Source organism: Clupea harengus, chromosome 24 (genome assembly GCF_900700415.2).
Source record: "Clupea harengus chromosome 24, Ch_v2.0.2, whole genome shotgun sequence".
In the NCBI taxonomy this organism is placed as follows: Eukaryota; Metazoa; Chordata; class Actinopteri; order Clupeiformes; family Clupeidae; genus Clupea; species Clupea harengus.
In genome coordinates, this window is record NC_045175.1 from 9,316,016 (window position 1) to 9,383,614 (window position 67,599).

Here is a 67,599-nt window from a genome sequence, read left to right on the forward strand (position 1 = left end):
TATACCAAACAATCAAAATAAGAAATGTACTGTGTTAACGCGTTAAATGTGTGTGGGAGACCGTAAGCCCCTGTCAACAACCACTTAAATGTGACCAAATATAATATATTGCCATTCGTTATCACTGAGATAAGCCACTCCTCCGTGGAGGGGCGCCGGCCAAATGGAAGTCAATGGGAGCTCTCATACTTTTCTGAAACGTTTGAGCAAGGACAGCTTCTCATTGGCGGATGAAAGTTCGATCCTGGGGCGCAACATTTTGCGCCCTAGCCAATGACATCGTTTCTTATTTCAACGCGATTGGACTATTCGTCGAATCAGAGACCTTTATCATTCCCTCACATCCCGTATAAATCTCACGTATCTAGGAGAGCAACATAGCTAGCAGAGACTTTGATTCTTTGAGTATGGCAACTGATAACTCTGTGGTATCTCTTTGTGAAACACTTTTCAATCGACGATCAGATGTCGACAAGAAGAGACTGAAAGACATGGGACCCGAACGTCCGGATTTAAAAATGCAGCAGCAGAGCATCGACCGCGGGAGGACGTACACCCGTAGCGTCTCCTCAAGCCTGTATGCTAACCAGAGCTGGTTAGCTGGTTGTTCATTGAGTAATGCGTTTTTTTGTTTTCCCTGCCTGTTGTTCCAAAGTCCTGGGACTGAAACAATCTGGACTGCAACGGGGATGAAGGATCTAAAGCACTTCAACGATAAATGTAAGAAGCACGAATCTTGCCGCAGCCATCTAACTAACAGCCTGAAGCTAAGCCTCTTTGGAAGACTGAGTATAGCAAAGCAGCTCGACGCAGGGTACCGAATTGGCATTCGAAAACACATTTACATTTAGTCATTTAGCAGACGCTTTTGTCCAAAGCGACGTACAAGGGAGAGAATATTCAAGCTACGAGCAATAGAACCTGGTGTAACAATAAATAAATACTACTTTACATTAGAAATATAACAAAATGAAAGAAAAAGAAAGAAAGAGTGCAGAAATGACACAATGAAGAAGTAAGGAAAAAGACACATTCTCTCAAGAATAATAGACTGTGTGAAGTTCTGTGGTGCATTTGAGTTGGCCCTGTGTGGTCATGATGAGCGCAAGAACTCGGATAACCCAGGGATATTCCGTGGCTTGGTGGACGTCGTTGCCTCACTTGACAGTGCACTGAAAGAGCATCTGTGTTTAAGGGAACATCCAAAACAGTCCAGAATGAACTTGACTGTATGCTGGCTGTTGTGAGGGAAAAGTTATTGAGAGATTTGCCAACTTGAAAGAGAGGAGGGCTAAATTTCTTTATAAGTAGTGGGGCCTACTCTTGTCAAACACCCAATGTAAAATGTGATATCTTTCTGAATCTCTTGTGCTCTAAACCTCTTTCATGTGAGGGTTTAGCATCTGCTAAATGACTAAATGTAAATGAGGGTGTGGGCACCTGTTTTATTCTGTAAACCTCTGAAACCATTCTGCTCTGAACCTCTCATGCCCAAAGTTACAGTTTATTTGATGGTTGTTATTGGATAGTGTTGAGCACTGTGTGTTGTTGAAATAAAGCTTTTTTTTTTTTTTTTTTTTTTATATTCTACTCAAACTCTTTTCTTCTCATTGTGGAGTGCTATTTTAACCGCGCCGCCCAACTGCGCCCCCCCCCCCCAAAAAAAAATCACCAACCGCCACTGCTCATAACCCTTCAGTACACAGGAATAGTGGCCCTCATCCTCGATACTGACTCTCTGGAGCAGAAGCTCAGAGTTGTTTACTGGGTACATATTCTCCATTCTTTCTCCATGTCACTGTGGCGTTGCTCTCCCGTCTGCAGGTGTGTGGCGTTTCTCTCCCGTCTGCAGGTGAGTGGCGTTGCTCTCCCGTCTGCAGGTGTTTCTGCAGCTCAGCTTCACCTCACTGCCTTCAGTCACTGGACTGGGAATCCAAACAAAGAGGTCTGGGGGAAAAAAGAGGAGCAGGGATTGCAGGAACACGCTTTATTAGTATAGAAGAGGTCTGGGAAGAAAAAAGGGAATTGCAGGAACACACTTTATTACAGTTTTTCTCGATTGCTTTGACACATTTTTCCATTCACTGTTTACTTTTTCAAAACAGCTCACACACAGCCCTTAACAGAAGCTGAAATGACCAAAACACTATATGATGTTTGCAGAATGACACCACCTTCCCAAAACGTATCACACACCCATCAAAACCGAACATTTCCATCAAAACCTACAATTTTTTTTTCCATTTATTTAACAATGGATAACAAAATTCAAACTACAGCTATCAATATCAACCTCTGTAACCATCACTTCAACTTTTGTGCAACACCCTCACAGTATTGACTATTTTAGTCAATACCCCCCCCCCCCCCCATTTCCTTCTGTAAAGTGCATTGTGTTAGCTCCTGGTATGGCTTTGGTAGAAAAAATATATAATAATAATTCATTTTACTGGGGACTGGATTTTTCAGAATATCACAATGATACCCGTGTGTTAACCAAAGTGACAACCAAAATGTTTTCTTTTCTTGGTGATTCTGAAATTGTCATTTCACATTAGTCACAATAATTCAATTTTAGATTTTTTTTGTTTGCAGCCAGCAGGAATTTCACGGCATTTCCCGGCCTAATCTGCCAAAGTAGAGTAAAACCGTTTTTCAAACTCGAAGCAAATTATATGGAATCCACGAGAGGGCGTGTATTATTGACGTACTTTACTTTACATGTGTGCGTACTCTCCTTTCAAAGAAGGAGGGACAAGCAAAGGGGAGTGTTTAGTAGTCTTCACCAGCGTCCTCTCATTGAGAATGACTACGCTCACCGCGGCGAAAATGTTTATTACTTTTGACTTTAACAAAGTAGAAGACACTTTGAAATCATGTCTGGCAGAGGAAAAGGAGGCAAAGGACTAGGTAAGGGAGGCGCTAAGCGTCATCGCAAGGTCCTTCGTGATAACATCCAGGGCATTACCAAGCCTGCAATTCGTCGTCTGGCTCGCCGTGGTGGTGTGAAGCGTATATCCGGCCTCATCTACGAAGAGACTCGTGGTGTGCTGAAGGTTTTCCTTGAAAATGTGATCCGGGATGCCGTCACGTACACCGAACACGCTAAGAGAAAGACCGTGACCGCCATGGATGTGGTCTATGCTCTGAAGCGTCAGGGCCGCACTCTGTACGGCTTCGGCGGTTAAAGATTTGATCACGCATTCAAACTGAACCAAAAGGCTCTTTTAAGAGCCACCCAATTGCTTTGCAAAGGCTGTATCCCATCATTGATGTTGTCATAACACCAACCCGCACTATCTAAGTGTTACCCATGATTTAGGACTATAGTAACAAAAATAATCAGTCAGTAAATTTTATCGATTCTCATGAGCACACTGAAATCCTGAGTTCACGATCAGGCTATTTGGCACATCATATAAGACCTGCCTTTTAGCGTGATTAGATCAGGTCATTCATTTCTGTGCGTAAGCTATCCTGCATTTAATGGTGTAATATAAAAGCAAGAACTCCTTCAAAACAGACCCACACCTCGCCAGGATGCGTACGGTGCGACGCCGTGAAGGCGCTAAAGAATGACATTTTTGCTGCCGTAAAATTATGGTTCGCTTTCGACAGAAGCATTTTTGTGAATGTATGACACTTGGAAACTTGGTTCATAGTACATTGAGCTTTCGCTACAACTCACATTCATATTGGCGTAAAAAATAAACAATCTCTCCAGCAAAAACGAGAAATTAAGTGATCAGTCACACAAAATATTTGTAATCCAAAACCAGTGGTAATATTTACATATCTATCTCTTTCTTCCTTTCACCGAAAAGTGCGGGTAGATGACTAAACTGCTGATCTGTTAATATTACATTGGGCTTATACCACAACTGACATTTATATTGGCGTAAAAATGGAAGAATCTCTCCAACAAAAACGGAAGAAAAAACAAGTAATTGATTACGCAAACTAATGTGAGTTTATATATATACATATATACAGAGGTTAAATTGGGCCGGAGCGCTCCGGAGCTCAGCTCCGCCTCCTTATGTCTACAACAAACCCCGCCGGAGCTCAGCTCCGTCTCCGTCAGTGTAAAATAATAATATATTACTTTTAATATTTTTTCATCTCCTGACAAACGCATTGCAATATGAGACTATATAACTCACAAGACTACTCAAAGACACTGTAGCCAATCAATGATACATGGAATTATGAGGCGTGATAGGGCATTCTACTGATTCTCTCGTGAAGTGCACGTCAGTGAACGTCAAAAATCGACACCTACAATATTTGGTGATTGTTAAAATGGTTTTCTAAAGGATCATTGTTGTAGTTAATAAGCTGTCCACCAAAGCGCCATCGCTAGAATGTGTGAAGAAGGTTAGTGTTTATTTATGATCTGTTTTTTCGCTATTCAGTCTGACATTTCAGCCTGAAACAACAAATTAACTAAGCTAACTTAAAGGACACAGCCAAGCAGTTTAGCCTTCACTCAGAACCGAACCTAATAGCCAACTAGCCAAGCTATCCTAACCCAAAGAAAAAGCATGACACAACTTTGCGACAAGGTGCAGTTGAACTCTCATCAAGGGGCTAATATCCATAGGGGGACAAGGGCACAACAAACGCCTATGATGGCCAATGACGGCCGCACTAAAAAGCGAGTAACACCATACAAATCACTGGCTAGCTAGCCGCTAGCAAATGTCAAATCGTGTAGCCTATCGCTACCTGCTTTAATTGTTTTAGTATTCTTTTTTGGAAATTCATAATTTCTTAGTTCATTGACTGACAAAGGGGTATTTAGTGTTACCTAGATTCCTATGATCTTTGCAATATAGGCCTAACTGAAATAATCAAACTCAACTATTAGTTTTCCATATATTTTTGACAATACCAGTTTAACTAAAATACTAGGCTAATATGATATAAAGACATGTGTCCCTATGTTGTGGTTTCAGCTCTGAATTACACAAAATATTTAAGTTCACATAGGCTAACTTAAGCTTGTTGGTGCAAAGTAATTTTGAAAAACTGTAATAGATTCCAATGATCCTGAAACAAGTGATGATATAGGCTACTGTATAAATACCAATGTCTGTTTTAATGATAGCTGCATTAATGTACTCATGAACATAGGCTACATTTTATATTCTTCATGCAGCTTTGTTATGTGTGAATAATAAATACGTTTCTTAATGTTGTTTGATGATATTCAAAAGATAATACATTGAATTGTAGCCTTTTTGTTTGAAAAATAATAAGAAGTGGAAAAAGAGCCCCTTAAGTCTAATAATGCATACATTCATAATGTATCTGAGAGCGATATAAATAATGATGCTTTTGAAAGATGACCATTGACCGCACACAAGGGCTCCCCCTCCTCACAAAAGCCAATTTAACCACTGCATATATATATATATATATATATATATATGTATGTATATATATATATAAACTCACATTGAGAATGAGAATGAGAATTATATCTTCATTTTTTGCATATATCTATTTCGCAGGATTTTTTTTTCCATTTCTAAAAAAAGTGCCGAGAATGAGACAAAAGAAGGGGGGGGGGGGGGGGGGTAACCGCTGATCTGTGGGATGGGCTGGCTTTGCCTCACTGACCGTCCCCTTTGCTACAAAGTGACCAACTGTGCCTGAGTGTTTGGTGTTGGAGGGAAATGACTGCCTATTCGCATGGTGGGTGTTTGAAGTGACGCAGTCAGTCATTTGCATATAACTTTGGATATATAGCTGGCAACCTCACCAAGGCAGTTATATTTTGTTTGAGATAGACAGAGATACATCATGCCTGAACTAGCGAAGCCAGCGCCCAAGAAGGGATCCAAGAAGGCAGTGACAAAGGCTGCAGGGAAAGGAGGAAAGAAGCGCAGAAAGACCAGGAAGGAGAGCTATGCCATCTACGTGTACAAGGTTCTGAAGCAGGTCCACCCCGATACCGGTATCTCCTCCAAGGCGATGGGCATCATGAACTCTTTCGTGAATGACATCTTTGAGCGCATCGCTGGGGAGTCTTCCCGCCTGGCTCACTACAACAAGCGTTCCACCATCACCTCCAGGGAGATCCAGACCGCAGTGCGTCTGCTTCTGCCCGGCGAGCTGGCCAAGCACGCTGTGTCTGAGGGAACCAAGGCAGTCACCAAATACACCAGCTCCAAGTAGGGCGTTATCTTAACCCACTCCGACTCAAAGGCTCTTTTAAGAGCCACCCAGCTCTTCTTTGAAAAGTCATTCCAATGCTTATTTTTTTTTTTCATTTAAACTGCGTAATTCTCTATAATATTTACAAGGATACATTTCTAGAACGGCCATGATTCGTGCGCACACAAGGCATGTTCATGACATCTTGAGTGCAATCTGACTGGCGACCCATGTCGCGCTAAACGGTGTTGTGGTGATACAGTTGGAAATGTCATGGCAAAAGCCGCTCCAGGATAGTCCCAGACCATTTAACTACATAGCACGTAGACTGGGCTGGTGGTCAATTAATTTAGAGTGGCGTATAATCCCCAAAACGAAATAACACGCACAGGTCTAACTCGGTGGAAGTGTTGCTTCGACACACCATGAAATGAACATCAGTTATGCTTGAAATGATAATAGATGTTGCATTAGGATTAGTGGAGTGGTGAAACGATAAATATGCTTGCATTGTAAAATTAATTTAAGCACGTTCCCCATGGATGCAATGTTTTATATTCATGACCTGGCGAGTGTGATTGCATTTTCCCTTTCACAACTAGTTACAGCAAATGTTGCTTAATTCATAAAACAACCCGTTTTGAAAGGTTACGGAATATAACTAGAATCTAGTGTATTTCACTCTTTACAACAGTTAACGAAATAGAGCTTTGATCGACAGTTTGGCGGCTCTTAAAAGAGCCTTTTGATTTCTTTTGGAGTGAAGCATAAACTTAAGCACGCTCCCCACGGATGCGACGGGCCAGCTGGATGTCCTTGGGCATGATGGTGACTCTCTTGGCGTGGATGGCGCACAGGTTGGTGTCCTCAAACAGACCAACCAGGTAAGCCTCGCTGGCCTCCTGCAGAGCCATGACGGCAGAGCTCTGGAAGCGCAGATCGGTCTTGAAGTCCTGAGCTATCTCTCTGACCAGACGCTGGAAGGGCAGCTTGCGGATCAGCAGCTCAGTGGACTTCTGGTAACGACGGATTTCTCTCAGAGCTACAGTACCGGGCCTGTAACGATGGGGCTTCTTCACGCCACCGGTGGCTGGGGCGCTTTTGCGGGCAGCCTTGGTTGCGAGCTGCTTCCTTGGGGCTTTGCCGCCGGTGGATTTGCGAGCAGTTTGCTTTGTCCTTGCCATGGTTAAGTCTTCTTCGGTTTGAAGTGTAGCAGAAAGTGGGACGCGGGTTTTTTAAAGGCCTATAGTCGCAGCCTGCCCCCTCTCTCCGCTGATTGGCCATCGTAAGTGCTTTCGAGTCGTGCCTGAAATTCAAAGCCCCGCCCCCAATATAATTGCCTTTGTGATTATTCTCAAAAAACATTTCAGTGTAGGACCAAAATAAAACAAGAAATACACTCAAATATGCTTTATTATTGGAACAATGCGTTTGAAGGACCGCACATCACGTGTGGGTATTGCACACAATGAACCCATGGTTGGTCTGGTGCCCCATGGCGGTGACGAAATATCCCGCGGCCTTACTATGTACACAAATATAATGAAACTAACTGCATGCCATTAAAACAATGGGCCATAGCTACTCCTAGTGTTTTTTGATTCAATCATAATCATTTCATTGCAAGCAAGGAGGCTCGGTTATTACCGTCCACACCCAAATCATATGAACGCAGTACTTTGACTGCTGAATTACAAAATGTGAAGGGGGAAACCAAGTGGGCATTTCAACAACTTGGAATGTACTCTCAAAGTAATTGGGTGGCTCTTAAAAGAGCCTTTGTTTGATATTTTATAGGACAGATTTACTTGGACTTCTCGGTCTTCTTGGGCAGCAGCACAGCCTGGATGTTGGGCAGCACACCACCCTGAGCGATGGTCACTCCGCCGAGCAGCTTGTTCAACTCCTCGTCGTTGCGCACAGCCAGCTGCAGATGGCGGGGAATGATACGACTCTTCTTGTTGTCACGGGCAGCGTTACCGGCCAACTCTAGGATCTCAGCAGTCAGATATTCAAGCACAGCAGCCATGTAGACCGGTGCACCAGCTCCAACACGATGGGCATAGTTGCCCTTGCGGAGAAGCCTGTGCACACGACCCACGGGAAACTGGAGTCCAGCCCTGGAAGAGCGAGTCTTGGCCTTAGCTCTGGCCTTTCCTCCGGTTTTGCCTCTGCCGCTCATTTTAGGGTTTCAATAGTTTCTTGTGAATCCTGAAGTGCTGTAAGCGAAGGAGTGTGAATTTATTCTACTCCAGCTCAGCGTTGCTCATTGCCTGTGGTTGAGGGGGGAATGTTGAGAGCCAATCAACGAGTAGGTCTGTGCGGGATGCCAAAGTCAGTTCAATTTGCCGCCTGCTGGATTTCCTTCCTCCTTTAAGCTTGTGATCACCAAAGTCACTGAATATTTTAACGCATGAAATAGTTACAGTTTTTTATGATTGGATAAACACTCAAATCAAAAGTATTACACAATTATCAAAACCTTCACTCAAGGATCAAAACATCGGCCCAGATTTGCACCACTATAAGCACATGTCAAAATCACACTTTTTGCGAAACAATACACACAGTGATTTGGCCTCCTTAGGTTTAGCTGCCTTGACTCTCTTGGGGATCTTAGCTGACTGTTTTGGTGTGATGGGCTTTTTGGCCTTCTTACAGTTTTTTCGATTGTTTACATTTTTTTTACTATTGGATAAACACTAAAATCAAAAGTATTACACAATTATCTAACCTTACACTCAAGGAGCAAAAAATTGGCCCGGATTTGCACCACTATAAGCACAATGTCAGCTCACACTTTTTGCAAAACAATACACATAGTGATTTGCAAAACACTATACACACTTGTATACATTAGACACAGAAGTATATCAAGATGTCACTTCCTTGCAATCCCAAAGCACTGACTGTCAAATTACCACACCTATGAGCCATTGGTTAAATACAGCGCAAACACATGATTGCTTACAGTTTCTCTCAATTGCTAAAACACTAAAACCCATTGGCTGAACAAAATTCTCAGTTGCCAGGGGGGTATTCGTCGTAGCTCGCTAAGCGTTTTAGCGAGCTAATTTTCAGGCTAAGATTAAAAAAAACGCCCCTCGTTTTGGTTCGTGGAAGCAACTTTCGATAAATCACCATAGTAACATATCAATTAGCACTAACCTGCTCCAGCGCAGGCTAACTTAAGTGTAGCTGGATAAGCTTCCCACACCCCCGTAAAAGGAGGGATCCCATTTACCAAGGACTGATATTAGATAGTTAGATTAGCGTAGGGAGAGAGTTCTTTGCGATCGCCAAGATCCATTATTCCATCATGATGAGTTCTTGTATGAGCGCTACGGATTCAGCCGACAAGGAATCATTAATTTACAAGACCTTCTCGAGTAATTTATTGCAAACACCACAGTCGAACATTGACTGTCTTGCGCTTTTTTGCAAGTGGTACATTTTTGTAGTGTCGGTGATGCGGAGAACAAAGCACTCATAATTATATGACAGTATTATTAGTATACCATAGCATATCATTATTGTAGAAAATGATTTATGTGGACTCATGATAAGAATAGAGAGAAATACACACAATTTATTTTCACTGCTTCAATTTATTGCATTTGTTATTAATACATTTACATTTAGTCATTTAACAGACGCTTTTATTCAAAACGACTTACAAGGAAATGTAAAACTACACTGTGATAGGAGGTGAGGGGAATCGATGTAGCAACCTAGCAGGTACTTACCAAGAGCTGTATCCTCTGTACCAGTCTTGCCGTCACGTTTTCAGTCATAAATATAATGCTATTAATATCCCAACACACCGCCTCTTGTTTTGCTCTCACAACGGTGGCGGTGTTGAATTTTGCCATGATTATGGTCTTGTATTCTTCATAAGCGTTCGTGTTCATCTCCTGCTCGCCAGCGGAGAAAAAAAGAGCCCTTTTCTTTGAGTTTAGAACCATTATACCGTTAGAAAATCATTGTTTTGGTGATCGACCTTTCCTGCCTTTTGAAGTAGGACGTGCACGCGCAATTGCCCTGATAAGTTTAGCCTGGTTGAAATTACAGTTTTTCTCGATTGCTTAAACACAATTTTGACTGCTTTGTTTTGTTTTTCATTTCACTCACACAATTAGCACAACCACACACCCAATGAGCAAAACACCTCAGATCCATTGCAAAATGAAACACTCTTGTAAAAACTATACACTAATTTAACAAAACCATATTTTGTTACCATATGAAACACACACGTTGCATATGACTGAATTCTGTTTGTACCACTTACACACTGCTGTTATAAACCTAAAACACTTTCAGCAATTCTACTTCTCAGTGATTGGAGTAGTGTAATGAAGTACATATAGAAAGTGCAAATATACAATAAATTCAACAAACACTACACAAGACCAGTGCTGCAGACTGATGAAAATATAATTTAATCCTCTCCATATACCCAAATCAGTCAACATGTCAACATGGAGAATCACAACAAAACATGTCCCAGTTTTCATGCTACTTCAGTAGTGTGCATAACACTGTAAGCTCAGCAAATATCAGACAAACGTAAAATGATGTTTCCAGTACAGGTTACAATTCCATTAAAAAAAGATCAGAAAAAAAATGAAAATACAGTACAAAAAAAGTTGTTTCATTTTACCCTGATCTCTTATTACAGTAGGATGTGTGCCAGTGTTGATTGAGAGACCTGATGGACATTACTGTATTGAAAATGGCATGGTCACCAAAAATGTTGGCTTGAATTTCTCTGAGCCTGATAGCATTATTTTCCAAAACCATGTTTATGATCTCTCGATCTTGTTCTTGCGTGAATACGGGCCCCCATCCTCCTTTCAAGTTTATTTGATGAATTTGGTCTTCTTCTTCTTTGAGCACGTTTTCCTCCTGCTTCAGGTCTTCCTCTTCCTCTACATCCACCTCGACTTCAGCCTCTGGCATGGCCTCTGGCATGGCCTCCGCCTCTTCCTCCTTCTCCTCCTCTGTGGATTCCCCCTCTCAGCCTCACTCTTCTTCTTCTGACTCCTACCATTTTGGTTGAAGACAGATGAACTCATCTGCTGCATTTCTATAGTGCTTAAACCTGTTTGGTGTGTCTACAATTAAGCAATCATGTGTTTGCGCACTTGATGGCTGTGTTTATTTGACAGGGTCATAGGTGTGGTTATTTGACACAGTGTTTTGGAATTGCAAGGAAGTGACCTCTTGATATACTCCCGTGTCATTCAAGTGTGTTTAGTGTTTTGCAAATCACTTGTGTGTATTGTTTTGCAAAAAGTGTGATGTTGACATGTGTTTATAGTGGTGCAAATCTGAGCTGTTGTTTTGCTCCTTGAGTAAAGGTTTTGATAATTGTGTAATACTTTTGATTTCAGTGTTTATCCAATCGTAAAAAACTGTAACCACATGATTTGGAGGCGGATGAGCCGTTGACAAACCGATATTTGCTGTTCTCAATCAGCTCGCTAATGTTAACGTGCTAAAAGGACAATTGATTACAGTTTTTCTCGATTGACTACACACAAAAACTGGAACTTATAACACAATGACTACAACCTGTAACTCATGTGCCAACTCCCTAAACCAATTCTGCTAAACTATAAATCACAATTATCTGCTTTAGACACAGATTTCAATTGTTAGCCACACTTTCTTCAAAACACAACACACAATTATCTGCTTTAAACACAGATTTAAATTGTTAACCACACTTTCTTCAAAACACTAAACACCATCCTCTCTACTTTGCACACTTCATCAATGCCAAAACCTCCTTGTGTTCAGACAGAACACACTGCTTTTCAATAGGCAAAACTTCCATTTCCACGGCTGTTGTGCAATTTGGAATCAAGGCTTTAGCAATATAAGGGCCACAGGTGACCTCCTGATTTGAAGAAGAATGGATGAAAACATGGAAGGTAGAGGAGACCAGAGAGGCAGAGGAGTAAGGGTAAGGGTAAGGGTAAGGGTAAGGGTAAGGGTAAGGGTAAGGGTAAGGGTAAGGGGATGAGGAGGAGGAGGAGTACGAGGAGGAGTACGAGGAGGACGAGTGAGAAGGAGGGGTGTGATCTCAGATGAGATTCGGGCCACAGTAATTGACCATGTCCTCAACCATGGTTTAACCATGCATGAGGCTGGCCAGAGGGTGCAACCTCATATAAGCCGCTTTTCAGTAGCATCCATCATCCGGACGTTCAGAAGAGAGAATAGGTAAGAAACACTACTATGACAGAAAAACACTAGTTTGAATCCTTATCAGGAGCATAGTGTTCTTGTATTTACTGTATAACTATTTTACATTGTACTGTATTTGTATATTTTGCAGAACTGAAAGATTACCCCAGCGTGGTGGGAGGGAGCGTATGTTTACAGCGGAGCAGGAGACGGCGATAGTAAACATGGTTCTGGCGAATAATGCATAACCATAAAACAAATAAAAACTGCCATTATTGATGACCAGGCCATGTTCCACAACATTGCCACTGTAAGCATAGCTACAGTGGACCGTGTGTTAAGGCGGAAACAGCTGAGAATGAAGCAGGTCTACCGGGTGCCATTCGAACGGAACTCCGAAAGGGTTAAACAAATACGGCATGACTATGTGCAGGTAAGTCCTATATATTCTCACAACTGATTGCGTCCTATCAGCACTGACACATTACTGTACTGTTTGGTAATCCAATCCAATGTTATTTTCAAGTGTTTCACAACAATGTGTAGGTCTATTTCTGATACAATATTGTCATGTTTGTTTCAGAGAGTTCTTGAGCTAGAGGCAACGGAAGAGGTCCATAACTTCATCTATATTGATGAAGTTGGTTTCAACCTCTGTAAAACTAGGCGTCGGGCGAGAAATATTATCGGCCAGCATGCCATTGTAAATGTCCCTGGCCAGCGGGAAAGGGAATATCACTCTTTGTGCTGCCATCAATCACCACGGCATCCTCCATCACCACTCAATCCTTGGCCCCTACAACACTGCACGTCTCCTCACATTCCTGGACACACTCCACAACACGGTAATACCACCAGACCAGCCAGATAATGCAGAGCAGCCCAGGTACGTTGTTATCTGGGACAACGTAAGTTTCCACCGGGTTGCTCTGGTGCGCACCTGGTTCACCAACCACCCACGGTTCTTGGCACTTCCCCTCCCACCATACTCTCCCTTTCTAAATGCTATAGAAGAGTTATTTTCTGCATGGAGGTGGAAAGTGTATGCACGCAATCCTCAAGCGCAGATCCCCAGGCCATGGAGGAGGCATGTGGAGATATAGCCCCGGAGGCATTCCAGGGCTGGATTCGCCACACCAGGCGATACTTCCCCCGCTGCTTGGCCAGGGAGAATATAGCCTGCGATGTTGATGAGGTCCTGTGGCCAGACAGGAACCGACGACAGGATGAAGCCTAATTTTTTTGTCCTTTTTTATTTACATTTTTCTTTCTTTTTTTGTTGACTGTAGTGGTCTATTTTCTATTGTTTGTTCTGTGAAAAAATTTGAAAAAATAAAGAAACATTTTGCTCCTGATAAGGCCTTCATACTGGTGTTTTCCCATTTCATAGTAGTGTTTTCCATTGAGCACATTAGTGTTCAATAGATGCTTAGAATGTCTACTCATATAATGGGCTGTGTTTGTCATTTGAAAACAAAATACCCTTTTGAGGTGACATAACACTGTTTTGAAAGCAAAGTTGCATTTTGCAGGAGATATAAAGGGTTTTGTATTTTGTGTGAGTGGTTTTGGAATTTGTGTTTAGAGTTTTGAGAAAACGAGGCATGCTTTCAAAAAATGTGTTTATCGAGAAAAACTGTAACTTAGCTTTAACCCTTACGACGAATACCCCCCCTGAACTCATGTAGCTAATTGTGTAGTCTGTTGTCAATACCTCTGTCTCACTTAGACTTCTCAGCAAAACTCAACACATTCTCAGTCTCAAAACACATTCTGGGCCCCATTCGTCGTAAGGGCTGAAGCGAAGTTAATCAATTGTCCTTTTAGCCCGTTAACATTAGCGAGCTGATTGAGAACAGCAAATATCGATTCGTCAACGGCTCATCCGCCTCCAAATCATGTGGTTAATTTCAACCAGGCTAAACTGCACGTCCTACTTCAAAAGGCAGGAAAGGTCGATCACCAAAACAATGATTTTCTAACGGTATAATGGTTCTAAACTCAAAGAAGAGGGCTCTTTTTTTCTCCGCTGGCGAGCAGGAGATGAACACGAACGCTTATGAAGAATACAAGACCATAATCATGGCAAAATTCAACACCGCCACTGCTGTAAGAGCAAGGCAAGAGGCGGTGTGTTGGGATGTTTATAGGATGATATCTATGTATGAAAACATGACGGCAAGTGTGGACTGGTACAGAGGATACTGCTACCGGTTAGTAACTGCAAGGTTGCTAGTTTGACTCCCCTCACCTCCTACCTCGATGAAGTTTTAAATTTCCTTGTAAGTCGCTTTGAATAAAAGCGTCTGTTAAATGACTAAATGTATTAATAACAAATGCAATACATTGAAGCAGTGTAAATAAATTGTGTGTATTTCTCTCTATTCTTATCATAAGTCCACATAAATCATTTTCTACAATAATGATATGCTATGGTGTACTAATAACACTGTTATATAATTATGAGTGCTTTGTTCTCCGCATCACGACACTACAAAAATGTACCACTCGCAAAAAAGCGCAAGACAGTCAACGTTTGACTGTGGTGTTTGCAATAAATGACTCGAGAAGGTCTTGTAAATTAATTATTCCTTGTCTGCTGAATCGGTAGAGCTCATACAAGAACTCATCATGATGGAATAATGGATCTTGGCGATCGCAAAGAACTCTCTCCCTACGCTAATCTAACTATCTAATATCAGTCCTTGGTAAATGGGATCCCTCCTTTTTCCAGGGGTGTGGCAAGCTTATCCAGCTACACTTAAGTTAGCCTGCCCTGGAGCAGGTTAGTGCTAATCGATATGTAACTATGGTGATTTATCAAAAGTTGCTTCCACGAACCAAAAAGAGGGGCGTTTTTTTATCTTAGCCTGAAAATTAGCTCGCTAAACCGCTTAGCGAGCTACGACGAATACCCCCCTGATGTCTTTTCAGGATGCTTACCATTGTTGACAGAGACCTGATGGACATTATTGAAAATGACCGATAATGTTGGCTTGAATTTCTCTGAGCCTGATAGCATTATTGGCCATAACCATGTTTATGATCTCTCTCTCTTGTTCTTGTGTGAATATGGGCCCCCTTCCTCCTTTCAAATTAATTTGATAACTTTGGGCCTCTTCTTCTTTGAGCACGTTTTCCTGCTTCACCTCTGCCTCTGGCATGGCCTCCGCCTCTTCCTCCATCTGTGGATTCCCCCTCTCACCTTCACTCTTCTTCTTCTGACTCTTTCCATTTTGGTTGAAGACAGGTGAACTCACCTGCTGCATTTCTATAGTGCTTAAACCTGTTTGGTGTGTCTACAATTAAGCAATCATGTGTTTGCGCACTTGATGGCTGTGTTTAACCAATGGCTCATAGGTGTGGTAATTTGACAGTGTTTTGGAATTGCAAGGAAGTGACACATTGATATACTTCTGTGTCTAATGTATACAAGTGTGTTTAGTGTTTTGCAAATCACTGTGTGTATTGTTGTGCAAAAAGTGTGAGCTGACTCTGCTAATAGTGGTGCAAATCCAGGCCGATGTTTTGCTCATTGAGTGTAAGGTTAGATAATTGTGTAATACTTTTGATTTTAGTGTTTATCCAATCGTAAAAAACTGTGAGTCACAAAAATATGATTTTACACACACTCTAGTCAATATCATCAGTCAATATCAACAAAAGTGTGAAGGCCATTGTTTTTATCCAATGTTTTGTGAGCTGAAATTAAAGCTCTTGCAATTTCTTTCAAATTCTCTGCAAAATTAATATTCAGTATGTGGCCATCATCGTATGGACTCCATAGGTTACAGTCTACATTAGCTGGTTTCGTAATATGAACTGTAGCTCAGTAACATTGTTGAGATTGTTCCATGTGTGAGGCATTTCATTTTTTTTTTCTGAATAATACATAAAAACCTGAAATCGTCACAAACGCACGAACTGTATAAACCAATACGGGCTACCCTTTGCTTTTTTTTTTTTACCAATAAATGTTCCAAATTTCCGCATTCCCATTAGAGATGTGTGTCTGCTGTGATGTCGGATCGGCTGAATATGTCTGGCAGTCATGTGTTTCACTAAGTCCAAACAGATCCCATCTGAAAAGCACAGATTCGCACAGGGTACTTTATTATCGATTCTACGGGTTATAGAGGTCCATGATTTGTTCTATTGCTCACCGAGATGCACATGCCATATGATTTTATAACTTTTATGGATGAGTTTTCCTCAGAAAACAAATATGGGTTGCCACGACGCCCCTGTCACTTCTACGGTTGTCTGTTTGTTAAAACACGGAAAGGGGGGAAATGCGAGGTAATTTAAGTTTGCTTTAAAGTGCAAGCCGTGAACTTTACAACCGACATCTTCATATCCGTACATTTTGTTTCGTTAGTCACATTTTGATACAAAATGCGAGTGGAGAAAACACAAGCGAGTCCATCGCGGAAGAGAGGAATTGAGAGCTCTTTCAGTTGAGTCTCAACGGTTCTCATGCCGATTTTAAGTACAACCCGCTGGCTACTCGTGGTACTCATTCACACAACTGTCTCGTACTCTGAACATAAGACATCACGTTACTATGGCTGAAGTTGCCCCAGCTGCCGCGCCTGCTAAGTCTCCCAAGAAGAAAGCACCACGGCCCAAGAAAACCGGACCGAGTGTGGGCGAGCTTATCGTCAAATCCATTACTGCATCCAAGGAGAAGAAGGGAGTTTCTCTGGCTGCCCTGAAGAAGGCTTTGGCCGCTGGTGGATACGATGTGGAAAAGAACAACGCTCGTGTCAAGGTGGCCATCAAGAGTCTCGTCTCAAAGGGTACACTGGTTCAGACTAAAGGAACTGGCGCCTCCGGCTCCTTCAAGCTGAACAAACAGGCAGAGGTGAAGAAGCCTGCGAAGAAGGCTCCCGTCAAAGCCAAGAAGCCGGCAGCAAAGAAGCCCGTTGTAGCAAAGAAGCCCGTTGTAGCAAAGAAGCCCAAGAAGGCAGTGGCGAAGAAGCCCGCAGCTGCTGCAAAGAAGTCTCCGAAGAAAGCCAAGAAACCCGCTACGCCTAAGAAGGCAACAAAGAGCCCCAAGAAGGCCACAAAGCCCGTCGCACCCAAGAAGGCCACAAAGCCCGCCGCACCCAAGAAGGCAGCTAAGAGCCCCAAGAAAGTTAAAGCAGCGAAACCCAAGGTGGCCAAGCCTAAAGCCACCAAAGTGAAAAAGGCTGCCCCTAAGAAGAAGTAAATGTTGCACTTCACGTGCTGCTCAATGTAGTTGAAAAAAGGCTCTTTTAAGAGCCACCCAAAATTTCATTTGAATGCATCTCTTCCTTCAGTTTTGATGGTAAAATCTAAGAAAAAGTAGATTTTGGACATCATACTGTATATTGCAGTCAAAGCTCTTTTGAGTGCCACCCAAAATGTATTTGAATGCATCTATGCCGAAACAAACTAGTGAGAAAAGAGGCTGTTTCTTTATATATCATTAAGGTTGTGCTTCATGAAGCAGCCTTGTTGATTTTATATGCATATATTTGCGTGTGTGTGTGTATAATTTACATAAATACGTGTAATTTCAAGACTGATACATCCAGTGTGTTGGTAATTTTTCAAATACCAAAGATTGGTATGTTGGATATATATATATATAGATATATATGTTTGTGTAATTTATACACACATATATAAACATAGCAACAATCATATGACTTCCCATTTCAAAATCCATTTTGAGCAGGTCTATGACAAGTCCTAGTAGAGTTGAAACAACTCAACTCAACTGGTAGAGTTGAAACACTTTTTGTTTTACCTTGTTGCAAAAATATTGGCAGACTGCTTCGTATTTGAACCTATTTGCAACATACACCTCTCATCTCTATTTCTAGTTCACTGTATGCAGCTTAAGTTTTCTGATATGTTCATCTAAATGCAGTCGTAGAAAATCTCTAGACAAAGAGTTTGTTGAGACGCGTAACCTTTATTTACAACATGCAAACAGAGGGGACCTAGTTAATTAAGTGTCTTTAACCATCATTGAGTGCATATTTTTTTAATACCTCCAAGTCTCCTCCTAGTTTAACTTCTTTACTTGGCACTGTTGGCACTGTATGTTTAGTATATTGCACTGTATATTTACTATATTTATATATACTCTGTATATTTAGTATAGTTAGTATATTTATTACATTCATATATATATATATATTATATATTTATAGTTGTCTACGTTAGTATAGGTTTGTTATATGTTTAATATATGTTCAGAATATTTATATGTTATGTTAGGTTGTTGTGCGGTGTGTGTTGACTCTGACTCTGTGTTGTTCTGTGCATCTGACAAAAAAAGACTTGAAACTTGAAACAGGCTAAGAAGTTAGACAAGAACTGATAAATAAAGTATGTTACAACTTTCCCCTTGTTGCAACTGTACCCGGTCTCCCGTACACTGATACAGTCACTAAAGCGTTTCTGTCCTATAAAATGTATCGATATGTATTACAATATATCTATTTTCAGTTCTACTTCGTTAAGGCATTACGCATGCGGGTTGACGCACCACGGTGACGCGCTATGTGCTGCATGTTCGCGCCAATATGGCAAAGTAGGAGGGACGGACGAGGAGGAGTGTTTGTAGTCGTCAAAAAGGTCCTCCGGATGGGTATAAGAAATCGTACCACAGTGTGAACCAGTCATATTTCTGAAAATTCAGACTGCAGACATGAGTGGAAGAGGCAAGGGAGGTAAAGGACTCGGAAAGGGGGGCGCCAAGCGTCATCGTAAGGTTCTTCGTGATAACATCCAGGGTATCACAAAGCCCGCAATTAGGCGTCTTGCTCGTCGTGGTGGTGTGAAGCGTATCTCTGGCCTCATCTACGAGGAGACCCGTGGCGTGCTGAAGGTGTTCCTTGAGAACGTTATCCGTGATGCCGTCACTTACACTGAGCATGCAAAGAGAAAGACCGTCACTGCAATGGATGTCGTCTATGCTCTGAAACGCCAGGGTCGTACTCTGTACGGTTTTGGAGGTTAAACATCAGTCATCCCCTTCTGAAACAAAAACCAACGGCTCTTTTAAGAGCCACCCAAGTACTTACGTAAAACATTATTCCAAGTATGTTTCTATTGAAAATCAACTGATATTTACAGATTGGTGGTGTTCACTACGGATGACTTACTGAAAATATTATATAATTCACAACATGCCACGCAACAGCCATTATAAATGCTTATGTATTGCATCCTGCAGATCACTTTAATGCTTTCTTTTAGTGAGCCTTCTCGTTTTAGGTTATTTTAAATTTACTTTCACTGATTAGCTACATAGCCATGCTTACCATTAAGCAGTAAAACTTTATCAGCATGTGTAATACCAAGTTCAAAGTACAATTGTATGAACTGATCCATGTTGCATGTAAGTGGCGAATAGACCAAGCGTAGTGGGTTTGCAAAAGTAGGTAATGCAAAATGTAGGCTATTGCATCAAAATCCCACTGATACTCAGGGGCTCCCTACAAAAGCATACACTGCAAACCTTTTTGGAGTTTTTCCTAATCTGTTTGGTATAACATACAGGAAAACTGAAGATAACTGTAACACATGTAACACACGCACATGGAAAACAATTATGCTTATCAAATTCACATCGTAGTATTTCTGGCATGTAGATATTCTAACTGAAGAAAAGAAACATTCGGATATTGAGTCATATGCTGCAACTCACTTTCATGGATGCACGTATAGGCTACTTTAATCTTTCCTATACAGACTTTGTCAGTGATAACGATGAACATTTATTGAAAATATTTATCACTTAGAATGAGGCTAAATTAATGCGGTAGGTATGGTATATTGACTTTATTTTAGTCATGTCAAGGTAGCTCAAAAAGTGCGGGAAGATAACAAACGGACCCGCCCCTGCGCTTCACAGTAACCAACCATCGTCTGGGATTCTGGTAATGGCTGGCCTAGGGCACATATTAGCATAGAGCGCTGTATATATAGAGGTGGCACGAATCAGCGAAATACCAGCGTTCTGTCAGAATCTTCATACGGATAGCGTCATGCCTGAGCCAGCAAAGCCCGCCCCGAAGAAGGGCTCCAAGAAAGCCGTAACAAAGACCACCGCTAAAGGAGGCAAGAAGCGCAGAAAGACCAGGAAGGAAAGCTATGCCATCTACGTGTACAAGGTCCTGAAGCAGGTCCACCCCGACACCGGCATCTCCTCCAAGGCCATGGGCATCATGAACTCTTTCGTGAATGACATCTTCGAGCGTATCGCTGGAGAGTCTTCCCGTTTGGCTCACTACAACAAGCGCTCCACCATCACCTCCAGGGAGATCCAGACTGCAGTGCGTCTCCTTCTGCCCGGTGAGCTTGCTAAGCACGCCGTCTCTGAGGGAACCAAGGCCGTCACCAAGTACACCAGCTCAAAGTAAAGCGTTCTACGCTTTCTAACCCAAAGGCTCTTTTAAGAGCCACCCACATTGTCTTTGAAAAGCAGTTTCAACGTTATCACAAGCGCCATGTGTTTTCAGGATATTCCGTTAAAGTGGGGTACGCTATCTAGTTTTGGAAAATGAAATAGCAGACTTTACTATTGAACAGTATTGCAATATCTGAACGATGAATCATTTTGGCTGAAGTTTTCCAGGAACAGCCTACCTAGTTCAACAAATGAAACAGGCTTCAGTGTGGAGCAGTTTTGCAATGTCGAAAACAAAAGATGCAACACACTGCAGCATATTATATGTTTGCGCAAGTGTAGATGAATCAATGCCCAGTGTCCCCAACAATGTAACGCAAAAAAGAAACTCCAACACTTTCAGATGTCGCACTCGTCTTTTTCGTTAATAGACAACTGTCACACACAGGGAGTTGCCACAAATATTTTGAATGAAAATGGTTTTGCATAAGCTGCTGTCTCTTCACCTTAGCCTTTAACTAGCTAGTTACTAAGGTACTAGTTACTAACTAGTTACTAGCTACTATGGCTACGACTATATATATGGTGGATATATACATATATATTTTTTTACTTGAATCTTGATATAAGGGGTTTGATAAGCTATTTTTATCTTAAAAATCTTTATGCACACTATCCCTAGTTTTATGTTTATTGGATGGCTATTTGTATGTGCATCACTGTGCACGTACATTATTTGCTGTTCAGCACTTTGAGCTGCATTGTTTTTTATGAAAGGTGCTATACTATCACTATATGGCATAAAAAAGTGTGTGGTATAGAGAATTTTGCATGAAATAGAAACCTGTGCTTGCCGTGATTTCTTCTTTATGATTACTGGGGGGAAATATATGTAATGCAGCGTAAGGCCTGAAGCTGGTCATGCCTTTGACTTGTGTAGGGAAACCAGTGACGGTCTAGAACAGAAAACCTAATGAGGTTCAACTGTGACTTTTATACTGGGGGGGCTAAATGTACTGTTGGATAGTACATTATAGCATAGCACATGCTTGGGGTATGATATAGCGTGTGTAGAACACTAGAGGTGGAGTTCGCTTTTTACAGGAGTTATTTAGGTGGCTCTTAAAAGAGCCTTTTGTTTTTCTTGACGTTGTCGGGATCAACTTAAGCACGCTCCCCGCGGATACGACGGGCCAGCTGGATGTCTTTGGGCATGATGGTCACCCTCTTGGCGTGGATGGCGCACAGGTTGGTGTCCTCAAACAGACCAACCAGGTAAGCCTCGCTGGCCTCCTGAAGAGCCATGACAGCAGAGCTCTGGAAGCGCAGGTCGGTCTTGAAGTCCTGGGCAATTTCCCTGACCAGACGCTGGAAAGGCAACTTGCGGATCAGCAGCTCAGTGGACTTCTGGTAGCGACGGATCTCTCTGAGAGCCACTGTGCCGGGCCTGTAACGATGAGGCTTCTTCACTCCTCCGGTCGCTGGTGCGCTTTTGCGAGCAGCCTTGGTGGCGAGCTGCTTTCGCGGAGCCTTTCCTCCGGTGGATTTACGGGCGGTTTGCTTAGTTCTTGCCATTGCAAAAGTCTGCTTCAGTGAGAGAAGTGCGTCCCCACACAAGCAAGCACGGTATTTATAGGTTACAACCTCGACCAGCCCCCTGATGACGTTTACTTGTTGGTTGCCGCTGATTGGTGTTCAACGCCCTCTGTCCGGTGGCGCCTAAATTCAAAGTACAAAGCCCTTCTCCTAATTTACGAGCGTTTTTGCGATTATTCATCTACAGAAATTCGTTCAGTACATAGGCATGACGTACAAAATATATAATCTTATCCAGCAATTACAAGCAGTGTTTGCCTGCATTTTTTATTTACACGTTTGCAAATGTAGGCAGTCAACGACGTATGCTATTAAACTTTAATTATCTTGGTATTATCGAAATTATGAAACCAAATTTCAAATGGTCTTTATGATAGGCAAAAAAACTGATAATATGAATTGCAAATGCATCTCATACAGCATATACTTACAACACAGCTGTATATGTAAAGCCAGTAGCACAGCTTAGGACAAATGTCCCTAAACACAGATGACAAAATTATATTAGAAATCACACATCTCTGAATATACTATCGCAGAGCACACCCTACACATTGGTATGTATGACAGGCACGGCTTTTGTGGTGTGCCAGTGTGAACATTTTAGTTAACATCATCGGCTTTGGCTATTTATATAATATTTGTATATAATATATTAAATTATGGGTAGTCTGTACAGGCCATTGCGTATGGAAAAATGGGTCATACTTAACGACAGCACTACTACTTCTCGTAATAATAATTGTCAGATTGTATTGGCACAGACGACACACTGCAACACACACGTGCATGGAGCGTTTTCCCATACTGGACCGTCCTTCCTCCAGGAGCAGTGGGCAGCTTGTAAGCGCCCGGGGACCAAGTGAAGTGAACCGACCATCTTGCATATTTTTCTGTTGGGGTTCTTAGTGAAGGAAACCCCTTGTGAACATGGGGAGAACATGCAAACTCCACACAGAAAGACCCTTTATCTAGGTGTAGGGCACACGCAAATGTTTTGGCATTTAGATTAACCCAAAATCAGCCACTTGAAGATTCACACAAGTAAGTGTTTTAGTGACGAACCTGGAGAACTTAACTGTTTCCTGAAAAAACAAAGTCACAGAGTTCTACAGTGTACAGAAACTTGGAAACACTTTTCATAGATACATTTGGACGGATCCTAAAAGAGCCTTTTGATTTTCAAGACAAAATCTACTTGGACTTCTCGGTCTTCTTGAGCAGAAGCACCGGTTTTGCCTCTTCTACTCATAGTAACCTAAAGATAGTTTGTTTTTTAAGCACAAATGTGAGGGTACACGGCGAGCCAGTATTTTGTATATATGCTTTGTCTCCCTTCCTCACTGGCTGAGGCCACCATACAGAGAGCCAATCAATTTATAAGTCACCATATGTCGTCAGGACAACATTAGTTTGGTCGCGGCCACCTTCTATCCTCCCCTTTACCGCTTCTTCTCCAAAATCTCCAACAATTTAAAGAGATAAAGGTTAAAAACATGATGCGTGTCCATTCTTAGATTATGTCAACGAGTCTTGCGAATAATGTGACAAACTGAGGTGGTTGAGTCAACTGGATATTTGTGTCATGTTCGGTAGGACAATGGACAACATCCACTGTTTTACATAATCATTTTATGTTCCATAGGTTACAATGTAACAGGCTTTCTGTTTTTTTGTCATGAGTTATTTTTTAGTTGAAATGGAATGTAGATCATGAATAGTTAATGTTTCTTTGTGTAACCTTATCAACTTGTATGTCACAATGCAGGTGTAATGCTTTTAAGACACCCTGAAGTGTTCCACATTAACAAAGAAAATATATACGAAACAGCTGTCTTTTTTTTTCTGTCGGCATAGATGCGTTCAAATACAATTTTGAGTGGCTCTCAAAGAGCCTCTTTGATTGCAATTTACAATGACGTGCAAACTCAGATTTTACCATCACCACTGTGGAAATAGATGCATTCAAATGAAATGTTGGGTGGCTCTTAAAAGAGCCTTTTTTAACTACAATGAGTACCATGTGAAGTGCAACATTTACTTCTTTTTAGGGGCAGCCTTTTTCGCTTTGGTGGCTTTAGGCTTGGCCACCTTGGGTTTCGCTGCTTTAGCTTTCTTGGGGCTCTTAGCTGCCTTCTTGGGTGCGGCGGGCTTTGTGGCCTTCTTGGGTGCGACGGGCTTTGTGGCCTTCTTGGGGCTCTTTGTTGCCTTCTTAGGCGTAGCGGGTTTCTTGGCTTTCTTCGGAGACTTCTTTGCAGCAGCTGCGGGCTTCTTCGCCACTGCCTTCTTGGGCTTCTTTGCTACAGCGGGCTTCTTTGCTGCCGGCTTCTTGGCTTTGACGGGAGCGTTCTTCGCAGGCTTCTTCACCTCTGCCTGTTTGTTCAGCTTGAAAGAGCCGGACGCGCCAGTTCCTTTAGTCTGAACCAGTGTACCCTTTGAAACGAGACTCTTGATGGCCACCTTGACACGAGCGTTGTTCTTTTCCACATCGTATCCACCAGCAGCCAAAGCCTTCTTCAGCGCAGCCAGAGAAACTCCCTTCTTCTCCTTGGATGCAGTAATGGATTTGACGATGAGCTCGCCCACACTCGGTCCGGTTTTCTTGGGCCGTGGTGCCTTCTTCTTGGGAGACTTAGCAGGCGCGGCAGCTGGGGCAACTTCAGCCATAGTTTCGTGATGTCTTACGATCAGAGTACGAGACAGTTGTGTGAATGAGTACCACGAGTAGCCAGCGGGTTGTACTTAAAATCGGCATGAGAACCGTTGAGACTCAACTGAAAGAGCTCTCCGTTCCTCTCTTCCGTGATGGACTCGCTTGTGTTTTCTCCACTCGCATTTTGTAACTAAATGTGACTAACGAAACAAAATGTACGGATATGAAGATGTCGGTTGTAAAGTTCATGGATTGCACTTCAAAGCAAACGTAAATGACCTCGTATTTTTACCCTTTCCGTGTTTTAACGAACAGACAACCGTAGAAGTGACAGGGGCGTCGTGGCAACCCATATTTGTTTTCTGAGGAAAACTCATTCATAAAAGTGATAAAATCACATGGCATCTGCATCTCGGTGAGCAATAGAACAAACCATGGACCTCTATAACCCGTAGAATCGGTCATAAAGTACCCTGTGCGAATCTATGCTTTTCAGATGGGATCTGTTTGGACTTAGTGAAACACATGGCTGCCAGACATATTCAGCCGATCCGACATCACAGCAGACACACATCTCTAATGGGAATGCGGACATTTAGAACATTTATTGGTAACAAACACTTTTAACGCCTTCGTAAATACAGATTAGTTTAAAGACAAGCAAAGGTGTAGCCCGTATTGGTTTATACAGTTCGTGCGTTTGGGACGATTTCAGGTTTGTAGGCTACTATACTGTACAACAAATCAATCCAACATTATCGGTGACCATGCCATTTTCAATAATGTCCATCAGGTATGTCAGTAAACACTGGCACTTATCCTGAAAAGACATCAGGTTCAAATGAAAAAACTTTATCTGTAATGTATTTTTTTTATTTTTTATTTTTTTACTCTAATTGTGACCTTTACTGGATACAGAATGCATGGAAACGGGGAACTGTATTGTTGTGATTCTCCATGTTGACTGTTTTGGGTGTATGGAGAGAAATACATTATATTTTCTGCAGCATTGGTCTTGTGTAGTGTTTGGTGAATGTATTGTATATTTGCACTTTCTCTGTGTACTTCACTTACACTACTCTAATCACTGAGAAGTAGAATTGCAAAAAGTGTGAGGTTGCTTATAGTGGTGCAAATCTGGGCCGATGTTTTGCTCCTTGAGTGTAAGGTTTTGAAAATTGTGTAATACTTTTGATTTTAGTGTTTATGCAATCGTAAAAAAAACTGTATTGTATATTTGCACTTTTTCTGTGTACTGGTTCAAACAGAATGAAGTCATATGAAACGTGTGTGTATGGTAACACAATTGGTTTTGATAAATGAGGGTATAGTTTTTAGAGTAGCAAAGGATGTAAAGTGTTCTGCTAATTGAGTGTGTGGTTGTGCTAATTGTATGTAGTATTTTGGGCCCTGTTTTCAAAGATGTGCTTAAGCAATCGAGAAAAACTGTAATTATATTGTTCCATATATCATGGTATATACTGTAGGCGTGGATGGGTTGCAGGACCGGGAGGAAGTTAAATGATTAGAGATATTACTTACAGGTGTACATGTAAGATCGCATGCCTTTGCATCATCCGGTATTTCTGTTGGATTGCCTACACACTAAACCCTGGCCTTACTAGCAAGGCACAATAGACTTACACAGACTAAACTAGAAGTCCCACTTGGTCCAGGTCATACTCCGTCATCTGCAGTTGGCTGTGCGTAACGACGAGGAGTTGAACAAATTGCTTTGTCAACATCACACAGGGTGGTGTGTTAGGCTCAGAGCTTGGGGTTAACTTACACTTTCTACTCCCCTGACGTTTGATGGCAGTAGTTACTAGTTACGATTTTACACAAGCTTTTAAAGTACAACACATTGTTAAAGAAGGCTTCTGATGTCTTACAAAAAGCAGGGTGCAGTCTCAGATTTAAAATGTTTATGAATTGTTAACATCTTCACCAAATAGTGATTTTCCCTCTAAATTTCTCACATGCTTATCTCACATGCACAATTATCTAATATCTCACCAAAAGTCAAAGATTAGTTAAAAGGTCCCAAAACAGATTTGTGTATCAACAGGTATCCTACCTGTCTTTTGGCGAAAAATAAGTGAATTAGCAATAATTTTCTTAAAGTTAAACGAGGAAAGTGAAGCGTTTATCTTGCTAGAGACTTTGACTCATTGGTGCACACATATTGAAACAGAGACCCTGAACAAGTTAGACAAATTAGGCTTCAACAGAACGTTTCGGAATGGTTAGTTAACTTAGATGTCACCTCGACAATTCTTTTTGTATGTTTATACATTGGCTGCGTGAGGTCATGTGGTCTTTCTTCGAGGACAACCCAAAGATAGTGACTTCGAGTGTCTAAATATACTGTGCTTAAGTACGAGTATGTAACAAATACAAGTCACTGGCTGTGAAAAGCTAGGTTGCTGGTGTTTACATAAATGCAAGTGACGCAAACGTCATTGAGCCATGCCTGCTACACCAGTAATACCATCCATTTAAAGTGTATTTGTGCCAATTGGGGAAAAATATACGTGGGGGTGGTTACACTTTCAGCAACTTGGAATGTACTTTTAAAAAGTAATTGGGTGGCTCTTAAAAGAGCCGTTTTTTATTTTATTTTAATGATCAGATTTACTTGGACTTTTCGGTCTTCTTGGGCAGGAGCACAGCCTGGATATTGGGCAGCACACCACCCTGAGCGATGGTCACTCCGCCGAGCAACTTGTTCAACTCCTCGTCGTTGCGCACAGCCAGCTGCAGATGGCGGGGAATGATACGACTCTTCTTGTTGTCACGGGCAGCGTTGCCAGCCAACTCGAGGATCTCAGCAGTCAGATACTCGAGCACAGCAGCCATGTAGACCGGTGCACCAGCTCCAACACGATGGGCATAGTTGCCTTTGCGGAGAAGCCTGTGTACACGGCCCACGGGGAACTGGAGTCCAGCCCTGGATGAGCGAGTCTTGGCCTTGGCTCTAGCCTTTCCTCCGGTCTTGCCTCTGCCGCTCATTTTCAGGATTATGTGGGTTCTTCCGAATGCTGAAGAGTAGCAAGAGACTGAGGGGAGTGTATTTATTCTCCTCCAGCTCAGTGTTGCTCATTGCCTCCGTGGTTGAGGCAAGAATACTGAGAGCCAATCAACGTGTAGGTCGTGCAGGATGACAAAGTCGCTTCATTTTGGCGCCTGCTGGATGTCCTTCTTCCTTTTAGCGCGTGATCTCCAAAATCACTGAATATATTAACGCATGAAATAGTTAAAACGACACCTTCCAGTTTAGGTTGCAGCTTGGTTTCCAGATATGTCAGTTTAACGGTCATAATACACAGGAAGTCCCAGAATCTCCATGTATCGCGAACACTATTAAAATGGAACAAACTGAATTGGTTTGGTGATACAAGCCGGTCTATTAGATACTTTGTATCATGTTTGATTTATAAAAAATAAAAAACGATGAATAGATGTCTGCAAGCCTATTTCTATTATTTAGGGATAACATCAGCTGTGTGTAATTTACCAAAAAGATTTGAATAACTTATTTCAGTGTGATTTATTAACACCACACTGTTTATTTATTATCAGTCACTCTGGCAAAACTTCATTTAAAGATTAACTTTCCTTTCGGGCCCTCAAGCAGGTGAATAACTAGTCATACCGTGTGTGTTCATTACGAGCATCAAATATGACTTAATTGGTTGGTGGTGATTTAAAACCTTGATAGACTTAACATCTTCAACTGAAAATATTGCAAACGTAGCTTGAGCTTGAAGCATAAATGACTCATTAGCCTACGACTTCATTTTTTTTATTGGAACAATGCGTTTGAAAGACCGCACACCATCACGGCTCGTTGGATAGCGAAAAAGAGTAACCCTCTTTTTCGCTATCCAACGAGCCGTGATGGTGTGCGGTCTTTCAAACGCATTGTTCCAATAAAAAAAAAATACACTACTTTAAAGAAAGATCATGTAGCCTTACTATGAAAACAACTATAATAAAAATGACTGTATACCATTAAAATAATAGAGCTACCAAAGGCCATGGATCCTTCTAGTGTTTAGATCGGTCATAATAATTTAATTGCAGACAAAGAGGATTGGGTATTAACGTCCACTCAACTTATATGCACTTTGAAAACTGAATGACAAGATGTGAAGGGGGGCTTTCTGACCATTACAACAATTTGGAATGTACTTTTAAAAAGTAATTAGGTGGCTCTAAAAAGAGCCTTTGCCTGAGATTTTAGGGAGCAGATTTACTTGGATTTCTCGGTCTTCTTGGGCAGGAGCACAGCCTGGATATTGGGCAGCACACCACCCTGAGCGATGGTCACTCCGCCGAGCAACTTGTTCAACTCCTCGTCGTTGCGCACAGCCAGCTGCAGATGGCGGGGAATGATACGGCTCTTCTTGTTGTCACGGGCAGCGTTGCCGGCCAACTCGAGGATCTCAGCAGTCAGATACTCGAGCACAGCAGCCATGTAGACCGGTGCACCAGCTCCAACACGATGGGCATAGTTGCCCTTGCGGAGCAGCCTGTGAACACGACCCACGGGGAACTGGAGTCCAGCCCTGGATGAGCGAGTCTTGGCCTTGGCCCTTGCCTTTCCTCCAGTTTTGCCTCTGCCGCTCATTTTGGGTATCGACAGTTTCTTCCAAAGACTGAAGTGTAGCAAGGTAAAGAGGGGAGTGAACGTATTCTCCTCCAGCTCAGTGTTGCGTATTGCCTCAGTGGTTGAGAGGAGAATGCTGAGAGCCAATCAACGTGTAGGTGTAGATCTGCGCGGGATGTCAAAGTAATTTCAGTTCGGCACCTTCTGAATTTCCTTCTTCCTTTTAGTGCGTGATCACCAAAATCACTGAATATTTTACAGTTTTTCTTGATTGCTTCAGCACGATTTTGATCGTTTTGTTTTGTTTTTCAAATCACTATAAACAATTAGCAAAACACCTCAGATCCTTTGCAAAATGAAACAATCTTGTAAAAACTTTACACTCATTTATCAAAACCATATTTTGTTACCATATGAAACACACACGTTGCATATGACTTAATTATGTTTGTACCAGTTACACATTGCTGTTGCAAACCTAAAACACTTTTAGCATTTCTACTTCTCAGTGATTAGAGTAGTGTAGGTGAAGTACACAGAGAAAGTGCAAATATATAATAAATTCACCAAACACTACACAAGACCAATGCTGCAGACTAATGAAAATATAATGTATTTCTCTCCATATGATTTCTCCCAAATCAATCAACATGTCAACATGGAGAATCACAACAAAACATGTCCCACATTTCATGCTACTACAGTAGTGTGCATAACACTCAGCAAATATCAGACAAACGTAAAATTCTGTATCCAGGTTACAATTACAGTAAAAAAAAGAGGAAAAAAAAGATCTGAAAAAAAAACAAAGGTGAAATGGCTGAAAAAAGGTGAAGTACACAGAGAAAGTGCAAATATATAATTAATTCACCAAACACTACACAAGACCAATGCTGCAGACTAATAAAAAATATATTTTATTTCTCTCTATATAGCCAAATCAGTGTAAGCTCAGCAAATATCAGACAAACGTATAATTCTGTATCCAGGTTACAATTACAGTAAAAAAAAAAAAAGATCTGAAAAAAAAACTGAAAATATAGTACAGATAGAAGTTGCTTCGTTTGAACCTGATGTGTTTTCAGGATGCGTGCGAGTGTTGACTGAGAGACCTGATGGACATGATTGGAAATTACATGGTCACTGATAATGTTGGCTTGAATTTCTCTGAGCCTGATAGCATTGTTGGCCAAAACCATGTTTACAGTTTTTCTCAGTTGTTGACACACAAAAACCGAAAATTCGGCACAATTTGCACAACCTTCACTTCATGTACCAATCGCTTGACCCAATTTGGCAAAATCTCAAATCATCAACCTACAACACACAAATATTCAAATCTCTAAACATTCAGGTCTGTTGCCTGTGATGAGGATGAGGCCCTCTGGCCAGACAGGATCCGGAGGCGTGATGCCTATTTCATTTTTGTGAAGGGGGGGGGGGGGTTGAGCAGGCCTGTTTACAGTACTGTTCTTTGTGAAATAATAATAAATATAGCTGCAGGCAGCAATGGCGGGTTCCTCCTCAACATTCCAATCATTACAAAATTGACATGACACTGACATGTATTTCATACATGTACACAACATTGGGCAGATAATTGGATCAATGGCTGATTTGAAGACATTTTTTTAAATTATTCACAAATTGTCACTGTCGAGAAATATCCATGCTGGTGACATTATGGGTTCTTGAGACTTTGTGAACCAGGGAAAAATGTATATTCTGCACAATTTGTCACTGTATAGAAAAATCCATGCTGCAGACTTACCAATGGGATATTCAATTTGAAATGCAATACTGTCAAGATCCACAAGGCTTCAAGCTAAGGAGGGGGCGGGGCCTTGGTCAGGCCACAATGTCATGAAATGGTGTGTGTGCGTCTTGACAAGTGTTTGGTGTGTCAGGTGGAAGTTTGTGTCTGTGAGAACTGGGGCAAGCCGCGCGGGGAGCGAAGGAGGAGAGAGGGAGACATTACACTGGAAATGGTGGTAGCAATTAGCCAAGCATGCATGTTTCAAATATTCACCAAAAATCTACTTTTCATCTTACAGTCAACTTTTTTTCAGATTTGTGTACTAAACATTCTCAAGTGTCTTCATATGAACTTGTGATTGAATCAGAGTATCACTTTTTGAATGAAAAATGTGTAAAGCATTATTTTAGCGTTAGCGATTAATGCAATCTGCTTTATATCAATCATTTTTGAAGATATGAAGTTGCCTTTGCACATGGGGACATGTTGTAGTGTCTTCCACGTGCATACCAAGTTTGGCGTTGATATCTGAAAGATTTGCTGAGATATGACTTCACTTCCTGTTTGATGGCTTTTCTGCTGAAATTCAGTGGCTGTACCGGACAAACGGTTGTGAGGATCAAAATTCTGTTGGATAAATGTTGTGAGGATTGGTCTGAAGATCATCTCTGGTGATTTTGAAGAAGATTTGACAAAAATTGTAGGAGTGGAGGCCTTTCAAAGGTTTTTGATAAAACCGGAAATTGCGGAAAATCTATATAACCGGAAATTGACGCCATAGGGTGTGTTGAATTCGTCTTGATCCAAGGAATCCAATGGTACCTCATTTTTGAAAATCAGTCAAACGGTTCAAAAGTTACAGTGTTAACAAAAGTCCAACTTTGACCTGTTGGTGGCGCTAGTGTGGTCTAGTGGGAGACATGAAACTTGGTGTGAGTGGAGAATTGACTGTCCTTAATGAGTGTGCCAAATTTCAGAAAAAGTTACCATACGGTTCTAGGGGCTGCCATTGACTTCAATGGCACAAGAATAATAATAATAATAATACCTACAATAACAATAGGTTTCCTCCTGACGGAGGAACCCTAATAATGATGGCAATGGCTTTGAATTCGAGGACATAATTGAAGAGATTGCTACTGATGAACCAACAATAGGAGAAGTGAAAGCAGCCATATACAAAAACTGAAGAACGGGAAAGCGCCAGGAAAAGACTCAATCACAGCCGATTTATTGAAAGCGAGTGTAGAATTTTCAGCCATGAAAATACACCAACTAATGATGAAAGTTTGGAGGCATGAGAAGATTCCAACCAAGTGGAAGCAGGGACTGATCATCAAGCTAGCGAAGAAAGGAAATCTAAAAGAATGCAAGAACTCTAGAGGAATAACACTTCTTTCCGTCATAGCTAAAATACTTTGCAGGATAATTATTGACCGAGTAAGAAATGGAGTGGACAAAAGACTGAGAAAAGAATAAGCAGGTTACAGAAAGGGTAGAGGAACAACAGAACAAGTTTTCATACTACGAAACATAATTGAGCAAGTGAACGAGTGGCAAGCGACGTTATATCTAGGTTTTGTAGATTTCGAGAAAGCTTTCGATTCCATCCATCGGGAGAGTCTGTGGAAAATAATGAAAAAGTACGGGATACCGGCAGGGGCGGACTGGCCATCGGGGATACCGGGGGAATCCCCGGTGGGCCGACGGGGTTGGGATTGTCCAAAATACCGGCCCACCGTTATCTTCAACCGGCCCACCCTCTTAAATGGCCGGTCAAATTAACAGATTCCCTATTACACAGCACACGTATAGTTAGCTCTAAGAACTTCACCGAATTCATTGCACTGACTGAGTTTTATACTCCTCCTCGCGATCTGTATTCACACTCATGGTGCCTATTTTTCTTACGGACTTCGGAAGTTTAACGTAAGAAACGATCTCCACCTTATAAATGAACGCCTGCAAATGGGTTCTTAAACAGCCAAAGTGTTCTCAGCTGTACGGATTGAGGATGAGGATTCTTAAATTTGGATTTGCATTCATACACGGCCAGCCAGGGCACGCAACCGTAGTGAAGTGTGCAGTCAGCCCTAGCCTGATTGAAAACTCTGGGCCATTTACGGCTGTTATTTCGCGTTCTGAAATTCTGGTCTAAATTCAAAACGAATCCCACATGAGAAAACTTTCATGAATGCCCTAAAACATCATAAGTGGAGTTCAAAAGAAAGCTTTACTCATCTAATCTCTTCCGTCAGTCTAACTTTGTTTTGTGTTATTAAATGTCGATCACTCTAGTCTACATTTAATTTAATTTATTTCAATTATTTGTGGCCTTTCCTGTTATTGTATATGTAAAGCACATTGACTTCCATAAATAAATACATTTTAAAAAGTTTCCTTGCCTTGCCTACTCAACACTTGCGTCACTCGCTAGCAGACAAAGTTGTTTTTGAGAGTGAGCATATCATCGGCACCAAAACGCAAAGGTGGCAGGGAGAAGAAAAAAAGATGTCGGGAGGAAGGTGCATCAAAATATGCAAAAATCTCTGATTTATTTGGGAAACCACCGACTGTTGACAGTGATAAGAAGGTAAGTTGTTGACTTGGTCAATGTTAGCTTGCTTTTCACAGATGAGGTAACGTTCCCTACAAGCTAGCCTAGCTAACGTTAGGTAGATAAATGTCCAAAATTGAGACCGTTATGATCTGGTAAAATAAGCAAGCTGGCGCTGTTGTCATCATCGAGATTATCTATTTAACATGTTAGCCGTAGTTACTTGTTTACAATCGATGAGCAAGCTATCCATGGTGGTAGTTGTAAAGAGGGCAATCTTATCATTTCTAATAACTTAAGTTAACCAGCTAGCTTGTTATGCTAAAATCACCGTGTTACACACAACACATACATTATAAACAATGTTAATATGGTATCTAGATTGATGATTCTGCTGCTAGAAGCAGCAGCCAGGGGCCCCAGAGCCAAGATAAGACCCAGGGTACAATGTACACCTAAGTTACACTTTAATATACAAAAATAGTGTATTTCAATTCAGCACATGTATTTAAAGTATATTTATCTAAGACACTTTGAGTGTACTAACCAATAGTGGAAAGTTAAGTACAAAAAAGTATACTTAGTACACTTTAATGTAATGTACTTAAGTGTAGTTTTTTTTTCACCTGGGGCACTAATACTAAATACTACCATAGTTTGCTGATAGTGTTGTGTCAATGGTTTAACATACTTACATAATAATCCCTATTTACCACTCATGTAGGCTGAAGATGACAGTGACTTTGACAGATTCCTTAAGGCTTTGTAGTTATACCGTACGTACAGTATAACCATCTGATACTAGCCCAGAGTTAAGCATATTCATCTAGCAAACTATACCTACCTTGGAGTGTTACAATAGCCAGTATCATTTTATTCCATGTGTCCATCCAGGCAAATTGGTGGATCCAAATGTTATTAAAAAACAAACATATATGATGTAATTGCTTTGTGATCATCCAAAATAATGTTAAGTGTATGAGTATTTTTCCAAGTAGGCCTCTGACTGGTCAATACGTGCGATGCATTGAGTGGGCAGCGCGCCGTGTACTGACTGGGCAACGCGCCATGTACTGACTGGGCAACGCGCCGTGTACTGACTGGGCAACGCGCCGTGTACTGACTGGACAGCGCGCCGTGTACTGACTGGGCCGCGCGCCGTGTATTGCGTGGGCCGGTCTGACAGTAACTCCCGGGCCACTTTTTTCCCCCAGTCCGCCCCTGGATACCGGAGAAGATCGTGAGGATGGTCAAGCTTTTCTACGATGGCTTCCAGTGTGCAGTCCATGATCAAGGAGATACACACGAGTTTTTCGATATCAAGACTGGAGTCAAGCAGGGATGCAACATGTCAGGATTCTTATTTTTGATTGTAATAGACTGGGTTATGAGAAGAGCGATTGGCAGCGGCGAAAATGGCATCAGATGGAAATTCACATCGAAACTTGATGACTTAGACTTTGCGGATGATATAGCACTACTCTCCTCAACTAAACAGCAAATGCAGGACAAGATGAGTAAATTGAATGAAGAAGCCAGACGTGTGGGGCTGAAGATAAATATAGAGAAGACGAAGATAATGAGAATCAACTCCAGAAACCAAGACCAAATAACCATTGAGGGACGAGATATCAATGAAGTTGAGGAATTTGTTTACCTAGGAGCCACAGTCTGTAAAGAAGGAGGTGGCATGAAGGATTTAAAGAACCGTCTTTCAAAAGCTAGGGGTGCATTTGTGAGATTAAAGAAAACCTGGAGATCAAACAACATATCAAGAAGAACTAAATTGAAATTGTTTAAGACGTTAGTAGTGCCAGTAGCCTACTATTATAGGGGAGCGAAACGTGGAAGATGAATAAGAGAGAAAACAAAGAAGTAGACGTTTTTCAAAATAAATGTCTTAGACAAATCCTACGAATCCATTGGGAAGATCATACAAGTAATGAGAAACTGCAGACATGAAACCACTGAGTGCAGAGATGAGATGGCGGAGATGGAAGATGATCGGACACATACTCAGACAGGATCGGGAAAACCATAATAACACAGCGATGACTTGGGCACCAGAAGGGAAGAGAAAGAGAGGAAGACCAAAAACCACATGGAGGCGTACAGTGGAGAAGGAGCGGAGAGAAGCGGGTTGGAACTCATGGGACGAGGCACGAGTGACTGCAGCGGATAGGAAGAGGAAGAGATGGAGAGAATCTGTGGAGGCCTTATGTGCCACGAGGCACGCAAGAGACTAGAACTAGAACAAAATTCAAACTACAGCTATCAATATCAACCTCTGAAACCATCACTTCAACTTTTGTGCAACACCTTCACAGTATTGACTATTTTACCACTGACTACTACAATTTGGGTTTTGTACTGAGCACTCTTACTTAGGGAATGTATTGTTTTTGTATTGCTAAATACTATAAAATATATTCTAAACAAGGACCTGTCAACACCATTGATTTACATTTGTTCTACTGTGTACAAAATGGCAAAGATTCTGACACAAAAATTTTATTGCAGTCATTTTTCCATATTACATGTATATACTGTAAGAAGTCAAAATGACAGATTTCAATATACAGTAAAAAGGTCAAATCTGTTCTGCATGTTCTGTGAACATTCTCCCCCTGCCACCAGTGTGGGCCAGTGTGTTGATTCTGTAAAAATAGTGCAATAGGCTGTAAATACTGTAAATATAGAGTAATCAGAATTCTACCGTATATGTTGTAAATTACTTTAGTGAAGCTACAGTACTACATTGTATTGTGGCAACACAATTTACAAAAGTATAGAAATGGTTGTTGCCAAGAGTGCAAATACAGTGAAACACAGTACAGTAAATTGACTGTAAAGGCCAGCAAAGTGTCATTTCATTGCGGAACGTACGAACAATTGATGCCACAGTATGACGGCTCAGGTTTGGCTGAACCCTTTGGCTAGCCTCTCTCATGGAGAGGTCATGATTGACTACGTGATCAATGACTGTTGCCCTAATTTCATTAGAGCATCTTACACGAATGCCACGTCCCTGACAGGGGCCCCTCTACCTCTACCACGACCTCTTCCTTGTCCTCGTCCAAGTCCTTGCTGAGGTTGTTGGTGGCGGCCTCCTCGAAACATGCTTGGTGTCAACTTCAATCTATTGACCTCTTTTAGAGGTTGAGAACTACTTGATTAGTTTTGCAGAGAGTTCACACAGGTGCTGACGATATTTAGAATATAGAGATCAGTTTTAGTAGGCTGCTACTAAGTATCTGCAATGTGTTGACATGGTTATTCAATTAGGTTTTGTGTCTTTCTCTGAGAAGTGTGTTAACTGTTTTGAAAAGTGTGTTAAAACTCAAAGAAATTCATGTGAAAGCAATGAGAAATAGTTAACCCATTCGCCAGAGAAGACTCTTGCTGTGCAAATAAGATGTGAGCATTAGATTAAGTTGACCCATAATTCGCTAAATGTGTGTAAGCAATTGAGAAAAACTGTAAATATGAGCCTTATCATGTTGGCAAAATAGATGAGGAAAGTATTTGTTTTCACCACAATGATGTTCTCAGTGCCATAGGGAAACTTGCAGACAAGAAAGCTAGTGGCCTGGACAACATCACAGCAGAGCACCTAAAGTTAGCTGGGCCCAGGTTGGCAGTGCTATTGTCTATCTGCTTTACTGGGATGGTGACCCATGGTATATTGCCAGACTCCATGCTGTCAGTAGTTCTTGTCCCATTTATCAAAGATAAGGCTGGTAAAATCGGAAGTATTGATAACTACAGATCCATAGCACTTGCCAGCATTGTCTCCAAAGTGCTAGAAAGATGAATCCTTGACAGGATAAGTGAATTCATAGCCACCACTGACAATAAGTTTGGCTTTAAGCCCAAGCATAGTACTGACCTATGTATTTATGCTCTGAAAGAGGCAATAGACACATATAGAAGGCAGGGCTCTACTATGCTTATAGGGTTTATTGATGCATCCAAAGCATTTGACCGCGTCCACCACTTTAAGCTGTTTAATAAGCTCAAGCTTAGGGGTGTGCCCAGTAGCTTAGTACGCATCCTAGCTTACTTGTATGTGAACCAGAGCATGAGAGTAAGATGGGGGAACATCTTATCTACCCCTTTTAATGTTGGGAACGGGGTCCAGCAGGGGGGTATATTATCCCCAGCCCTTTTCAATATCTATATGGACGACCTTTCCAGGCAGCTGGGGGTGTGCAGTACAGGTTGTATGATAGGTGACTCCCTGGTCAACCACTTTATGTATGCAGAAGACCTAGCTTTACTATCCCCGAGTACAGGTGGGTTTCAACAGCTGCTTAACATATGCACTAATTATGGGGTTGATTTTGATATTAAATACAATGCCAAGAAGAGCGTGGTAATGGTATGTAGAACTAAGGAGGACATGGATATTAAGTTCCCTGCATTTCATCTTTGTGGGCAAACTCTGGGGGTGTCCAATAGTACCAAATACTTAGGGCACATTATTACAGACACGTTGGAGGATGATGCCGACATGTTCAGACAGAGGAGATTGCTCTATGTCCAAGCTAACATGTTGGTTAGGAAATTCCAAGACTGTACATATGATGTTAAAATTAATTTGTTTAGATCCTACTGCACCCCACTCTATACAGCTCCACTCTGGGTGAATTACAAGAAGGAGAGCTTGCGTAAATTGAAAGTAGCCTATAATGACTGTCTTAGGACACTCCTGAAGAAACCCAGGAGTACTAGAGCCAGTCAGCTGTTCTGTAATATGGGTCTAACCACCTTCATGGCCTTGCTGAGGAAGCTTACTTTTAAGTTTATGAGTCGGCTGGACCGCTCTACAAATTTTATAATTGATCTGATGACAGACCCTGGCCCGGGAACACTAGCATGAGTGCCTTTTTTAGCCCTTCTTTCCTTGTATATTTATATGTCACTTATGATTGTATGTATTTATATGTAATTTATTGATTGTATGTATTGTGCATCTACCATGTGGGCCTTGAGCCTGTAATAAAGTCTATATATGTGATGGTCTGTGTGTGTCAATTAAAAATCGGAAGTATTGATAACTACAGATCCATAGCACTTGCCAGCATTGTCTCCAAAGTGCTAGAAAGATGAATCCTTGACAGGATAAGTGAATTCATAGCCACCACTGACAATAAGTTTGGCTTTAAGCCCAAGCATAGTACTGACCTATGTATTTATGCTCTGAAAGAGGCAATAGACACATATAGAAGGCAGGGCTCTACTATGCTTATAGGGTTTATTGATGCATCCAAAGCATTTGACCGCGTCCACCACTTTAAGCTGTTTAATAAGCTCAAGCTTAGGGGTGTGCCCAGTAGCTTAGTACGCATCCTAGCTTACTTGTATGTGAACCAGAGCATGAGAGTAAGATGGGGGAACATCTTATCTACCCCTTTTAATGTTGGGAACGGGGTCCAGCAGGGGGGTATATTATCCCCAGCCCTTTTCAATATCTATATGGACGACCTTTCCAGGCAGCTGGGGGTGTGCAGTACAGGTTGTATGATAGGTGACTCCCTGGTCAACCACTTTATGTATGCAGAAGACCTAGCTTTACTATCCCCGAGTACAGGTGGGTTTCAACAGCTGCTTAACATATGCACTAATTATGGGGTTGATTTTGATATTAAATACAATGCCAAGAAGAGCGTGGTAATGGTATGTAGAACTAAGGAGGACATGGATATTAAGTTCCCTGCATTTCATCTTTGTGGGCAAACTCTGGGGGTGTCCAATAGTACCAAATACTTAGGGCACATTATTACAGACACGTTGGAGGATGATGCCGACATGTTCAGACAGAGGAGATTGCTCTATGTCCAAGCTAACATGTTGGTTAGGAAATTCCAAGACTGTACATATGATGTTAAAATTAATTTGTTTAGATCCTACTGCACCCCACTCTATACAGCTCCACTCTGGGTGAATTACAAGAAGGAGAGCTTGCGTAAATTGAAAGTAGCCTATAATGACTGTCTTAGGACACTCCTGAAGAAACCCAGGAGTACTAGAGCCAGTCAGCTGTTCTGTAATATGGGTCTAACCACCTTCATGGCCTTGCTGAGGAAGCTTACTTTTAAGTTTATGAGTCGGCTGGACCGCTCTACAAATTTTATAATTGATCTGATGACAGACCCTGGCCCGGGAACACTAGCATGAGTGCCTTTTTTAGCCCTTCTTTCCTTGTATATTTATATGTCACTTATGATTGTATGTATTTATATGTAATTTATTGATTGTATGTATTGTGCATCTACCATGTGGGCCTTGAGCCTGTAATAAAGTCTATATATGTGATGGTCTGTGTGTGTCAATTAAAAACAAAATACCCTTTTGAGGTGACATAACATTGTTTTGAAAGCAAAGTAGCATTTTTCAGAAGATATTAAGGGTTTTGCATGTTGTGTGAGTGGTTTTGGGATTTGGGACTGTTTAGAGTTTTGAGAAAATGAAGCATGCTTTCAAAAAATGTGTGTAAGCAATTGAGAAAAACTGTAATTTCCCCATACTAGCCCTGATAACAGATCCTGTTAGCTTATAGTATTATCAGGAACATGTGGTGACTAAGAGGTACCGGCTCTGCCACCATCATCGAAAGTGAACCAGAAATGCAAGGGTTAAGTCTAGGCCTTTTCACAAGGATTTTCGTCACATTAAGTTAGACAGGAACTGAGAAATAAAGTATGTTACAACTGTCCCCTTGTTGCAACTGTACCCGGTCTCCGGTACATTGATACAGTCACCAAAGCGTTTCTGTCCTATAAAATCTATCGACATGTATTACAATATATCTATTTTCAGTGCTACTTCGTCAAGGCATAACGCATGCTGTGGCGCATCACAGTGACGTACTATGTGCTGGATGTTCACGCCAATACCATAATGGGAAAGTAGGATGGACAGAAGAGGAGGAGTGTTTGTAGTCTTCAAATAGGTCCTCCTGGTAGGAATATCAACTCGTACCACAGTGTGGAGTTGTTACACATCTGAAAACTCAGACTGCAGACATGAGTGGAAGAGGCAAGGGAGGTAAAGGACTCGGAAAGGGGGGCGCAAAGCGTCATCGTAAGGTTCTTCGTGATAACATCCAGGGTATCACAAAGCCCGCAATCAGGCGTCTTGCTCGTCGTGGTGGTGTGAAGCGTATCTCTGGCCTCATCTATGAGGAGACTCGTGGTGTGCTGAAGGTGTTCCTGGAGAATGTCATCCGTGATGCCGTCACCTACACCGAGCATGCCAAGAGAAAGACCGTGACTGCCATGGATGTCGTCTATGCTCTGAAACGCCAGGGTCGTACTCTGTACGGTTTTGGAGGTTAAAAATCAGTCATCCCATTCTGAAACAAAAACCAACGGCTCTTTTAAGAGCCACCCAAATACTTACGTAAAACATGATTCCAAGTACGTTTCAATTGAAAATGAATTGTTAATTACAGATTTATAGTGTTAAATGTCCCCTACGGATGACGCATAATGAAAATAATATATGACGCACAACATACCAGGCAACAGCCATTACAAATGCGTAATGCTTTCTTTTAGTGAGCCTTCTCGTTTTAGGGTTTAATTTAAATTTACTCTCACTGATTACACAGCCATGCTTATTATTAAGCAGTAAAACTATATCAGCATATGTAATACCAAGTTCAATTGCATGAGCTGATCTATGTTGCATGTAAGTGGCGAATAGACCAAGAGTAGTGTGTTTGCAAAAGTATTGTGAGGTAATGCAAAATGTAATGTAGGCTATTGCGAGGGAAGGCAAAAGTATTGCCAGGGAACGCAAAGGTAGCTGAAAATAAACCAATCTCACCATCAAAACCCCACTATGATACTCAGGGGCTACCTACAAAAGCATACACTGCAAACCCTTTTTTAGTTTTTCCTAATCTGTTTGGTATAACATACAGGAAATACAAGAACTCTTAAGATAACTGTAACACAAAGGCGCACGCACATGGAAAACAATTATGTTTATCAAATTCACATCTTAGTATTTCTGACATGTAGATATTCTAACTGATAACATTCGGTTATTGAGTCATATGCTGCAACTCACTTTCATGGATGCACGTATAGGCTACTTTAATCTATCCTATACAGATTTTGTCAGTGATAACCATGAACATTTATTGAACATATTTATCACGGGAAGTCTCGTATATTGACTTTATTTTAGTCATGTCAAGGTAGCTCAAAAAGTGCGGGAGGATAACAAAAGAAGGGGAACTACGGGCTAAACTATCTTTCTGTGTGCAGAGCTGGCTTAGCAGACGGACCCGCCCCTGCGCTTAAAAGTAACCAACCATCGTCTGGGATTCTTGTCATGGCTGGCCTAGGTGACGTATTAGCATAGAGCGTTGTATATATAGAGGTGGCACGACAACCTACAGCACCGCAGTTCCGTCTGAATCCTCATACAGATAGCATCATGCCTGAGCCAGCAAAGCCCGCCCCGAAGAAGGGTTCCAAGAAAGCCGTGACAAAGACCACCGCTAAAGGAGGCAAGAAGCGCAGAAAGACCAGGAAGGAAAGTTATGCCATCTACGTGTACAAGGTCCTGAAGCAGGTCCATCCCGACACCGGCATCTCCTCCAAGGCCATGGGCATCATGAACTCTTTCGTGAATGATATTTTCGAGCGTATCGCTGGAGAGTCTTCCCGTTTGGCTCACTACAACAAGCGCTCCACCATCACCTCCAGGGAGATCCAGACTGCAGTGCGTCTGCTTCTGCCCGGTGAGCTTGCTAAGCACGCCGTGTCTGAGGGAACCAAGGCCGTCACCAAGTACACCAGCTCCAAGTAAAGCGTCTAACGCTTTCTACCCCAAAGGCTCTTTTAAGAGCCACCCAAATTGTCCTTGAAAAGCAGTTTCAACATTATCATTGAAATCGCCATGGTTTACATTTAGTCATTTAGCAGACGCTTTTGTCCAAAGCGACGTACAAGGGAGAGAACAGTCAAGCTAAGAGCAATAAAAAGCATGGTGTAACAATAAATACTACTTTACATGAGAATTAGAAAAACAACGACCTAGGAAAAAGTGCAGGAATTTCAGTAACTGCTGAAGTGCAAGTTAACTGCTGAAGTGCAAGTTAAGCGCTAGTCAGGTGCCAGTTAGGAGGGGAGGTGCTCTCTGAAGAGTTGGGTCTTCAAAAGCTTCTTGAAGGTAGAGAGGGACGCCCCTGCTCTGACTGGTAGTACTAGGCAGTTCGTTCCACCAACGTGGAACTACAAATGAAAATAGTCTGGATTGCCGTGCTTGCACGGACGGCAGTGCCAAACGACGCTCACTAGACGAGCGCAGCGTCCTGGGTGTAACATTAGCCATTACAAGAGCATTTAGGTAGGTGGGAGCAGAACCAGTAAGGATGTTACCAGGTTTTTCAGGATGTTCAGTTAGAGTGGGGTACACCTACCTAGTTTCGGAAAATGAAATAGCAGACGCCACTATAAAACATTTGCAATAGCAACGATGAATCAAACTGGTTGAGGGTTTCAACCTGGAACTACGCACCGTTTTGTATGTCCGCAGCAGCCTATTTCGGAAAATGAAAGGACAGGCTTCAATGTGGAGCAGCAATGTCAAAAACAAAACATGCAACACACACTGTTTGTTAACAACAGGCGTGTGACAGGGAGTTGCAAATGTTTTGCATAAGGTGCTGTCATCTATCAGATTAAGTTATTGGTATCTCTACACCCTAGCCTTTAATTGCGACTTCGCAATTTACTTTGATCTTAACATAACTGCAGTTTTATTTTTATCTAAAATCTTTATGCACTCATAGGGATAGTGTTTTATGTCTATTTGTATGTGGATCACTGTGCATGCAATTGATTAGTGCACGTTATTTCCTTGTTGTTAAGCACTTAGAGCTGCATTGATTTGGATGAAAGGTGCTATACAAATAAAATGTATTATTACATGCCATACAAATGTGACGTGTGTATGGTATACACTGGTTTTAGCAGGAAACCCAGTGCCGGCCTAACTAGGTTAGTACAGTATAGCATATTATACGCGTGGGCAATATGTGTACAACACTGGAGGGAAAATTAGCTTTTTTCAGGAGTTATTGAGGTGGCTATTAAAAGAGCCTTTGTTTTTCTTGACGTTGTCGGGATCAACTTAAGCACGCTCCCCGCGGATGCGACGGGCCAACTGGATGTCCTTGGGCATGATGGTCACCCTCTTGGCGTGGATGGCGCACAGGTTGGTGTCCTCAAACAGACCAACCAGGTAAGCCTCGCTGGCCTCCTGAAGAGCCATGACAGCAGAGCTCTGGAAGCGCAGATCGGTCTTGAAGTCCTGGGCAATTTCCCTGACCAGACGCTGGAAAGGCAGCTTGCGGATCAGCAGCTCAGTGGACTTCTGGTAGCGACGGATCTCTCTCAGAGCCACTGTGCCGGGCCTGTAACGATGGGGCTTCTTCACCCCTCCGGTCGCTGGTGCGCTTTTGCGAGCAGCCTTGGTGGCGAGCTGCTTTCGCGGAGCCTTTCCTCCGGTGGATTTACGGGCGGTTTGCTTAGTTCTTGCCATTGCAAAGTCTGCTTCAGTGAGAGAAGTGCCCCTAAGCAAGCAAGCACGGTATTTAAAGGTTACAACCTCGACCAGCCCCCTGATGACGTTTACTTGTTGGTTGCCGCTGATTGGTGTTCAACGCCCGGCTTCCGGTGGCGCCTAAAATTCAAAGTCATTCTCTTACTTTACGAGCGTTTTTGCGATTATTCATCTACAGATATTCGTTCAGTACATAGGCATGATGTACAAAATATATAATCATATCCAGCAATTACAAGCAGTGCTTGCCTTTGTCAATATCTTTATATATAGGCAGTCAATGCCGTATGCTATTACACTTTAATTATATTGGTATTATCGAAATTATGAAACCAAATTTCAAAGAATAAAGGGTCTTTATGATAGGCAAAAAAAAGACCAAAAAATCTGGCTTGTAATTTATTTGCCCTCCACCAGGTGAAAAAACACTGAAAAAAGACTGATAATATGAATTGCAAATGCATCTCATACAGCATATACTTACAACACAGCTGTATATGTAAAGCCAGTAGCAGAGCTTAGGACAAATTTCACACAGATCGCAAAATTATATTAGAAATCACACATCTGTGAGTATACTATCGCAGAGCACATCCTACAAATTGAAATGTATGACAGGCACGGCTTTTGTGGTGTGCCAGTGTGAACATTTTAGTTAACATCATCGGCTTTGGCTATTGATATAATATTTGTATATAATATATTAAATTATGGGTAGTCTGTACAGCCCATTGCGTATGGAAAGGGGGTCATACTTAACGACTGCACTACTACTTCTGATACCCTTTATCTAGGTGTAGGGCACGCGCAAATGTTTTGGAATTTGGATTAACCCAAAACCAGCGACCTAAAGATTCACACAAGTACGTGTTTTAGTGACAAACTTGGAGAAGTTAACTTTTTCCTAACAAAACAAAGTGACAGGGTTCTATAGTGTACAGAAACTTGGAAACACTTTTCGCAGATACATTTGGAAAAGAAGCCTTTAAATTTGGATTTTCCAGACAAAATCTACTTGGATTTCTTGGGCAGAATCACCAGTTTTGCCTCTTCCACAGTAATGTAAAGATAGTTTGTTTCTAAGCACAAATGTGAGGGTACACGGCGAGCCAGTATTTTGTGTATATGCTTTGTCTCCCTCTCTCACTGGCTGAGGCCACCATACTGAGAGCCAATCAATTTATAGCTCACCATGTGACGTCAGGTCGAGCTCAGTTTGGTCCCGGCTGTCTATCCTCGCCTTTACCGCTTCTTCTCCGAAATGTCCAACAATTTAAGGAGATAAATGTTAAAAACGTGATGCGTGTCCTTTTGCATTAGAATGAAGACTTAATTTCAGTTACCGTAATATATTATTAGATTATGTCTTCTCTGCAAATAATGACAAACTGAGGTGGTTGAGGAGTCAACTGGATATTTGTGTCATGTTTGGTAGAACAATGGATAACATCCATTGTGTTACATAAGAATTTTACTGAAAAAAATTGTTCCATGTGTTACAATGTTACAATGTTACAAAGTTTTTTTAGTTAGAATGGAATGTAGATGGTTCATGAATTCAATGTTTCTTTGTGCAACTTGTATGTCACAATGCAGGTGTAATGCTTTAAAGACACCCCGAGGCGTTCCACATTAACAAAGAAAATATAAACGAAACAGCGTTGTCTCTTTTTCTGTGGGCATAGATCAAATTTGAGTGGCACTCAAAGAGCCTTTTTGATTGCAATTTACAACGGACGTGCACAATCTACCACTTAGATTTTACCAAGTGTTGGAAGAGATGAATTCATATGAAATTTTGGGTGGCTCTGAAAAGAGCCTTTTTTTACTACATTGAGCAGCACGTGAAGTGCAACATTTACTTCTTTTTAGGGGCAGCCTTTTTCGCTTTGGTGGCTTTAGGCTTGGCCACCTTGGGTTTCGCTGCTTTAACTTTCTTGGGACTCTTAGCTGCCTTCTTGGGTGCAGCGGGCTTTGTGACCTTCTTGGGTGCGACGGGCTTTGTGGCCTTCTTGGGGCTCTTCGTTGCCTTCTTAGGCGTAGCGGGTTTCTTGGCTTTCTTCGGAGACTTCTTTGCAGCAGCTGCGGGCTTCTTCGCCACTGCCTTCTTGGGCTTCTTTGCTACAGCGGGCTTCTTTGCTGCCGGCTTCTTGGCTTTGACGGGAGCCTTCTTCGCAGGTTTCTTCACCTCTGCCTGTTTGTTCAGCTTGAAAGAGCCGGACGCGCCAGTTCCTTTAGTCTGAACCAGTGTACCCTTTGAGACGAGACTCTTGATGGCCACCTTGACACGAGCGTTGTTCTTTTCCACATCGTATCCACCAGCGGCCAAAGCCTTCTTCAGGGCAGCCAGAGAAACTCCCTTCTTCTCCTTGGATGCGGTAATGGATTTCACGATGAGCTCGCCCACACTTGGTCCGGTTTTCTTGGGCCGTGGTGCCTTCTTCTTGGGAGACTTTGCAGGCGCGGCAGCTGGGGCTGGAGCAACTTCGGCCATAGTTTCGTGATGTCTTACGATCAGAGTACGAGACAGTTCTGTGAATACTACCACGAGTCGCCAGCGGGTTGTACTTAAAATCGGCATGAGAACCGTTGAGACTCAACTGAAAGAGCTCTCCGTTCCTCTCTTCCGTGATGGACTCGCTTGTGTTTTCTCCACTCGCATTTTGTAACAAAATGTGACTAACGAAACAAAATGTACGAATATGAAGATGTTGGTTGTAAAGTTCACGGCTTGCACTTTAAAGCAAACGTAAATTACCTCGCATTTTCCCCCGTTCCGTGTTTTAAAGAACAGACAACCGTAGAAGTGACAGGGGCGTCGTGGCAACCCATATTTGTTTTCTGAGGAAAACTCATCCAAAAAAGTAATAAAATCACATGGCATCTGCATCTCGGTGAGCAATAGAACAAACCATGGACCTCTATAACCCGTAGAATCGGTCATAAAGTACCCTGTGCGAATCTATGCTTTTCAGATGGGATCTGTTTGGACTTAGTGAAACACATGGCTGCCAGACATATTCAGCCGATCCGACATCACAGCAGACACACATCTCTAATGGGAATGCAGACATTTAGAACATTTACAGTTTTTCTCGATTGCTTAAACACAATTTTGACTGTTTTGTTTTTCATTTCACTCACACAATTAGCACAACCACACACCCAATGAGCAAAACACCTCAGATCCATTGCAAAATGAAACACTCTTGTAAAAACTATACACTAATTTAACAAAACCATATTTTGTTACCATATGAAACACACACGTTGCATATGACTGAATTCTGTTTGTACTACTTACACACTGCTGTTATAAACCTAAAACACTTTTAGCAATTCTACTTCTCAGTGATTAGAGTAGTGTAAGTGAAGTACACAGAGAAAGTGCAAATATTCAATAAATTCACCATTGTGCTTAAGCAATCGAGAAAAACTGTAATTATATTGTTCCATGTATCATGGTATAGTGTAGGCGTGGATGGGTTGCAGGACTGGAAGGAAGTTAAACGATAAGAGATATTACTTTCAGGTGTACATGTTATAAGATCGCATGCCCTTGTATCTTCAGGTATTTCTGTTGGATTGCCTACACACTAAACCCTGGCCTTACTAGCAAGGCACAATAGACTTACACAGACTAAACTAGAAGTCCCATTTGGTCCAGGTCATACTCTTCTAGACTTCACTATTCCCCATCACACGCAGACATCAACAGAAGAGGAGGGCAACTGCATGAAAATACATTTCTCTAACTATAGCACATGGAAACACACCATTTAATGTTTAGATAGATAGATAGATAGATAGATGAATACTTTATTAATCCCAAGGGAAATTTTAGGACATCCAATTTACAATTTACACAACTCACAGACACACATACACAAATCACATACACATAGGGAGAACATGTTTAAAAGGAGTGGGGTGGTAATAGATACAACAATGGGTCTGACCCTGGTGCAATGTGCATGACTGTGAGTGACAGTGTAGATGCCCAGGAGGAAAGTGTTCTTGTGCTGCTGTGTGGATAGTGCAAATAGATAATTTCTTGTGCTTGTTTCTCTAGTCAGAGTCGTAAATGACCTTCGAATTGCGACGGACAATCAAAAAATATCGATTCTCATTCTCCTTGATTTAAGCGCTGCATTTGATACAGTTGATCATGCTATTCTTCTTCAACGTCTTCAGCACTCAGTTGGCCTCCTGTACAGCTCTTGATCGGATCTCATCCTATTAAAACGGGAGATCTTTTTCTGTTTCTATCAATAGCCTCTCTTCTGATGTAATGCCCATCTTATATGGGGTTCCTCAGGGGTCAATTATTGGTCCTTTGCTTTTTAATTTGTACATGTTACCACTTGGGTCTATCATTTGGCAACACAACATCTCCTACCATTCAAATGCTGATGATACCCAACTACTTATTCATCTCCTCTGATGACCCCAGTCCGGTAAATTACCTCACTTGTTGTATCTCTAACATAAAAAATTGGATGGCCCAACATTTTCTAACGCTAAACGATGCCAAGACAGAGATTCTGGTTGTAGGCCCTAAGGCCCTGAGAAATCACTTTCAACCAATTCTAACCTCCCTCTTGGCAAAACCATGTGTGAATGTTACAAATTTAGGAGTGACTCTTGATGCAGATCTTAATTTTCAAAAGCATATATCTAACATTGCTAAGACAGCCTTTACCACCTCAGAAATATTTTTAAAGTCCGTGGCTTCCTGTCTTTACAGGATTCTGAAAAATTAGTTCATGCATTTATCTCAAGTCGGTTAGATTACTGCAACACACTCTATGCTGGTCTAACAAAACAGATGTTAAACAAACTTTAACTTATCCAAAATGCAGCTGCTAGAATAGTCACTAGAACATTCAAATGTAATCATATCACCCCTGTTCTTAAATCACTTTACTGGCTCCCTGTAAAACAAATAATTGAGTTAAAAATACTCCTTCTTGTCTATAAATCACTTAACGGCCTTGCCCCACCCTATATTTCCGATTTGATTTATTTTTATGTCCAGCGCGTTGCTTAAAATCCTCCTGTAAATGTCTTCTCACGACCCCCAGAATAAACACCAATGCTGCACATGGTGCCTTTAGTTACTGTGCCCCAACCCTCTGGAATAGCTTACCTCTGGAATTAAGGTAATCGCAATCAGTGCGCTCTTTTAAAAAGGGAATTAAAACTTTTTTATTTTCTTCAGTTTTTAATTCATGACTATAGGTCTTTGTTTTTAACACTTAATTGTATTGTTTTTATTTTCATGTACAGTATATACATATATATATATTTTCTTTTTTCTTTTGCTAAGTGTGTTTGTTTATTTTAGATAATTTAATGTCATCTCTCCACTCAAAGCACATTGTGTATATGTATGCCATATGAAATGTGCTATATAAATGAACTTGACTTGACTTGTGTGGAGTTTAAAATCACCCTGAACCTTGCCAGGCCGATTTTGACGAATATTTTTCAGAAAAATGCAGGGGGCTGGATAATCCCCCGTCATCTGCATTTGGCTGTGCATAACGATGAGGAGTTGAACAAATTGCTTGGTGGAGTCACCATCGCACAGGGTGGCTCAGAGCTGGAGGTTCATTTACACTTTCTATTCCCCTGACGTTAGATAGCACTAGCTGTTACGAATTTACACAAGCTTTTAAAGCTTTTAACTAGTGCTGTCAGTTTAACGCGTTATTAACGGCGTTAACGCAAACCAATTTTAACGCCGTTAATTTTTTTATCGCGCGATTTTTTATTTTTTATTATTAGATTAACGTTCTTTTTGGCCTCGCAAACTGTGTAGTAGGCTAATGTTACGGTTTGAGTGAATGGTGAGCGCGATACGGCGAAATGGATGATAAAAAGCTTCTGAATGGAAAGTTTACTTTTAAAAGTTGTGTTGTGCAAAAGAAGCGAGCTTCACTGTTGTCTGAAAATGTCAGGCAGCTGGCTGAAAGCAAAGAAGTAGTAGGCTTACCTTTTATTGGTAACCTAACTGTTACGGTTCATTGTTTCTGAAATAAGAGGCCTGACTGCTATGTTCCCAGCAAACTTGAAAAAAAGAAAATATTAAGCCATTAAGGTTTAACTGCACTATAAGCTGAGTCCTTGTTTACCTGAAATGTGCACTTTATAATTTTATTTTGTACCGCCCTGTTTGGCAATGTTGGTTTTCAATCAAATAAAACATTTGCATAAAGCAAGCCAATCCACTTTTCCGTGTTGATAAGGGCATTAAAATAAAAATAAAATGATGGAAAAAATAAATAAACGAAGGGACATTTAGAATAGATAAAAATTTGCGATTAATCGCGATTTATTTTGAGTTAACTATGACATAAATGCGATTAATCGCGATTAAATATTTTAATCGTTTGACAGCACTACTTTTAACATTGTTAAAAAAGGCTTCTGATGTCTTACAAAAAGCAGGGTGCGGGTGTGGATTAGCAATAAGTTCTTAAAGTTAAACAAGGACAATGAAGTTTGTATCTTGCTAGAGACTTTGACTCATTTGTGCACCCATATTGAAACAGAGACCCTGAACAACAAGAGGGTCACAAACAAGTTAGAAAATGAAGGCTTCAACAGGACATTTCTGAATGGTTAGTTAACTTTATGTCACTTTGACAATTATATTTGTATGTTTATACATTGGCTGAGCCGCGGAGGTCACGCTGTCTTTCTGGCTGTGTCGAGGACAACCCAATGCTAGTGACTTGAGTGTCTACAGTGTGTTTATGTACAAATATGTAGCAAATACAAGTCACTGGTTGTGAAAAGCTAGGTTGCTGGTGTTTACATAAATGCAAGTAACGCAAACGTCATTGACGTATGCCTTCAATACCAGTAAAAAAGAACAATTTAAATCTCTATTCTGCAGAAATGCCTACAGAGCCAAGAATGTATGCTGCTGGGAGAAAAATTGCCATATCGAATGCCACAGAGCTTTTAAACATAGTTATTCAATGTACTGGCTGAGAAGAGCTGATTCTCTCTAGGTAGTAAATACAAAAAAGACAGTAGCCTTACTCGAAAAAATGATGCACACATTATAAATGTGTCACCATTTCTTGTTCTCAAATTCGATTTGGTCAGCTGTTACAGGTGTTTGGCATATAGAAACTTTGTAAGCTGGCTGTCTGGGCCGGAGAATCGGAGTAGTACTGCCCTCCTGCGTGGTGCTACGGATATAAAGAGAGTTCCCTCTTGATCAAGGAAGGCACGTGGGGTTCAGCGGTACACCCAGTTTACTTTGATGTTCATGCTTGCCCCATAGGATCCCAACATACTGCCACTTTTAGCATTCTAACTCAATATCGGATACGGATACGGTATATGGGGAATAAGGGGAGAACTCTTCCAGTTAGGATATGTAGATGGAGCAAGGACTTCACTGAAGGGCTTGAGGATCCACCAGGGATGGGAGATTGCTGGCTGATGTCAGAGGACAACTTCAAGTTCCACAATGTATTGTTGTGACTGCTATGTGACCACACATGGTGTTGTGTTCTATGGTTGCTATGAGACCACACATGGTGTTGTGTTCTATGGTTCCTATGTGACCACACATGGTGTTGTGTTCTATGGTTCCTATGTGACCACACATGGTGTTGTGTTCTATGGTTCCTATGTGACCACACATGGTGTTGTGTTCTATGGTTCCTATGTGACCACACATGGTGTTGTGTTCTATGGTTCCTATGAGACCACACATGGTGTTGTGTTCTATGGTTCCTATGTGACCACACATGGTGTTGTGTTCTATGGTTCCTATGAGACCACACATGGTGTTGTGTTCTATGGTTCCTATGTGACCACACATGGTGTTGTGTTCTATGGTTCCTATGAGACCACACATGGTGTTGTATTCTTAGAGTGAGCGCATTGTTTACTTTATTGAGTCACCAATACCCTTTGATAATGTGACTGAGAAACTATTTAAAAGGAAGAAGCTGAAGTATGCAGAACTGGTAGCGGAAGCAAGACAATGAGGGTGGCAAGCACCAAGACCAGTGGATATAGGTGGGTTTTGTAGCTAAATCAAGCACAACAATTCTGTTGAATTTTGGTTTTCGAGGATGGTCACTCAAAGACGTTTTTTGAAAAAGCAAGCCAGTGGTTGTGTTTGTGGCTGAGGCGTTCACAGACTACTTGGGGTTGTGAATTAACCTAAACTAAAACTGAGATACGTGAAAACTTGTCGAGGTCTATCTTGAGGTGTATCTGTTGTTGTCTCTGTTAGTGTCATGTATTCTAAGTTCTAACTCATCATGAGTATTTTTGGCTAAACATCTTTCGAGCTATTGACATGTGTCAAAGAAAGCCAAAGTTGCTAAGCCAAAGGTGGCCAAGCCTAAAGTAGTCAAAGCTAAGAAGGCTGCCCCTAAGAAGTAGAAGTTGCACGTCGTCCTACAGATTTCTTTTTTCACCATAGGATGTTTAGTTTATATGTTAGTGGTTTGTGGAACCTATATTGTCGTGAAGCAGTAGGTTTTTCAGACAACATATACACTGTTAAGGTCACACAGAGAAAGTTGCATTGAATTCACGAAACATTGACATTCCATTCAACTAAAAATAGCTATGTAGAGAAACACAGTGTGCTTGTTACATTGTTACGCATGAAATATATTGGATGTTATCCCGACGTAGTCGGAAAGCCTTGCTTCTCCTAATCTTGCATAACAAATATGATACAAACTATTCAGTTTACTGACTTTTTACCCAACCACTTTAACGTGTTACATTGTTCGCAAATTAGACTGCTTACCATTATCTCCGAATAATTATTTCTTATAATTATGTATCAGGTACTTGACTTTTCGTTCGTTTAAATGCTCATTGTTATAGATTTAGGAGAAGAAGCGGGAAAGGGGAGGAAAGAAAGCGGCAGGTGCCAAAGTAAGCTTGTCCTGACGTCACACAATTAACTATATATTGATTGGCTCTCAGCATGATAGCATCAGCCAGTGAGGCAGGGAGATATAGTTTCTGTACTGTTACGCACAAACTCACACTTAGTAAGTGAAAGATTCAAACACTTGTGGGGTAAAGGTGTCCAAAGTTGACCCAAGTACGTGGATTGGGAGCTAGACCATGCATTTGCTACACTCCTGAGGTCGCTGGTTTTAGGTTTTGAATATGATTCCAGTCTCAAATGCTTACGCGTGCCCAACACACATAGTCCACTGATAAAGGCAGTTGCTAACTATGACCCCCTTTTCCTACAATGAAACAAAGCCCTTACGCCATGGACTGTACATAGACTACTCTTAGTAGCAACTTTAATATATGTAAATATATATATATACTTAATATGTCTGTGTGGCCAAAGCCAATACTTTGATTATGATAACCAGCATGTTCACACTTATTATCACAGTTTAAATACCGTGCCTTTCATACGTAGTGAAAATGTGGATTATAGGATATTTGCCTTGTTTATTTCTGCTTCCAACACATGCACACACTTTTAATCTTCATTTTGTACGTCATGTGTAGATACTGAACAAATGTTTTGTGAATGAATAATCGCAAAGACGCTATCTTCTTCTTCTTCTTTCGCTTTAATGGCAGGTTACACGTAGTGGTGCATGCTGCCACCTACAGATCACTGTAAACATTGCAGTTTTGGGCATCTCAGTAACACAAAACAAAGAAAAGAAATAACAATAAAACCAAAGACGCTATAAGGTAGGGGATGGGCTTTGTACTCTGAATTTCAGGCGCCACCGGAAGCAGAGCGATGAACTCCAATCAGCGGAAACCAACAACCTAACGTAATCAGGGGGCTGGTCGAGGTTGTAGGCTTTAAATAACGTACTTCCCAGCTTGAAATCACACTCTTCTCACTGAAGCAGACTTTGCAATGGCAAGAACCAAGCAAACCGCCCGTAAATCCACCGGAGGAAAGGCTCCGCGAAAGCAGCTCGCCACCAAGGCTGCTCGCAAAAGCGCACCAGCGACCGGAGGAGTGAAGAAGCCTCATCGTTACAGGCCCGGCACAGTGGCTCTGAGAGAGATCCGTCGCTACCAGAAGTCCACTGAGCTGCTGATCCGCAAGTTGCCTTTCCAGCGTCTAGTCAGGGAAATTGCCCAGGACTTTAAGACCGATCTGCGCTTCCAGAGCTCTGCTGTCATGGCTCTTCAGGAGGCCAGCGAGGCTTACCTGGTTGGTCTGTTTGAGGACACTAACCTGTGCGCCATCCACGCCAAGAGGGTGACCATCATGCCCAAGGACATCCAGCTGGCCCGTCGCATCCGCGGGGAGCGTGCTTAAGTTGATCCCGACAACGTCAAGAAAAACAAAAGGCTCTTTTAAGAGCCACCTCAATAACTCCTGAAAAAGGCCAATTTCCTCCAGTGTTGTACATACGCTATATAATAGCCCACGCACATGCTATACTATCCTACATTACGTTTAGTCCCCTAGTAGAAGGCACGGTTAAAACCCACTAGGTTTGCTGCTTTGAGGTCGTCACTGGTTTTCCTACACAAGTCAAAGGCATGACCGGCTTCAGTAAGAACGTAATTAAGGCCGACACTAGAATAACCGAGAGTAAGTGGTCTGTTTCTATTTCCTGCTAAATTCTCTATATACCATACACACTACAGCAGCAAAGAATGTACGTGCACAGTGATGCGCATAAAAGTAGACATCAAATACAAATATGGATAGTGTGCCAGATTTAAGATAAAAATAGAAAATAAAACAGATATAGCGTATCTAACCACTCATCACAATAAAGATTAAAGTAAAAAGGATATATATAAGTGCAAAGTCGTAGCTAGTTAAAGGCTAAGGTGGAGAGATACTAAGAAATAAATCTGATAGATGACAGCACCTTATGCAAAACAATTTTCTGGAACATTTGCTACATACTCTGCAAATCCCGCACACGCCTGTTGTTAACGAAAAAGACATCTGAAAGCGTTGGGGTTGCTTTGTGTTGCGGACACTGTGTTGAGTCATCTACACTTACTCACATAGTATGGTGATATTGCAAAACTAGGTAGGCTGTTGCTGACATACAACATTAAAAACTACAGGGTATGTTTTGCTTAAGGTGCGTAGTTCCAGGTCGAAACCCTCAACCAAATTGATTCATCGTTCAGATATTGCAATGCTGTTTAATAGTAGTCTGCTATTTCATTTTCCGAAACTAGGTTATCCCACTCTACGGAACATCCTGAAACTACATGGCTATTTCATTCATATTGAAACTGCTTTTCAAAGACAATGTGGGTGGCTCTTAAAAGAGCCTTTGGGTTAAAAAGCGTTAAACGCTTTACTTGGAACTGGTGTACTTGGTGACGGCCTTGGTTCCCTCAGACACGGCGTGCTTAGCAAGCTCACCGGGCAGAAGCAGACGTACTGCAGTCTGGATCTCCCTGGAGGTGATGGTGGAACGCTTGTTGTAGTGAGCCAAACGGGAAGACTCTCCAGCGATACGCTCGAAGATATCATTCACGAAAGAGTTCATGATGCCCATGGCCTTGGAGGAGATGCCGGTGTCGGGATGGACCTGCTTCAGGACCTTGTAGACGTAGATGGCATAACTTTCCTTCCTGGTCTTTCTGCGCTTCTTGCCTCCTTTAGCGGTGGTCTTGGTCACGGCTTTCTTGGAACCCTTCTTCGGGGCGGGCTTTGCTGGCTCAGGCATGATGCTATCTGTATAAGGATTCAGATGGAACTGCGGTGCTGCATCAAAACGTGCCACCTCTATATATACAGCACTCTATGCTAATATATCACCTAGGCCAGCCAAGACCAGAATCCCAGACGATGGTTGGTTACTTTGAAGCGCATAGGCGGGTCCGTCGAATAAGACGGCTCTGCCCACCGAAAGATAGTTTAGCCCGCACTTCCCCTTCTTTGGTTATCTTCCCGCACTTTTTGAGCTACCTTGACATGACTAAAATAAAGTCAATATACCATACCTCCCTCATTAATTAAGTCTTATTCTAAGTGATGAATATTTTCAATAAATGTTCATCGTTATCACTGAAAAAGTCTGTATAGGAAAGATAAAAGTAGCCTACACGTGCATCCATGAAAGTGAGTTGCAGCATATGACTAAATAACCGAATGTTTATTATCTTCAGTTAGAATATCTACATGTCAGAAATACTAATATGTGAATTTGATAAGCATAATTGTTTTCCATGTTCGTGCGCTTTTGTGTTACGGGAGTTACAGTTATCTAGTTTTCCTGTATGTTATACCAAAAATATTAGGAAAAACTCAAAACAGGTTTGCAGTGTATGCTTTTGTAGGGAGCCCCTGAGTATCATAGTGGGAATTTGATGGTGAGATTGGTTTCTTTTCATTTACCTTTGCGTTCCCTCGCAATAGCCTACATTTTGCATTACCTCACAATACTTTTGCAAACCCACTACTCTTGGTCTATTCGCCACTTACATGCAACATGGATCAGCTCATACAATTGTGCTTAGAACTTGGTATTACATATGCTGATATAGTTTTACTGCTTAATAATAAGCATGGCTATGTAATCAGTGAGAGTAAATATAAATGAAAACCTAAAACGAGAAGGCTCACTAAAAGAAAGCATTACGCATTTATAATGGCTGTTGCCTGGTATGTTGTGCGTCATATATTATTTTCATTATGCGTCATCCGTAGGGAACATTTAACACTACAAATCTGTAATTAACAATTCATTTTCAATTGAAACGTACTTGGAATCATGTTTTATGTAAGTATTTGGGTGGCTCTTAAAAGAGCCGTTGGTTTTTGTTTCAGAATGGGATGACAGATTTTTAACCTCCAAAACCGTACAGAGTACGACCCTGGCGTTTCAGAGCATAGACGACATCCATGGCAGTCACGGTCTTCCTCTTAGCATGCTCGGTGTAAGTGACGGCATCACGGATGACATTCTCCAGGAACACCTTCAGCACACCACGAGTCTCCTCGTAGATAAGGCCAGAGATACGCTTCACACCACCACGACGAGCAAGACGCCTGATTGCGGGCTTTGTGATACCCTGGATGTTATCACGAAGAACTTTACGATGACGCTTGGCGCCCCCCTTTCCGAGTCCTTTACCTCCCTTGCCTCTTCCACTCATGTTTGCAGTCTGAGTTTTCAGATGTATAACAACTCCACACTGTGGTACGAGTTGATATTCCTACCAGGAGGACCTATTTGAAGACTACAAACACTCCTCCTTTTCTGTCCATCCTACTTTGCCATTATGGTATTGGCGTGAACATCCAGCACATAGTACGTCACTGTGATGCGCCACAGCATGCGTTATGCCTTGACGAAGTAGCACTGAAAATAGATATATTGTAATACATTTCGATACATTTTATAGGACAGAAACGCTTTGGTGACTGTATCAATGTACCGGAGACCGGGTACAGTTGCAACAAGGGGACAGTTGTAACATACTTTATTTCTCAGTTCCTGTCTAACTTAATGTGACGAAAATCCTTGTGAAAAGGCCTAGACTTAACCCTTGCATTTCTGGTTCACTTTCTATGATGGTGCCAGAGCCGGTACCTCTTAGTCACCACATGTTCCTGATAATACTATAAGCTAACAGGAGCTGTTATCAGGGCTAGTATGGGGAAATTACAGTTTTTCTCAATTGCTTACACACATTTTTTGAAAGCATGCTTAATTTTCTCAAAACTCTAAACAATCCCAAATCCCAAAACCACTCACACAAAATGCAAAACCCTTTATATCTTCTGAAAAATGCTACTTTGCTTTCAAAACATTGTTATGTCACCTCAAAAGGGTATTAAGGTATGAACATTTTGTTTTCAAATGACACACACTGTAAAACTGACTAAACTGAGTAAAGGACTGTATAGGTTGATGGTTCCGGTATGGTGATGCCGCCCTGGTGTGTCTGTAAGAACACCTCTGGAGTCGGAATGCAGTCTTATGGGATTGGGGATATAGGTGGCTGATGTAGGCAGCACAGTAATACACAGGACTCAGGCATATTCATTGTAACTCAAGGGTCTTTATCTTTGTATTTGTGTTTATGTTTGTGGTCTATCAAAAAGGGAATTAAGTACAAATTATACATCAGCATGCATAAACAACATTAACATAAAGGCTTAATATATATATCTCAGACACACAGCAAAATAGGTAACTACAGTAAAACAGTGGTGATTATTATGTAGTTATACTGCCATCTACTGGTCATTTACGTCCGTTTTAGTAATCTAGAAACATAACTGAAATACCATTAACGTGCATCCTCGCGGTAGGAATAGAATACTCACTCACGCTACAAATAATAATACAAGAAAGCTTACACATATCACACAGGTCTAACATACTCCCTAACATTAATAACAGTTCAACTAAACTACGTTTAGACTAGCCAGACATACAGCTATCATCTCCACATACTAACAACACTAACATACTAGCTGCTAACTAAACTAACGTCATTAAAGTACGGAATTCTCACGTACATTATATGATAGAAAAAAAACAGACTTACAGTTCGTCAGTGACGCACAAACATGTCCGACAGGAATATGACAACACACTTTACAAAAATATATAGAAATGGTTGTTGCCAAGAGTGCAAATACAATGAAACACAGTACAGTAAATTCACTGTAAAGGCCAGCAAAGTGTCATTGTCATTGCCGAACGTACAAACAATTGATGTGACAGTATGACGTCTCAGGTTTGGCTCACCTTTGGCCAGCCTCTCTCATGGAGAGGTCATGCTTGACTACGTGCTCAATGACTGTTGCCCTAATTTCATTAGAGCATCTTACATGAATGCCACACAGGGGCCCCTCTATTTCTACTATGGCCTCTTTCTTGTCCTGGTCTGTCCTTGCTGAGGTACACACTGGCCCACACTGGTGGCAGGGGGAGACTGTTCACTGCAGAACAGATTTTACCTTTTTACTGTATATTGAAACCTGTCATTTTGACTTCTTACAGTATCCAATCTAATGTGGAAAAATGACTGCAATAAAAATTAGAATCTTTGCCATTTTGTACACAGTAGAACAAATGTAAATTCAATGGTGTTGACAGGTCCTTGTTTAGAATATATTTTACAGTATTTAGCAATACAAAAACAGAACTACAATATTTTATGTATACAAACTATCAGATTTCAAATACTTTCTGACAGTATATTGTCAAGAGTGCTCAGTACAAAACCCAAATTGTAGTATGTTGTCAGTGGTAAAATAGTCAATGCTGTGAGGGTGTTGCACAAAAGTTGAAGTGATGGATTCAGAGGTTGATATTGATAGCTGTAGTTGGAATTTTGTTATCCATTGTTAAATAAATGAGAAAACATAAATTTTCAATTGAGCACAAATTGTAGGTTTTGATGGAAATGTTTGGTTTTGATGGGTGTGTGATAAGTTTTGAGAAGGTGGTGTCATTCTGCAAACATCAAATAGTGTTTTGGTTATTTCATCTTCTGTTATGGGCTGTGTGTGAGCTGTTTTGAAAAAGTAAACAGTGATTGGAAAAATGTGCCAAAGCAATCGAGAAAAACTGTATTGTGGTCTTTTTATGTACATAGTCGACTGTTAATTTGAGTACTTGTATTGTGGCTATGATGCCCTTGTTAGTGTCTTTCTGAAACGTTTCATTTATATTTATTTAGTTTTGTCCTTGTTTTTATGAGTGTATAGTTTTTTACAAGATTGTTTCATTTTGCAAAGGATCTGAGGTATTTTGCTAATTTTGTGTAGTGTTTTGAAAAACAAAACGATCAAAATCGTGCTGAAGCAATCAAGAAAAACTGTAAAATATTCAGTGATTTTGGTGATTACGCACTAAAAGGAAGAAGGAAATTCAGAAGGTGCCAAACTGAAATTACTTTGACATCCCACACAGACCTACACCTACACGTTGATTGGCTCTCAGCATTCTTCTCCCAACCACTGAGGCAATAAGCAACGCTGAGCTGGAGGAGTATAAATTCACTCCACTCTCTGCCTAGCTACACTTCAGTCTTTGGAAGAAATTACTCATACTCAAAATGAGCGGCAGAGGTAAAACCGGAGGAAAGGCTAGAGCTAAGGCCAAGACTCGCTCTTCCAGGGCTGGACTACAGTTCCCCGTGGGCCGTGTTCACAGGCTGCTCCGCAAGGGCAACTATGCCCATCGTGTTGGCGCTGGTGCTCCGGTGTACATGGCTGCTGTACTCGAGTATCTTACTGCTGAGATTCTCGAGTTGGCCGGCAACGCTGCCCGTGACAACAAGAAGAGTCGTATCATTCCCCGCCATCTGCAGCTGGCTGTGCGCAACGACGAGGAGTTGAACAAGCTGCTCGGCGGAGTGACCATCGCTCAGGGTGGTGTGCTGCCCAATATCCAGGCTGTGCTCCTGCCCAAAAAGACCGAGAAATCCAAGTAAATCTGCGTACCTAAATCTCAAACAAAGGCTCTTTCAAGAGCCACCCAATTACTTTTTAAAAGTACATTCCAAGTTGTAATGGTCAAAAAGCCCCCCTTCACATCTTGTCATTCAGTATTCAAAGTGCATATAAGTTGAGTGGACGCTAATACCCAATCCTCTTTGACTGCAATGAAATTATGACCGATCTAAACACTAGAAGGATTCATGGCCTTTGCTAGCTCGATTATTTTAATGGCATACATTACATTTTATTATAGTTTTCATAGTAAGGCTACAGGATCTTTAAAGTAGTGTATGTAACCCTCTTTCTCGCTATCCAATGACCTGTGATGGTGTGCGCTCTTTCAGACGCATTGTTCCAATAAAAAAAAGTCGTAATGAGTCATTTATGCTTCAAGCTCAAGCTACGTTTACAATATCTTCAGTTGAAGATGTTAAGTCTATCAAGGTTTTAAATCACCACCAACCAATTAAGTCATATTTTATGCTCGTAATGACCACACATGGTATGACAGTAGTTAATCACCTTGAGGGCCCGAAAGGAAAGTTAATCTTTAATTGAAGTTTTGCCAGAGTGACTGATAATAAATAAACAGTGTGGTGTTAATAAATCACACTGAAATAAGTTATTCAATTCTATTTGGTAGATGACATACAGCTGATGTTATCCGTAAATAACAGAAATAGGCTTGCAGAATTCTGCTCATCGTTTTTTGTTTTTTATAAATCAAACATGATACAAGCCGGTCTATTAGATACTTTGTATGACCAAACCACTTCAGTTTGTTCCATTTTAATAGTGTTCGCAATACATGGAGATTCTGGGACTTCCTGTGTATTGTGACCATTAAGCTGACATATCTGGAAACCAAGCTGCAACCTAAACTGGAAGGTGTCGTTTTAACTATTTCATGCGTTAAAATATTCAGTGATGTTGGAGATCACGCACTAAAAGGAAGAAGGAAATTCAGCAGGCGCCAAAATGAAGCGATTTGTCGTCCCGCACAGACCTACACGTTGATTGGCTCTCAGTATTCTCGCCTCAACCACTGAGGCAATGAGCAACGATGAGCTAGAGGAGTATAAATACACTCCCCTCTTCCACTTGCTTCACTTCAGTATTCAGAAGAACTCATAGAATCCCGAAAATGAGCGGCAGAGGCAAAACCGGAGGAAAGGCAAGGGCTAAGGCCAAGACTCGCTCATCCAGGGCTGGACTCCAGTTCCCCGTGGGCCGTGTTCACAGGCTGCTCCGCAAAGGCAACTATGCCCATCGTGTTGGGGCTGGTGCCCCAGTCTACATGGCTGCTGTGCTCGAGTATCTGACTGCTGAGATCCTCGAGTTGGCCGGCAACGCTGCCCGTGACAACAAGAAGAGTCGTATCATTCCCCGCCATCTGCAGCTGGCTGTGCGCAACGACGAGGAGTTGAACAAGCTGCTCGGCGGAGTGACCATCGCTCAGGGTGGTGTGCTGCCCAATATCCAGGCTGTGCTCCTGCCAAAGAAGACCGAGAAATCCAAGTAAATCTGCCTGCCTAAATCTCAAACAAAGGCTCTTTTAAGAGCCACCCAATTACTTTTTAAAAGTACATTCCAAGTTGCTGAAAGTGCCACTACCCCCCTCCCCCACGCATTTCCCCCCAATTGGCACTAATACATTTTAAATCGTTTACATTTAAATTGTAGCAGGCATAGCTCAATGACGTTTGCATTTATGTAAACACCAGAAACCTAGCTTTTCACAGCCAGTGACTTGTATTTTTTACATACTCGTACATAAACACACTATATTTAGACACTCGAAGTCCCTATCATTGGGTTGTCCTCGATACAGCCAGAAAGACCACATGACCTCACGCAGCCAATGCATAAACATACAAAAAGAATTGTCGAGGTGACATCAAGTTAACTAACCATTCAGAAACGTCCTGTTGAAGCCTAAATTGTCTAACCTTTTTCGTGAGCCTCTTGTTGTTCAGGCCAGGGTCTCTGTTTCAATATGTGTGCACCAATTAGTCTAAGTCTCTAGCAAGATACACGCTTCATTGTCCTCCTTTAACTTTAAGAAATTATTGCTAATCCACTTATTTATCGCCAAAAGACAGGTAGGATACTCGATACACAAATCTGTTTTTGGACCTTTTAACTATTCTTTGACTTATGGTGAGATATTAGATAATTGGAACGTTTATTGAGTTAAACCATGTGAGAAATTTAGAGGGAAAATCACTATTTGGTGGAGCTGTTAACAATTTATAAACATTTTAAATCTGAGACTGCACCCTGCTTTTTGTAAGACATCAGAAGCCTTCTTTAACAATGTGTTGTACTTTAAAAGCTTGGGTAAAATCGTAACTAGTAACTACTGCCATCAAACGTCAGGGGAGTAGAAAATGTAAGTTAACCCCCAGCTCTGAGCCACCCTGTGCGATGGTGACTCCACCAAGCAATGTGTTCAACTCATCGTCGTTAAGTACAGCCAACTGCAGATGATGGAGTATGACCTGGACCAAGTGGGACTTCTAGTTTAGTCTGTGTAAGTCTATTGTGCCTTGCTAGTAAGGCCAGGGTTTAGTGTGTAGGCAATCCAACAGAAATACCGGATGATGCAAAGGCATGCAATCTTATAACACACTCAATTAGCAGAACACTTCACATCCTTTGCTAAATGAAACACTCTTGTAAAAACTATACACTCATTCATCAAAACCAATATGTTACCATACACACACGTTTCATATGACTTCATTCTGTTTGAATAAGTTACACACTGCTGTTGCACTAAAACACTAAAATCAAAAGTATTACACAATTATCAAAACCTCACACTCAAGGAGCAAAACATCGGCCCAGATTTGCACCACTATAAGCAACCTCACACTTTTTGCAATTCTACTTCTCAGTGATTAGAGTAGTGTAAGTGAAGTACACAGAGAAAGTGCAAATATACAATAAATTCACTAAACATTACACAAGACCAATGCTGCAGAAAATATTATTTATTTCTCTCCATACACCCAAAGCAGTCAACATGGAGAATCACAACAAAACAGTTCCCAGTTTTCATGCTACTACAGTAGTGTGCATAACACTGTAAGCTCAGAAAATATCAGACAAACTAACATTCTGTATCCAGTACAGGTTACAATTAAGTTAAAAAATAAATACAGTACAGTTTTTTTCATTTAAACTGATGTCTTTTCAGGATAAGTGTCAGTGTTGACCTACAAACCTGAAATCGTCCAAACGCACGAACTGTATAAACCAATATGGGCTACACCTTTGCTTGTCTTCAAATTAATCTGTATTTACGAAGGCGTTAAAGTGTTTTGTTACCAATAAATGTTCTAAATGTCCGCATTCCCATTCGAGATGTGTGTCTGCTGTGATGTCGGATCGGCAGAATATGTCTGGCAGCCATGTGTTTCACCTAAGTCCCAAAACAGATCCCATCTGAAAAGCACAGATTCGCACAGGGTACTTTATTACCGATTCTACGGTTATATAGGTGCAGGTTTGTTCTATTCCTCACCGAGGTAACAAATGCCATGTGATTTTTATTACTTTTTTGGATGAGTTTCCTCAGAAAACAAATATGGGTTGCCACGACGCCCCTGTCACTTCTTGCGGTTGTCTGTTCGTTAAAACACGGAAAAGGGTAAAAATGCGAGGTAATTTTACGTTTGCTTTAAAGTGCAAGCCGTGACTTTACAACCGACATCTTCAATATCCGTACAATTTTTGTTTCGTTAGTCATATTTTGTTACAAAATGCGAAGTGGAGAAACACAAGCGAGTCCATCACGGAAGAGAGGAACGGAGAGCTATTTCAGTTGAGTCTCAACGGTTCTCATGCCGATTTTAAGTACAACCCGCTGGCTACTCGTGGTACTCATTCACACAACTGTCTCGTACTCTGAACATAAGACATCACGTAACTATGGCTGAAGTTGCCCCAGCTGCCGCGCCTGCTAAGTCTCCCAAGAAGAAGGCACCACGGCCCAAGAAAACCGGACCTAGTGTGGGCGAGCTCATTGTCAAATCCATTACTGCATCCAAGGAGAAGAAAGGAGTTTCTCTGGCTGCCCTGAAGAAGGCTTTGGCTGCTGGTGGATACGATGTGGAAAAGAACAACGCTCGTGTCAAGGTGGGCATCAAGAGTCTCGTCGCAAAGGGTACACTGGTTCAGACTAAAGGAACTGGCGCGTCCGGCTCCTTCAAGCTGAACAAACAGGCAGAGGTGAAGAAGCCTGCGAAGAAGGCTCCCGTCAAAGCCAAGAAGCCGGCAGCAAAGAAGCCCGCTGTAGCAAAGAAGCCCAAGAAGGCAGTGGCGAAGAAGCCCGCAGCTGCTGCAAAGAAGTCTCCGAAGAAAGCCAAGAAACCCGCTACGCCTAAGAAGGCAACGAAGAGCCCCAAGAAGGCCACAAAGCCCGCTGCACCCAAGAAGGCAACTAAGAGCCCCAAGAAAGTTAAAGCAGCGAAACCCAAGGTGGCCAAGCCTAAAGCCACCAAAGCGAAAAAGGCTGCCCCTAAAAAGAAGTAAATGTTTCACTTCACGTGCTGCTCAATGTAGTTAAAAAAGGCTCTTTTCAGAGCCACCCAAAATTTCATATGAATTCATCTCTTCCAACACTTGGTAAAATCTAAGTGGTAGATTGTGCACGTCCGTTGTAAATTGCAATCAAAAAGGCTCTTTGAGTGCCACTCAAATTTGATCTATGCCCACAGAAAAAGAGAAAAAGCTGGTTCGTTTATATTTTCTTTGTTAATGTGGAACGCCTCAGGATGTCTCAAATGCATTACACCTGCATTGTGACATGCAAGTTGATAAGGTTACACAAAGAAACATGTGTTCATGAACCATCTACATTCCATTTCAACTAAAAAATAACTCATGACGAAAAACAGAGAGTTTGTTACATTGTAACGCATGGAACATGACATATTTTTCAGTAAAATTCTTATGTAACACAGTGGATGTTATCCATTGTTATGAAACAATTGGGTTCTATCGAATTATTTAGCTGTTTCTGATTGGACGAGAGACGTTCCGTGAGTTGGAACACCCCAGGACATCCCAACCATAGACATATATATGTCTATGATCCCAACTCGGACTTTTCAAACTAAGCTTGACCTGACGTCACATGGTGAGCTATAAATTGATTGGCTTTCAGTATGGTGGCCTCAGTCAGTAAGGTAGGGAGACAAAGCATATACACAGAAAACTGGCTCAACGTGTACCCTCACATTTGTGCTTAGAAACAAACTATCTTTAGGTTACTATGAGTAGAAGAGGCAAAACCGGTGCTTCTGCCCAAGAAGACCGATAAGTCCAAATAGATTTTGTCTGGAAAATCATGAAGGCTCTTTTACAGTTTTTTACGATTGGATAAACACTCAAATCAAAAGTATTACACAATTACCAAAACCTTCACTCAGGGAGCAAAACATCGGCTCAGATTTGCACAACTATAAGCACATGTCAACATCACACTTTTTGCGAAACAATATACACAATTGATTTGCAAAACACTAAACACACTTGTATACATTAGACACAGAAGTATTCCTTGCAATTCCAATGCACTGACTGTCAAATTACCACACCTATGAGCCAATGGTTAAACACAGCCATCAAGTGCGCAAACACATGATTGCTTAATTTTGACACACCAAACATGTTTAAGCACTATAGAAATGCAGCAGATGAGTTAATCTGTCTTCAACCAAAATTGAAGGAGTCAGAAGAAGAAGAGTGAGGGTGAGAGGGGAATCCATGGAGGAGGAGAAGGGGAAGAGGCGGAGGCCATGCAGAGGCCGAGGTCGAGGTGGAGGTAGAGGAAGAGGAAGACCTGAAGCAGGAGGAAAAACGTGCTCAAAGAAGAAGAAGAACAAATGTATCAAATAAACTTGAAAGGAGGATGGGGGCCCATATTCATGGAAGAACAAGAAACAATAAACATGGTTTTAGCCAATAATATCAGGCTCAGAGAAATTCAAGCCAACATTATAGTGACCATGCCATTCAATAATGTCCATCAGGTCTCTCAGTCAACACTGGCACATATCCTAAAAAGACATCAGGTTAAAATGAAACAACTTCATCTGTACTGTATTTTCATTTTTTTCTTATCTTTTTTTTAATCTTTTTTTAATGGAATTGTAACCTGTACTGATACATAATTGTACGTTTGTCTGATATTTGCTGAGCTTACAGTGTTATGTACACTACTGTAGTAGAATCACAGTTTTTCTCAATTGCTAAAACACTAAAACCCATTGGCTGAACAAAGTTCTCAGTTGCCTGAACTCATGTAGCTAATTGTGCAGTCTGTTGTCAATACCTTAAACTATTTCACATGGTAAAACACAATTTGTAGATCTCACTTAGACTTTTCAGCAAAACTCTAAACACATTCTCAGTCTCAAAACACATTCTGCACTCTAATGCACATGTCATCCATACTGGTAAACACAAGTGGCAAAAATCAAATACAAATAGAGAAAACATGTCATTGATTAAACACAACCACTCAAAATTGATTTCACTTGTATCAAATGATGTGACACAACCAATATAAGCCAGTTTAGAGAGCAAACAGGTTGTTGAGGGTGGGAAGGAGAAAGTCTGAGAATGGATAGAAGAAACAATGTGAGAGGACGAGGACGAGTG

The 67,599-nt window shown here is 41.4% G+C and overlaps 20 protein-coding genes across 21 annotated transcripts; 10 read left to right on the plus strand and 10 right to left on the minus strand.

Moving 5' to 3' along the window:
* Nucleotides 1-2,840: 2,840 nt before the first annotated feature.
* On the plus strand, nucleotides 2,841-3,240 carry LOC116219207 (histone H4). The gene has a single exon (XM_031562314.2). It carries the CDS (start codon nucleotides 2,877-2,879, stop codon nucleotides 3,186-3,188), a length of 312 nt encoding a protein of 103 aa, XP_031418174.1. The 5' UTR covers nucleotides 2,841-2,876; the 3' UTR covers nucleotides 3,189-3,240.
* A 2,519-nt stretch (nucleotides 3,241-5,759) lies between these two features.
* On the plus strand, nucleotides 5,760-6,204 carry LOC105888660 (histone H2B 1/2-like). The gene has a single exon (XM_012814401.3). The coding sequence runs from the start codon at nucleotides 5,809-5,811 to the stop codon at nucleotides 6,181-6,183; it is 375 nt and encodes a 124-aa protein (XP_012669855.2). The 5' UTR covers nucleotides 5,760-5,808; the 3' UTR covers nucleotides 6,184-6,204.
* Nucleotides 6,205-6,697: 493 nt separating this feature from the next.
* LOC105895808 (histone H3) lies at nucleotides 6,698-7,438 on the minus strand. Its single transcript, XM_012822496.2, has one exon. It carries the CDS (start codon nucleotides 7,344-7,346, stop codon nucleotides 6,936-6,938), a length of 411 nt encoding a protein of 136 aa, XP_012677950.1. The 5' UTR covers nucleotides 7,347-7,438; the 3' UTR covers nucleotides 6,698-6,935.
* Nucleotides 7,439-7,935: 497 nt separating this feature from the next.
* LOC105895812 (histone H2A-like) lies at nucleotides 7,936-8,361 on the minus strand. The gene has a single exon (XM_012822500.3). It carries the CDS (start codon nucleotides 8,342-8,344, stop codon nucleotides 7,967-7,969), a length of 378 nt encoding a protein of 125 aa, XP_012677954.1. The 5' UTR covers nucleotides 8,345-8,361; the 3' UTR covers nucleotides 7,936-7,966.
* An 8,523-nt stretch (nucleotides 8,362-16,884) lies between these two features.
* LOC105895806 (histone H1-like) lies at nucleotides 16,885-17,584 on the plus strand. Of its 2 annotated transcripts, XM_031562300.2 has the most exons (2): nucleotides 16,885-17,268; nucleotides 17,305-17,584. In XM_031562300.2, exons 1-2 carry the CDS (start codon nucleotides 16,922-16,924, stop codon nucleotides 17,567-17,569), a joined length of 612 nt encoding a protein of 203 aa, XP_031418160.1. In that variant the 5' UTR covers nucleotides 16,885-16,921; the 3' UTR covers nucleotides 17,570-17,584. The 2 variants fall into 2 exon arrangements, with proteins under 2 accessions (XP_031418160.1, XP_012677947.2); XM_012822493.3 differs by having other exon boundaries at nucleotides 16,885-17,584.
* Nucleotides 17,585-18,998: 1,414 nt separating this feature from the next.
* LOC105895816 (histone H4) lies at nucleotides 18,999-19,543 on the plus strand. Its single transcript, XM_031562315.2, has one exon. The coding sequence runs from the start codon at nucleotides 19,043-19,045 to the stop codon at nucleotides 19,352-19,354; it is 312 nt and encodes a 103-aa protein (XP_031418175.1). The 5' UTR covers nucleotides 18,999-19,042; the 3' UTR covers nucleotides 19,355-19,543.
* Nucleotides 19,544-20,355: 812 nt separating this feature from the next.
* LOC105895813 (histone H2B 1/2-like) lies at nucleotides 20,356-20,783 on the plus strand. Its single transcript, XM_012822501.2, has one exon. It carries the CDS (start codon nucleotides 20,385-20,387, stop codon nucleotides 20,757-20,759), a length of 375 nt encoding a protein of 124 aa, XP_012677955.2. The 5' UTR covers nucleotides 20,356-20,384; the 3' UTR covers nucleotides 20,760-20,783.
* Nucleotides 20,784-21,858: 1,075 nt separating this feature from the next.
* On the minus strand, nucleotides 21,859-22,321 carry LOC116219201 (histone H3). Its single transcript, XM_031562306.2, has one exon. It carries the CDS (start codon nucleotides 22,319-22,321, stop codon nucleotides 21,911-21,913), a length of 411 nt encoding a protein of 136 aa, XP_031418166.1. The 3' UTR covers nucleotides 21,859-21,910.
* A 2,048-nt stretch (nucleotides 22,322-24,369) lies between these two features.
* Nucleotides 24,370-25,070, minus strand: LOC116219200 (histone H1-like). The gene has a single exon (XM_031562304.2). The coding sequence runs from the start codon at nucleotides 25,007-25,009 to the stop codon at nucleotides 24,380-24,382; it is 630 nt and encodes a 209-aa protein (XP_031418164.1). The 5' UTR covers nucleotides 25,010-25,070; the 3' UTR covers nucleotides 24,370-24,379.
* A 2,510-nt stretch (nucleotides 25,071-27,580) lies between these two features.
* On the minus strand, nucleotides 27,581-28,036 carry LOC105895811 (histone H2A-like). The gene has a single exon (XM_012822499.2). The coding sequence runs from the start codon at nucleotides 28,005-28,007 to the stop codon at nucleotides 27,630-27,632; it is 378 nt and encodes a 125-aa protein (XP_012677953.1). The 5' UTR covers nucleotides 28,008-28,036; the 3' UTR covers nucleotides 27,581-27,629.
* A 1,182-nt stretch (nucleotides 28,037-29,218) lies between these two features.
* Nucleotides 29,219-29,643, minus strand: LOC116219202 (histone H2A-like). Its single transcript, XM_031562308.2, has one exon. It carries the CDS (start codon nucleotides 29,626-29,628, stop codon nucleotides 29,251-29,253), a length of 378 nt encoding a protein of 125 aa, XP_031418168.1. The 5' UTR covers nucleotides 29,629-29,643; the 3' UTR covers nucleotides 29,219-29,250.
* Nucleotides 29,644-40,904: 11,261 nt separating this feature from the next.
* Nucleotides 40,905-41,436, plus strand: LOC116219206 (histone H4). Its single transcript, XM_031562312.2, has one exon. It carries the CDS (start codon nucleotides 40,949-40,951, stop codon nucleotides 41,258-41,260), a length of 312 nt encoding a protein of 103 aa, XP_031418172.1. The 5' UTR covers nucleotides 40,905-40,948; the 3' UTR covers nucleotides 41,261-41,436.
* Nucleotides 41,437-42,308: 872 nt separating this feature from the next.
* On the plus strand, nucleotides 42,309-42,897 carry LOC116219203 (histone H2B 1/2-like). The gene has a single exon (XM_031562309.2). It carries the CDS (start codon nucleotides 42,372-42,374, stop codon nucleotides 42,744-42,746), a length of 375 nt encoding a protein of 124 aa, XP_031418169.1. The 5' UTR covers nucleotides 42,309-42,371; the 3' UTR covers nucleotides 42,747-42,897.
* A 1,175-nt stretch (nucleotides 42,898-44,072) lies between these two features.
* LOC116218995 (histone H3) lies at nucleotides 44,073-44,483 on the minus strand. The gene has a single exon (XM_031561787.1). The coding sequence runs from the start codon at nucleotides 44,481-44,483 to the stop codon at nucleotides 44,073-44,075; it is 411 nt and encodes a 136-aa protein (XP_031417647.1).
* Nucleotides 44,484-46,170: 1,687 nt separating this feature from the next.
* Nucleotides 46,171-47,013, minus strand: LOC105895807 (histone H1-like). The gene has a single exon (XM_031562301.2). The coding sequence runs from the start codon at nucleotides 46,996-46,998 to the stop codon at nucleotides 46,363-46,365; it is 636 nt and encodes a 211-aa protein (XP_031418161.1). The 5' UTR covers nucleotides 46,999-47,013; the 3' UTR covers nucleotides 46,171-46,362.
* An 8,493-nt stretch (nucleotides 47,014-55,506) lies between these two features.
* On the minus strand, nucleotides 55,507-56,213 carry LOC105895814 (histone H2B 1/2-like). The gene has a single exon (XM_012822502.3). The coding sequence runs from the start codon at nucleotides 56,189-56,191 to the stop codon at nucleotides 55,817-55,819; it is 375 nt and encodes a 124-aa protein (XP_012677956.1). The 5' UTR covers nucleotides 56,192-56,213; the 3' UTR covers nucleotides 55,507-55,816.
* A 1,083-nt stretch (nucleotides 56,214-57,296) lies between these two features.
* On the minus strand, nucleotides 57,297-57,659 carry LOC105895818 (histone H4). Its single transcript, XM_012822505.2, has one exon. The coding sequence runs from the start codon at nucleotides 57,621-57,623 to the stop codon at nucleotides 57,312-57,314; it is 312 nt and encodes a 103-aa protein (XP_012677959.1). The 5' UTR covers nucleotides 57,624-57,659; the 3' UTR covers nucleotides 57,297-57,311.
* A 2,852-nt stretch (nucleotides 57,660-60,511) lies between these two features.
* Nucleotides 60,512-60,927, plus strand: LOC105895801 (histone H2A-like). Its single transcript, XM_012822490.2, has one exon. The coding sequence runs from the start codon at nucleotides 60,543-60,545 to the stop codon at nucleotides 60,918-60,920; it is 378 nt and encodes a 125-aa protein (XP_012677944.1). The 5' UTR covers nucleotides 60,512-60,542; the 3' UTR covers nucleotides 60,921-60,927.
* Nucleotides 60,928-62,050: 1,123 nt separating this feature from the next.
* Nucleotides 62,051-62,537, plus strand: LOC105895802 (histone H2A-like). Its single transcript, XM_012822491.3, has one exon. The coding sequence runs from the start codon at nucleotides 62,072-62,074 to the stop codon at nucleotides 62,447-62,449; it is 378 nt and encodes a 125-aa protein (XP_012677945.1). The 5' UTR covers nucleotides 62,051-62,071; the 3' UTR covers nucleotides 62,450-62,537.
* Nucleotides 62,538-64,826: 2,289 nt separating this feature from the next.
* On the plus strand, nucleotides 64,827-65,491 carry LOC105895787 (histone H1-like). The gene has a single exon (XM_031562305.2). It carries the CDS (start codon nucleotides 64,864-64,866, stop codon nucleotides 65,464-65,466), a length of 603 nt encoding a protein of 200 aa, XP_031418165.1. The 5' UTR covers nucleotides 64,827-64,863; the 3' UTR covers nucleotides 65,467-65,491.
* The last annotated feature ends 2,108 nt before the right edge of the window (nucleotides 65,492-67,599 follow it).

Coding starts and splice junctions, on each gene's coding strand:
- LOC116219207 (XM_031562314.2), top strand. CDS start 2,877: ATGTCTGGCAGAGGAAAAGGAGGCAAAGGACTAGGTAAGGGAGGCGCT.
- LOC105888660 (XM_012814401.3), top strand. CDS start 5,809: ATGCCTGAACTAGCGAAGCCAGCGCCCAAGAAGGGATCCAAGAAGGCA.
- LOC105895808 (XM_012822496.2), bottom strand. CDS start 7,346: ATGGCAAGGACAAAGCAAACTGCTCGCAAATCCACCGGCGGCAAAGCC.
- LOC105895812 (XM_012822500.3), bottom strand. CDS start 8,344: ATGAGCGGCAGAGGCAAAACCGGAGGAAAGGCCAGAGCTAAGGCCAAG.
- LOC105895806 (XM_012822493.3), top strand. CDS start 16,922: ATGGCTGAAGTTGCCCCAGCTGCCGCGCCTGCTAAGTCTCCCAAGAAG.
- LOC105895816 (XM_031562315.2), top strand. CDS start 19,043: ATGAGTGGAAGAGGCAAGGGAGGTAAAGGACTCGGAAAGGGGGGCGCC.
- LOC105895813 (XM_012822501.2), top strand. CDS start 20,385: ATGCCTGAGCCAGCAAAGCCCGCCCCGAAGAAGGGCTCCAAGAAAGCC.
- LOC116219201 (XM_031562306.2), bottom strand. CDS start 22,321: ATGGCAAGAACTAAGCAAACCGCCCGTAAATCCACCGGAGGAAAGGCT.
- LOC116219200 (XM_031562304.2), bottom strand. CDS start 25,009: ATGGCTGAAGTTGCCCCAGCTGCCGCGCCTGCTAAGTCTCCCAAGAAG.
- LOC105895811 (XM_012822499.2), bottom strand. CDS start 28,007: ATGAGCGGCAGAGGCAAGACCGGAGGAAAGGCTAGAGCCAAGGCCAAG.
- LOC116219202 (XM_031562308.2), bottom strand. CDS start 29,628: ATGAGCGGCAGAGGCAAAACTGGAGGAAAGGCAAGGGCCAAGGCCAAG.
- LOC116219206 (XM_031562312.2), top strand. CDS start 40,949: ATGAGTGGAAGAGGCAAGGGAGGTAAAGGACTCGGAAAGGGGGGCGCA.
- LOC116219203 (XM_031562309.2), top strand. CDS start 42,372: ATGCCTGAGCCAGCAAAGCCCGCCCCGAAGAAGGGTTCCAAGAAAGCC.
- LOC116218995 (XM_031561787.1), bottom strand. CDS start 44,483: ATGGCAAGAACTAAGCAAACCGCCCGTAAATCCACCGGAGGAAAGGCT.
- LOC105895807 (XM_031562301.2), bottom strand. CDS start 46,998: ATGGCCGAAGTTGCTCCAGCCCCAGCTGCCGCGCCTGCAAAGTCTCCC.
- LOC105895814 (XM_012822502.3), bottom strand. CDS start 56,191: ATGCCTGAGCCAGCAAAGCCCGCCCCGAAGAAGGGTTCCAAGAAAGCC.
- LOC105895818 (XM_012822505.2), bottom strand. CDS start 57,623: ATGAGTGGAAGAGGCAAGGGAGGTAAAGGACTCGGAAAGGGGGGCGCC.
- LOC105895801 (XM_012822490.2), top strand. CDS start 60,543: ATGAGCGGCAGAGGTAAAACCGGAGGAAAGGCTAGAGCTAAGGCCAAG.
- LOC105895802 (XM_012822491.3), top strand. CDS start 62,072: ATGAGCGGCAGAGGCAAAACCGGAGGAAAGGCAAGGGCTAAGGCCAAG.
- LOC105895787 (XM_031562305.2), top strand. CDS start 64,864: ATGGCTGAAGTTGCCCCAGCTGCCGCGCCTGCTAAGTCTCCCAAGAAG.